The sequence below is a fragment of the Callospermophilus lateralis genome, chromosome 7, assembly GCF_048772815.1.
Source record: "Callospermophilus lateralis isolate mCalLat2 chromosome 7, mCalLat2.hap1, whole genome shotgun sequence".
Taxonomy (NCBI): domain Eukaryota; kingdom Metazoa; phylum Chordata; class Mammalia; order Rodentia; family Sciuridae; genus Callospermophilus; species Callospermophilus lateralis.
In genome coordinates, this window is record NC_135311.1 from 70,934,836 (window position 1) to 70,992,030 (window position 57,195).

General features: G+C 35.1%; 1 protein-coding gene across 2 annotated transcripts; it reads left to right on the top strand.

Annotated features, from left to right (window-relative positions):
- The first annotated feature begins 8,920 nt into the window (after positions 1-8,920).
- On the top strand, positions 8,921-39,413 carry Gtf2b (general transcription factor IIB). 2 transcript variants are annotated; one of them, XM_076862202.1, is made up of 7 exons: positions 8,921-9,132; positions 14,085-14,191; positions 31,531-31,664; positions 34,996-35,142; positions 35,275-35,404; positions 36,571-36,852; positions 39,048-39,413. In XM_076862202.1, the coding sequence occupies exons 1-7, from the start codon at positions 9,116-9,118 to the stop codon at positions 39,179-39,181; spliced, it is 951 nt and encodes a 316-aa protein (XP_076718317.1). In that variant the 5' UTR covers positions 8,921-9,115; the 3' UTR covers positions 39,182-39,413. The 2 variants fall into 2 exon arrangements, with proteins under 2 accessions (XP_076718317.1, XP_076718318.1); XM_076862203.1 differs by having other exon boundaries at positions 9,101-9,136.
- The last annotated feature ends 17,782 nt before the right edge of the window (positions 39,414-57,195 follow it).

Genomic DNA, 57,195 nt, shown 5'->3' on the forward strand with positions numbered 1-57,195 from the left:
CTGGTTCGATCCTCAGCACCACATAAAAATAAATAAATAAAATAAAGCATTACAATTCATATTACACATATTGTATCCATCTACAACTAAAAAAATTTTTTTAATAAGAAATTCATAGACATGTTTAGAGTGAGCTTTTCATGAAAATGCCTCAAAATTAACTTGCATGGTGAAAATACTGAGAACAGATTAATGCAAAAATTGACATGGACTTTTATGCAATTTTATATCACATAAATGCAAATGATGTAGAATAGTAATTTAAATTGGTGAAAGATGGCTAACTCATTGCATGTATTGGGGTTTTAACCCAAAAGTGATATTGAAGTTAACTTTGGTTTTTATAACCTTAAAAACTCAACCCACTAGAAGTCTCCCAAGTAACTGACAGTGAACCAAATACCATCTCTATGAAGCTAAAATTAGGAATTGCTTATTTTATTGTCATGCAAAATACTCAATAAGGGATTTGGCATAGTAGCAAGTACATTATTAATTTTTTTCTTTTCTTTCTTTTTCTTTTCTTTCTTTTCTTTTTTTTTAATACTGGTGATTGAACCGAGTAGTGCTCTACCATTGCACTACACCCTCAATCTTTTTTTTTTTTTTTATCTTTTGTTTTGAGATTGGGTTCCTCACTAAGTTGCCTAGGCTGGTCTTGAACTGTGGATCCTTCTGCCTCATCCTCCCGAGTAGCTGGGATTGCAGGTGTGTGCCACACATCAAGCAATAGTAGTGAATATATCATTAATGCTAAGATAATAATAAGGCTAGTCATGAGAGTGTGGGTGTGATGTCTGAATACAAGACACTGCACAGAGACTACCTGTTTTAGCTAAGATCAGTGGAAAGACAGTGGGTGGCAAATGCTCTTTCAAGAAAGTGTGGGGCAGGATCCTTTCATCTTGTTAATATGAACAAACAAAATCCTAGGCAGAAAAGGTCAGAATGTAATGAGAATGAGCAGATATAATAGAAAGCACCAAGGGAAAAAAATAAAAAGAGGCAAAGCTAGTTACAATGGGGAAAACTTGGTTAAAACCTCATTCATTTAGCTTAATTATTGTGAAGAATAGTCCAAATAATAATGATATAAAAATACATTTTTTATTACATAAACATAGAAATCACAGAAACCTATATTTGTTGGGTGTTTACTGTGTGTGAAAGCATTAGTCACAAAGATACAAAGAAAAAATTAGGATGCTACTGCCTTCAGTGACCTCACTGTAGTTTGCTCTCAAGCATCTGAAGTAACAGAATCAGCCTTGATAAAGCATTGCTTAGAAAAGGATCTTAAAACATGGATAGGTCTTAACAACTAAATTATACCAAAATGTCAGAGCCCTTTGTATTATTATTCCCCTACTTTAAACATAAAGTTTGCTTTCCATTTCAGAATATGACAAAATGTTTCAAGCCTACTATTTTTAGTATTTATCTTGCTTCCAGTTTTATATTATTATAAATAATGTTGCAACGGATATCTTCATGAACATAATATCCCATATTTCAGTTTATTTCCTTATTCTAATTCTCAGAAGTGAGATAACTGGCTTGGAAGTCTTTAACGGATAAACCATTTTTGGAGTATCACTAGATTGCTTCCCAAAGAGGCAATTAATAATACTGTGAGTGATGCATGACTGTGATGACAGAAGTAGTTTTATATTCTTATCCCATGGTCATACTTTATAACTAATATTTTCAGAGTTTTATTTTAAGATTAAAAATGAGATTATTTGAAACTAGATGTTCATTTACATAATATGGCAATTAATATGTGATTTTCATAGAAATAATAAAAAGCTAATGTGAAAATTCAGTCTTCAAAGAAGTAGCAAGTAACAGGTCACATGAATAAGAACATGTTCTACCACCTCATTTTCCTTTAATTTTTCCTCAAAGAACTTGATCAAGGACCACAAATTTTATCTAGACTAAAATCAATGTACTTGAGAATCATTCGAATTCCATGATTTTATTAAAAAATAAAAAGGTTACTTAGGGGAAAATATTGACTTCAAGATATATAATAAAAACACTAAATAGTGTAGCAAAACTTTTTAAAAATCTTTGTCTATTTTTTTATTATTTTCTTTTTTTATATTTAACAACAGAAAGAGGAAGAGACCACCAAGAGACTGACTCATACAATTGCAGAAGGGGATTTATTGAGGATCCAATCCAACGTGCTGGGGCTCTGTGCTCACTCAAGAAGGGAGAGTAGCCCAGAGCCCCGGGCAGGGCTTGAGCAGTGTTTAAGTACACTTTTTGGGGAGGGCGGGGATTTTACATACATCACAGTCTCCTTTAACAAATCACCATACACCACGGGAAAATCAAACAACAATTCCTGAACATGATTAGTACATTCATTGTCGGGAACAGGCTGGGCGGGGGTGATAGGTCAATCCTAAGAAGGGGGGTACATTCAAACTGATTGGTTTGGGCTCTGGGGTGCCTACATGCGAACTACACTGGGTCCCGGTTGTTAAATAACTAAATGGTCAGTACCGGGCATTGTCTTAACTGCCTCAGGAATTTCAGGTTTTGGGGGTAGCAGAGGAACTTAACAATACCTGATCCTTTACTTTTTAACTCAGGCCTTGCAGCTTAGAAACTTTACAATGCCCGGTCTTTTACACTTTAACTTCAATTTCTTTTACCCTTACAATATTACACATATAGAGCATAAGTTTTCATATCTCTGGTTGTATACAAAGTATACAGTGTAACAAAACTTTCTTTAATCTTTTTTTTTTTTAGTTGTTGATGAACCTTTATTTATTTATTTGTTTATATGTAATACTGAGAATTGAACCCAGTGCCTCACACATGCTAGGCAAGTACTCCACCAGTGAGCCACAACCCCAGCCCACATAGAAAAACTTTGGAAGTCATAAATTTAATGCTAAGTGATATTTTTTAGAAAAAATACTAATATAAAAAGTCACAAATTGTTAATGTGAACCTTTCAAGGTTGTTTATTTTGTGATGTTTCCATCAACATAAATTTAAAATTCAAGAGAAAACACTGCTCAATGAATATTGAAGTAAATCTTCCTCCTTGATTTTGTAAGGACACAAGTGACAATATTTTCTATTTATAGATGATTAATGTTTTAAGCCTATATGTGACTTCTTCGTACTTGGGGAAGTTGCCAGATTTTCTCAATAAAATGATTGGGATTTATTCTCTGATGAAGGACCTGCTACAAATAAAATCAAAGTTTTTAATAAATCAGTAACAAATAAGTGGAACAGTTAAATTCAAGATCATACGTGCAGGTACATTTAGAAATGGGATATAAGCCAGGCACATTTCAGCTTAGGTAGCACATGGTCTGACAGACTCAAGTGTTCTTGTGTGGGACAACTGTCAAGAATATTTTAGATTACAGCTGCCCCATTAAATCAAGCCCTCATGATTGCTGTAGGTCCACTGCTTCCATGAGCCACAAATTCATTCCCTGATCTTAGATACTCTTAAGTCTAAATTCTTGTACATGGAGTTGCTATTAGGAGGTATCTGCAAGGATTCTGGAGCCAATTTACTAGGGTCCTAATCCTAGCTCTGCCATACTAGCTATGGTGACTTCAGGCTAGCTATTTAACCATTTTATACCTCAATTTCTCTCTTAAAAAAGACAGTAATAGTACCCAACTTATATATTTGTTGGAAAGATTAAATGAGGTAATATAGACAAAACCTTAAAATAGTTCCTGGAACATAATAAGCATTATATGAATGATGGCTACTATTATTAAAACCATTTTTTTTGGTACCAGGGATTGAACCCAAAAGCACTTAACCACTAAGCCACATCCCTAGCTCTTTTTTATATTTTATTTTGAGACAGGGTCTCGCTAAGTTGCTTAGGGCATCACTAAATTACTGTCTTTGAACTTACAATCCTTCTGCCTCAGACTCCCAAGCTGCTGGGATTACAGGCATGCACTATCATGCCTGGCCCATTATTATTTTTTGTTTCTACTTCTAATTGAATTGAAATAAAGCTCTATTACCTTTATTAAGGGATAAAAAAATCAACATAAATTTAAAATTCAAAAGAAAACACTAAAAGTGTTTTTGGACTAAAAGTTCAAAAGTGAACACTTCTACAGTATACTGTATTTCCCAGGGCACAGTGATTTGGGCCTAGGAAGAAGGTCTTACAGTAGGTTACATGGTACGCATTCACAGAAGTGGGGCATTTTTTAGTCAGTCATCTCTGGCTTTGAATTCTACCTGCAACACTGACTTACTGTGTGACTCTGGGAAATTTACCTATTCAACCTCTCTAACCATTTAGAAGGAAAATAATAATACTTTCCTGACAAGATAATCAAGAAGTAGATAAGGTAATGAACATGAGATACCTGTTAAAGCACCTGATGCATAGAGACCTCAGGCCTACTTCAAAGAATTCAACTAAATCTTGCAGGTCTTCCAGGGAAGGAATCTGCTCTTCACATGCTCTGGTTCCATGTCACCAACCTTCCAATACACTGTTAGGAGTGCAAGGAGTATGTTATTATTAACACACTCTCCTATTTTATTCCATGTTTTTTATTGGCACATTATAATTATACATAATAATGGAATTTGTTGTTACATATTTGTATGTGCACATGATATAATAATATAATTTGATCAATATTGTTTCCCACTATTTCCCCTTTCCCTCCTTTGCTCCTTCCCCTGGTCCCTTTATTCTGCTCTACTGATCTCCTTTTGATTTTCATGAGACACAACCTCCTTTTCTTTTCCTTTTTCTTTTCTCTTTTCCACATATGAGAGAAAAGATACAATTCTTGGCTTTCTGAATTTGGCTTATTATATACTTTGCATAATGGTCTCAAGTTCTATCCATTCCATCCATTTTCCTGCAAATGACATAATTTCATTCTTTTTCACTTTTTAAAAAATATTTTTGTAGTTGTTGACACAATACCTTAATTTTATTTGTTTTTTATTTGTTGATGGACACAATACCGTTATTTTATTTGTTTATTTTTATGTGGTACCGGGGATCAAACCCAGTGCCTCACGCATGCTAGGCAAACACTCCACCACTAAGCCACAGTCCTAACCCAATTTCATTCTTCTTTATGACAAAATAAAACTCCATTTTTTTTTTTTGTGTGTGTGTGTGTGTGTATTTACAATTTTTTAAATCCATTCATCCATTATCTAGGACATCTAGGTTGGTTCCATAATTTGACTATTATGAACCATACTGCTATAAACATGAGTATGTATGTACCTCTATTGTATAATGACTTTAATTTTTTAGGACAAATATCAAGGAGTATAGCCTCTTGTTTTTAATTAATAATACCCTGGAAACCTGCACTGCAAAACCTATGTACTATAGTTTATTCCACTCAGAAAAAAATAAAAAGAAAAAAATTACATCTAGATATAATAAAGCCAATTTCCAAATTATTAGCAATCTACATTGATCTCCAGTTTCTATGATGCTCTGCTGCCCTCCCAGTCCCTTTGCCTTCCAGGCCCTACAATATAGGACTCAATACCAGAGAGGAGTAAGTAGAGATAAGGGGCATCTCTGCATTGCAAGTGTGAAATGACTTTCTACTCAAGTGTGTACACAGCCTCTATTTTAGCAGAACCTTATTTTTCTGCATAGTGAAACTAAACCATCAAGATGCAAACCCAGGACTATCACTAGTATGAAAATTCATTGTGGTAAGGTATCATTTGTAATTTATCAAGTATAGTGCTATGTAAAAAAAAATTTTTAAAAATCTCTATTTTTTAGAAATTTACATATATATGTGTATATGTATATATATATATATATATATATATATATATATATATATATATCATGACCCATATATATATATGGGTCATGATATATATATATGGGATGTATCTTAAAAACACTACAGCAAAGAGAGAAAAAATAGGATGCATAAGACAAATGCAGTAAAATTTTGCTTTTTAATCAGGATGATAAGTATTAATAGTTATTCATCCTACTATTTTCTTTAATTTTTATGTTTGAGCATTTTCATACATGATAAAAAATTTTGAAAAAAAACTTTCACTTTTCTAGAACAAATATATATGGCCCTGTAACAACCAACCACATGAAGCATATGCAATGTTCTAGGTACCTCATCCCATCTCCAGTAGAGTCCAGTCACATGTCGTCATACATTTCACCGAATCCTGTTCTTCCACATCCAACAGAATATGTTTTAAATTTTCCAAATAAATATTTGTCAAACGTTGCTTAAGTTAGGAAATTGCCATCCTCTTCACCATCACTATCTGGACACTTCTGTAACAGACATTTACATATCATTGTTTCTAAAAGTGAGGCCATGAGGTAAATATAATGAACTTTCAAAATATTATACCAGGTAAAAGAATTCAAACGCAAAAGATGACACATGTTGTGATTCCATTTACACGAAAAGTCCAGAAATAGCAAATCTATAGAGATAGAAAGTAAACTAGTGGTTTCTGGGGCAGGGATTTCAGTAGGCATTTACTATAAACCAGCATGAAGGATCTTACTAGGGTGACAGAAGTGAGCCAAAATTGTGGGGATGGTTGCAGAACTGCATAAAATTACTAAAACTAAAAACCATTTATTCTTAAGCAGAGGAATTGTAAGATATATAACTGTGCCGCAGTCTGACTGGGCACAAATAACCGAGCCGCCACGAGGCACTTATAGGTTCAAACAGGACTGAGCTCTCCCTTCGCCCTCAACCGGGCTCCACGAGAACTCAAGGGGAACTCAAAAGTAGCGGGTGCCTGAGGCAGCAGGAGCCGCCCTATTGCCGGACAGCAAGGGTCCATATACAACTGAATACACAGCCTGTCTCAATCCAGCATCATCCAGTCACAGCAATTATGCACAGCTTAACTATCATCATCTTAATGGCTCGCTGGCTTGCCTCTCAACCACTCCTTCTGGCAATGCCAAGCGCCATCCCGACTGGCGGTGGCTCTCAACATAACTATATTTGAATAAAGTTATTTTTTAAAAGTTAAATCTAGGGCTTGGGATGTGGCTCAAGCGGTAGCCTGCTCGCCTGGCATGTGTGGGGCCCAGGTTCGATCCTCAGCACCACATACAAACAAAGATGTTGTGTCTGCCGAGAACTAAAATAAATAAATATTAAAAAATTCTCTCTCTCTCTTAAAAAAAAAAAAAAAAAAAGTTAAATCTAGTAGACTACAAAAAATTTTAAATCATTTATTAGGCATGTAAAATATCTTATACTTTAGAAGAATTACAATTAGCATATCAAGTTGTGGTTTCACAGAAACAAAATAAATTTTAATTTAAAAAAGATGTGGTCAGTTAAAGAATTAACATAATTAAATTATTTTAATTAATTTACATACTTGATTTAAATAAAATATCATTGATCACAAACTAGGAGTTTTGATAACTGCTATCCTAAATCATGATTTCTAAGTGATAAAACCTCAGTTTTGCATGTGCAAGTGTTTAAATCTCAGGATCAGAAATAAAAATTAAATAGGATAATGATGATGAAAATGCTTTATAGTATGCCAGACTAACAAAAAAAAAATGAAGAAATGGCTTACCTAAGCAGCTATTTTAACATGAAAGAAATCCTTACAAGGTATGACAGATAAAAAATACTCAGGTGGGGCAGGAATAATTTAATCAATCAGTGTGTTAAATTGCTTGGATGATTTCTTCCTTCAACCAATACTGTTGAGTACCTACTGTGAATTCACCAAGTATCCTTATGTTTGGATCCTTATTTTTGATCCTTGAGAGATGCCTAGTTGCCCTTCTCCTCTTTTTCCACTAGCCAAGATACTTTACCATGAAAACTTTCTACTGGATTGAGATGGAGCATCCCCAAGCCCTTTACTGATTACCACTGGCACAGATGAAATGGGTTGACATTATTAAAACTTTTACTAACTATGGGAAAAAAACCACAGTAGTACAGTCAAATTTTCTATTATAGAATTAGGAAACATAAGATTGGAAAAAGAAAGAAAGAAAACATGCTCCCAGTTAGATTTTAGTTTCTAATTCCTGCCTCACACACTCCTTGTTCTTTCTAAGGAAATTAGCTAGTATCTCTTACTTGTGCTAAAGAAAACAATGTGTGCTCAGTGGCATTTAAGTCCCATCCCTAAATGAGGATGAAGAGGTCACTATATCTGAATCCTCATTCCCCTGGGAAACCACAAAGCGCCCTTTCCTCCAATTTCTACATTTTGGGTGGTTCATTTCCAGCAAAGCCTTATTATTACTACCATTTTGACGTTAGTTTGGTCCATAAATCTGGAGATTTTGTGCTGTATTCAGATGTTCCCTCAAGTTTTCTGTACTTAGCTATCAGCTATTTGCAAAGGCCATGGGGGAGGGGGAGCAAACGATCAGAGCAGGGCCCATATCTCTGCTTCACAGCACAGAGTGCAGTTACAAGGTTTTGTTTCATCTCCTGCCAGTTCTAAAAGAGTATGCAAGACACTCTTAACCTTACACCCATGAGCTAAAGGACGTGCCTACGAAGACAGCATGCTTGCCGAAGACACAGCTTGAATTGACATCTGTTCTGGATGACATTAGCTAATTTCTCTTTTTATTCCATATCTCTCAGTAAAAAAGAATCATTCCCAGGGGGCAAGAAAGAAATGTACTCATACGAGAGTAACAGACTCCAGGGTGGAAACGGAATGGTTAGTCCTTAGAGAGGTGGGCTTTGCCCCCCTCCACAAGGCCAGGATTTTCTTTGTGCTTTAAGTCGGTCAGATTAAGAGTAGCTATGATGCAACCTGTTTGCAGAGTTCCCTTGAGACTTCTCCTGGGTAGTTTCGTGACTCGCCCAACAACATAGCGACAACAACATTTCTTGCTGAAACGCAGCATGAAACGCAGCAAGAAAATAAGAAAACGCAAAGCACGTGGCGCACCGGATCTCATTATATTTGGCCCTTCTCCCAACCCGTAGCCGCGCCCTGTTACGACTGCGTGGGTGATTCTCCTATAAAAGCCGGTCTTGGAGCGTCTAGCCGCCACAGTCTCTTCCTGTTTCCAGCGCAGCTGTTGTTGCTGGAACTGTAGTGGCCGCGAAGATGGCGTCTACCAGCCGGTTAGTAAGTCTGGCCGAGCCCGGCTAGCTGAGGGGCGGGCGGTGAGTGCCGGGGATTTCTAGGCCACTTTCGGGGCGGCCGCATCGGCCTCAGCGTCCCGGAGGTATGGGGAGTGGCTGCGGTGCCGGCCGGCCGGCCCGGACAAAGGCACTTCCAGACGGCTGGACTGTCAAGGGTGTCGGCGCGGGGTACCGAGTCCGCCGTGTTACCGCCCCAGGGTCCTGGATTGTCTTCTCACACAGGTTCTGTCTTCTGTTTGTTCCTGTGTCCGCAGCCCCTGGCCTCGCGTCTTTTGCGAATATTTCCGCTTTTTTATCTTGTCCGTGTTTTTATACGTTTGCTTTTCCATCTGTGGCCCATCCAACCCTAGGGTCCTAAATTCCTCCTTTCCGAAGAGCGGGAAGCGGATATTTCCAGGCCCCTATCGGTCTGACAGCTAAGAAAGTTGGGGACGTCAGCATTGGTCAACCAGATAGAAACTGATTACCATCCCAGTGGTCTTCCGAAAGTGGAAGCTAAGGCATTTCCGAAGAATTGATTAGTTTCCTGCTAAAGGATGTTTCTACAAATGTCGCTGTCTGCGTACTCTTGAAAATCTTGCCTACAGAAAATTCTTTACGTATTCAGGGAAAGTAATATATTTTTAAAATGTAATGTACGCGTATCTACAGGAAATACATGCAATGTCCTTCGACACAGGCTTTAACCTTGTGACCTGAAAAATGTTTGCAGACCCTAATTATATTTCTCATTATCACCATGAGCTAGATATTAGTATTTTTGCATATGTGTAAACTGAGTCATGCCAATGTTGATATCCTCCCCAAGTTAGTGATAAATGTAGTGTTTAAAATAACCTGTTTCTATTACACAAAATTGATCTCTATTTAACTCATAATGTACTAAAAGTAGCCAGGGTCTTTAGCTTCTGGAAGGAAGGCTTTGCACAATTTTTTTTTTTTTTTTTTTTTGGTTGGGGAGAGCCTCTTATCTGTAAAATTGATCAGTTTCACCCTTGAAAAGCATTGTTCACAAAATAGTAAGCTGAAAAAATCCTGTCTCTTTCTGTTCATTTCCAAGACTTACTATTTTATGTTTTTTTGTTTGTTTGTTTGTTTTGTTTTTTAAAGGGTAAAGTGGGGAGCAGCTTTAGCTAATGTCCTGTTTGGAAGTAAAGCCAATGACACCCTTGTTTACTGATTCTAATTCTGTGATTGAATGCTGATTCTGTCTGGGTGTGGTTCTTCAGGTAAAGCTTCCTTGTAGATAAATGGGAAACTTTAGCTTCCCTAAATTATCCAAATAGTACTTAAATTCTCTTAGTAGATCTGGTAGGTGAATGTGGTCCTATTTAGGCACAGTTTTTGTATACAATAGAGCGTGAAATTTTATTTGTAAAAATGGTACTGTAAATAGTGCACATGGTAAATTCGTTGATTAGATTCTTTGCCCAAAGAAGGCACTCTTTTGTTTTTATTTTCATTTAAAATAATTTTTGAAATTTTTTTTCTATATGTTCAGCTTTTAAATTTATGTGCCATTGCAGTTACTCATCTCTCAAGTTTTTCTGCTTGAGAAAGTGGAAAGTTGTACCTTTCTACAAAGAAATGTAAATGTTAGATTTCTAACTTTAGCATTTTTTTGTTTCCCTGAGGAAAATATAGAGTTTTTTAGCTATGAAACTGCCTGGCATTTTTACAGAGAACACATTTGAGTTCAAAACTAGTCTCTACCACTTATTCTGTGACTTCAGGCAAATCTTTTCTGACCATAATCTTTAAAATGGAAATAGTGCCTATTTTGCAGGGCTCTTTTGAAAATTGATCATAATAAAATAAATAAATGTATAGCACTAGATACACAGTGAGCACCCAATACATATTAGGCATAAAAAGAGGTTTGGGATTATCTGATACCTTGGTAGTCTAAATTATTTAATGTCATTGGTGGTGTTTTTACCATCCTTCCCTATTGTTTCTCTTTATTCCTCTACTGCCTCATTCTTTTTTTTTTTTTTGAGTGGGAACAGGGATTGAACTCGGGGGCACTCCACCACTGAGCCACATCCCCAGCCCTTTTTTCTATTTTATTTAGAGATGGGGTCTTACTGAGTTGCTTAGTGCCTTGGTTTTTTGCTGAGGCTGGTTTTGAACTCTTGATCCTCCTGCCCCAGCCTCCCCCAACTGCTGGGATTATAGGTGTACCTGACTCTACTGCCTCATTCTTGATTCTCCTTTTACATTTGTGGGTAATTTAATTACAAGTTGACTGCTTTAGGACGATTTAATTTTATTTTGGATAGGTAACCTATGGAAAGCAAAAGTGCAGAAGACTTTATAGTAAAAAGGAGTCTTCCTCCTTCTCTACCTCCCAGCCATTTAATTCTCCCTATAGCAGCCATCATTACCAGTTTCTTGGTGTTTTCCTATTGGTCATATTTTAACAAACATGTTTATAGTTTTAACCTCTCTTCCCCTCATAAAGTGGCCAATGTAAACCCTGTATGCAACCTTGCTTTTTCCTTTTTTTATGAAGTTAGCACTCATATTGTAAGTATAGTTCAGTTATAAAGTGAGCATATACCACCCAGATTAAGAAATCATATACCATTAGCTGTGACATGACTGAAGTCTGTTTTGTGTCCTTAATCATTACTCCTTCCAAAAGAAAACCACATCCCGACTTCTAATACTATAGATCTGTTTGCCTATTTTAAAGCTTAAATACTATATGTATTCTGTCTAGTTTCTTGATCAGTATTTTGAGATTAATCCATTATTGTGTGTAACTAGTTCATACATTTTACTTTTTTTTTTTTAAAGAGAGAGAGAGAGAATTTTTTTTTTAATATTTATTCTTTAGCTTTTGTGGGACACAACATCTTTGTATGTGGTGCTGAGGATCGAACCTGGACTGCACACATGCCAGGCGAGCGCGCTACCGCTTGAGCCACATCCCCAGCCCCGAGAATTTTTTTAATATTTATTTTTTAGTTCTCAGTGGACACAACATCTTTATTTTATTTTTATGTGGTGCTGAGGATGGAACCCAGTGCCCTGCGCATGCCAGGCAAGCGTGCTACTGCTTGAGCCACATCCCCAGCCCACATTTTACTTTCTTATTCCCATTCTTCCTTTTCTCTATCCTTCATCTAATCCAATGAACTTCTATTCTTTGTTGCTTTTAACTAGTTCATACTTTTTCAATTTTGTATAAAATTCCTACCTTATTCTTCACTTAACTTGTCTTGAAGATGCGCACTTTTAGGTTTTCTGTGTATTTTAATAGTGCCAAAGTACTATACCAGTCCCTTGCAGATTCTGTTCCATATAGCTTCCCATTTTATCGTTTGTAATTACTTTTATTCTGGTATCATTTTATTTGTTTTAACAATTTGACATGATTTATACCTACCTACTGTTAACATAGTTTTCTAATAGAAATTTATGGAATAAGTACGAATATAAAGCAATTTCTACCTTATTTTCTCAGAAAATCCAAAATATGTTCTGGCTAGCTTAATTATATAAATGTGAGGTTATGGATGATGATCAGTTTTCCAGTTCACCTTCTACGATGATAGTTAACATTTTGAGTTGTATTTGCTGTCATGAGGAACTTTATCCAACACTACGAATACCTATTTACATACTATAAAAACAGTTGATTTTTGTCTTTTATTTTTATTATTATTTATTTATTTATTTATTTATTTATTTTTATGTGGTGCTGAGGATTGAATCCAGGGCCTTGCAAGGCAAGCGCTTTACCACTGAGCCACAACTCCAACCCATGATTTTTGTCTTTTAGATGTATGATTATGGTAGCCATAACATACCAATTTATTGTATTATTTGAAGTGAATTTATAAAAGGGGCTTCTGTGATAGCAAATATTTGTGATTGTGAGGTTTTACTTCCCAGAAATAATTATTAAATTTATGTTGTCTTTGTTGCTTTTGTTATTTTATTATTTTTAAAATGTATTTGTTCTTTTTAGATATACATGACAGTAGAGTGTATTTGATGTATTATGCATACATGGAGTTAACTTATTTTAACTAGAATCCCATTCTTGTGGTTGTACATGATGTGGAGTTTTACTGGTCATGTATTCATATATGAACATAGGAAAGTTATGTCTGATTCATTTTACTATCTTATTCCCATCCCTCTCTCTTCCCTTCATCTAATCCAATGAACTTCTTTTTTTGTTGCTTTTAAAGCTGATTTGTCAGATAAAATAGGGTTTTCTTCCCAAAATTGCTTTCTTGCTCAAGATAAAATGATTGAGCAAATTATTAGTATCACAAGTCTGTTAGTTAACTTAGCTTTGAAACCATTTCTTGAATGTTAAAAATTCAATTCTGGATTAGATGAAATCATCAAGTCTTAAGTTCAGCAGAACTGTACCTACCATCTTTCATTTATATTCCTATTGGGTTCTGTGTATGCTTCTAAATCTGTTACTAAGGTGACAAACAGAAAAACAGAGGTCTGAAATGTATTTTCTAATTGAAGAAATAAGTGGCAAGGGTAAAAACCAGATGGTTATATATAAACACTGCAGGCTATTAATGGTAGCTAGTTGTTATACTATTGATCAAGATTTTTAAAAATCTTAGTAGCTGGCTCATTAAGAAACACTTGTTTTCAAGCTTTGAAAACCTTCTATGTCTGCAAATCAGGAACTACTATAATAAAGGTAATTCTAATGGAATTTACATGCTAATTACTAGATAAATTTGATCTTTGTATCCTATAATCTAAATCAGATAGTACTATCTTCATTGATTAAAGTAACCTAAATGGAATGTGTACTTTGAATATTTAGCTTAAATGTGCTGAAATTATAGTATTGGAAAAGTGTTCAAAGTCTTTTTTTCTCTCAGAAGACTATTTTGTTACATGTTGCTTGTGAGGATATAAAAATGTAATATTTTTCCATTTAGTTTGGATGCTCTTCCAAGAGTCACATGTCCAAACCATCCAGATGCAATTTTAGTGGAGGACTACAGAGCTGGTGATATGATCTGTCCTGAATGCGGTCTGGTTGTAGGTAAGTAGCTATTATGGTTTTAATAGAAATTACTTAGGATACTTTGCTTTTTTTCCCAAATTTTCTTTTCTTTTTTTAACTTTTCCCTCATAAGTAATTTATATTTTTTGAAAAAAAACTTAAGAGAAATAAGAGTAAAATAATTCAGAAGTATCATATTTTATTGTATAAACCAATGCATTTTTCAATGTGAGTGGGAGGTGATCAAAAAGAAATGAAGTCTTTAATCTTAAATTTTTGGTGGGGGTTAAATGAGGGCATGACATTTAATGCATGTCAAAAACAAATAAATTAATCCAACACTTGTGAGTTTTATATACTTTAGAAAGTAAATAAACATGATTTATTTCAGAGTAATAAGAGTGTATCTGTACTGAGTCTTATTCAGTGTCTTTTAGTTAACAAAAAAGATTTGTTATAACTTTTATTTGGAATCATACTTTAAACTAATATTGTTCAAATATTTCTTAAAATTTTACTTTTATTCCTATTATTTAGCTGATCTAGATATGCTGAAGAAATTTAGAGTAGTTATTTTTATGGTAGCCTTATGATGTAATACTGATCAATTTATTGATTTTGTTTTTTGTGTTATTTGGGATGGAAATCTGGGCCTTACCCATACTGGGCAACTCCTGTACCACTAAGCTACATTTATAGTCCTCAGCAGTTCAGATTACTTGAGAATTAAAATGTTAGTAGGATTCTGAGAAGTATAACAGAAACTTTGGTAGAGATGTACTGTGGAATTGTCTTTAAGAATGTACTATTCATCAAAAAAAGCTACTTGCTTGTAGTGGGAGTTTTAAAACATACAGAGTTGCTAATAGGAATTGGGATCCATATGCAATTGTATTCTCAGTCAACAATATTAATGACTAATATATTGACATTAGACTAGATACTGTTCAAAATTATGTAGGTCTTCGTTCAGTTTTTTTAAAAAATACCAATATCTTCAATTTGTGTGAAGTGAACACCAATATCTTCAATTTACAAATGAGGGAACTGAGGTTTAGGTAGTCTTGCTGTCTGGCTCCATAATGTACATAGGAGCCAGATTTCTGTCCTGCATTAATAAAATTATTTCAATTTCGGAATGGCAAACATGAGTCAGCACCTGTTTTTTATATGGCCTGCATGCTAAAGAATGACTTTACTTTTTTTGTGGTGGGGGGGGGCTGGTTATCAGGGATCAAATTCAGGGGCACTCAATTACTGAGCCATATTCCCAGACCTTTTTCACATTTTATTTAGAGACAGGATCTCACTGGGTTGCTTAGTGCTTTGCTGTTGCTGAGACTGGCTTTAAACATCCATCCTCCTGCCTCAGCCTCTCAAGCTGCTGGGATTACAGGAGTGTGCCCCTGCACACAGCATGACTTTACATTTGTAAATGGTTGAGAAAAAAATAATATTCTTTTGGAACACAAGAAAAATAATATCAAATTCAAATTTCAGTATCCATAAATAAAGATTATTGGAACACAGCTACACTCACTTGCTTTCACATATAATAGCAGTATATTACTTGCAGTAGAAATCATATGTGTTGCTCTCGTTACTTGTTTCAGCTACTCGGCACACAACAAATCACAATGATGCAGTTATAACTCAACAGTGTTTTGAGTGCCATGCATATTGCCATAATGCAACATTTATTTATTTGTATTACATTGCATACCCATCATGTCAAAACAAGAAAAGTGAACTATGAATGTCATGCTTTTAAGTCACAGTGGCATGTGAATTATTTTGTTATTGAGTTAACAATGCTTTGTGTTTATTACACAACGATACTGTGCCTGTGCTAAAAGACTTCAATGAACATAAACATTACCATGTAAAACATTTAATCACAATATTCTTAACTCAGGAAAACAGTAGTCATGAAAAAAATATAAAATAGAATATTTGATTACAGTGGAATTTCTTTACAAAAATAAAAGAATAAAGGTGAGGCTGCAAACTCAAGTAAGTCTTGAAAGGTTTGCTTTACTTGAAAGGCTAAGTAATAAAAACCATTTATTAATGATAAGTTAATTAATTTGTATTCGATTGCAACAGCTGAAGAAATGTGTCCAGAGAAAATAAATTTAAGATTATTAGCTTTGCAGCAAGAACGGTTGCTTAAAGAGTTGAGGACATTGATAAACAACTTTAGTGAAATCCTGTCTCTAAATACAAAAAACTGGGGATGTGATTAGTGCTTAAGGGCCACTGGGTTCAATCCCTGGTATTAGAAATAAATAAATAATAAATAAATAAAGAATTGAGGACATTAAGAGCACCTCCAATAGTTAAAAATCGAGACAAAAAAAAAATCAAGGCAAATTATTTCAAGTATATTTTCTTTGCTCATGGTGACTATACAGGTGTTACTAATACTGTTCAGTAGTTTATTCATGTCAATACTGAGATTGAAGTGATAAGAATTCACTTCCATGAGTTGTCTGCATGGAACAAATATAGGAGAAAATAATTTCAAAGAAGTTGTGAAAATACTAATTCAATACTACCCAAAGGAAGCTCCTAAGGTGTGTTGTATCTGATAGTGGTAAATGTATGTGTGGATCAGAAGACATATTTGGACAAAAATTTTAAAGATTATGAAAATGTAACATGCTTAAGGTCTGTGATTATTAATTATATTATTCATTAGCAGGTACTTTGTAGAAAAGATTTTAATCTGTTTTTTGTTAAACCAGTAGTGTTGACAGTTAACTTCATTCATTCTCATGGACTTAATAATTCTGCATATTTATTTTTTGTTAGAAATAGAATTGTATGTCCTAACTTGCCATACCACATACACAATTTAGTAGCTTAGTAGTGACAAAGTTGCGCTATTTGTTTGAGTTCGCGTCCAAGGTTGAAATCTTTCTGAATCATGCTGCATTCAATTACTCCTATTGAATATTCAGTGACTTTGGAAATTAGCTTTTGCTGTAAACTTACATGCTAATTTATAGATTAATATTATTGAATTCTACTTAGAATTGCAAGGAAAAACTGTGCTTATATATGAAACCTCAATAGCTATCATCATTGGAATCAAAATAATGTCAAATTGCTTTTATATATTTCCAGTGCTGTCAGAAGTTAACACAAGAAGATGCTTCTTACCACACAGATTTGCAGCTGATATATTTTTTGAGCTCAAGCTATATTTTCAGCAATGTTTGTTAGACCTGGATGCAAATATAAAGGAGAGATTTATGTTTCAAAGTACATTTACCTATGTAGTTAAGAAATTTCTCTGACCTTAAATTGAAAAGATAATCACAATGGAGGCTGAAACAGGAGGATCTCAAGTTCCAGACCAACCTGGGCAACTCAGGAGATCTTGTATCAAATTTTAAAAAGGACTAGAGATGGTAGAGCACTCTTAATAATGTGTGAGGGTTTAAGTTCAATTCCTAGTACCACAAAAAAGAAAAGAAAAAGCAATTGATGGACAGTATAACAACATATGAAAAGGAGAATACCAAAAGAATGTAATGAAATCCTATAAATGCCTTCTAAGCAATAAATATGCTCAATTAAAATTATATGCTTGTCATCACTATTGATCAGTGCTTGAGAGGTGAACATTTGTGAGTGACTGATGACAGGAAACACTAACTTTGAACTCCAAGTAAGTAATTGTACCAACAAAAATAATTTTCATTGGAAGATATGTATTAAAATAAATATCACTCAATTATTATATTTTAAATTTCATAAATACTGAATTAGTGATTCTTCTTTTATATAAATGCCTGCATAATATCCTCAATTTTGCCTTTTGACCCACAGAACCATATCTACTGTATGGCCCTTTGTAGAAAATGTTTATTAACCCTTTAGTTAAATTAGTGCATTTTAATTCTTCCAAAGTATTAATATAGAATCATTAATTTGTAAGAGTGAGAAAGAATTGAAATTGAAGATAATTTTGCTTCTTAACTCTCACTTCTGTAACTGTTTAAAAAGAAATAGTGCAAAAATGCTTCATTATAGTTCCAGCCTTTCATCAGCCTCACTTCCACTTCAACCAGCATGATAGTTGGATAAGATTAATCAATTAGAGAAAGAAGATATAATTCATAAGTTTATATGTTTTCTTGTACTCATATTCCTCATTTTTACTTGCATTTTTCTGTTATACCAAGCTAAAGGAAATTATGTTTATTTTAGCTTTGCCTTGAAACTCCAGTACCAGAACTATATTTTATTTCAGCCTAAGCTATTAGGTAAAAATTTTAGGTCAGAAATTTTAAAAATGTAACTATATAAGATATTCTTTTTGTAACTTATAATTCTTATTCTTTGTTGTAATTTATAGCTGTATATCCTCATGATACTGGTTCTTCTGACATAAAATGTAACTGTTAAAATATGCAATAGGCTCTTTGTGATAAAATATGTGAAATGTCTTTCAAGTCAAGAATTTCTTCTGGACTGGGGCTGTGGCTCAGTGGTAGAGCACCTGCCTTGCAGTATGAGGCACTGGATTCGATCCTCAATACCACATAAAAATAAATAAATAAAGATATTTTTAAAAAATAAGAATTTTTTCTATGACCAAACAAGGATAGGTGGAGAAGAGTTTATAAAGTTCTGTTTTACTGAGAATATTATCAAGCAAATTAAGTTGAATACAGTTTAATTGGAAATGACATTCAATGTTATACATACATCTTATTGTAAGTCAATAATAAATTTAAATACTACTATATAAGCAATTGAACTTTTTATCATTTCATAGTTTAAAGGCATATGTTCTTGTTACCAATTCAATTCAGTCTTATACCTGTTATGCTAAGGAAACAGAAAATAAATCAAACTGGGCAAAACTTTTGCAACCTATTAAGGGTATAATATCTGGGCCTTTTTTCATATTTGAGATACTGATAGTCACAGGAATTTCAATCCAGACAACAATCATTTTCTTGTGTTAGTATACATGGTGTGATTGTCTTTGCCACAAAAAGTTTATACTGTCTAAAACTTGTAAGATTATACTATATTTGTTGACTAACTATTTTGAATAGTCTGCAGTTTAATTACCAATTTCAGAAATGGAAACTCAGAATTGTGTTTGGACAACCCTGTACTTCACTCATTTTCTAATTCATGCTTTGTTTATTTGATGTTTTCTCCTAGTATACAGCTGTATAATATTTGATTTTATCTGTAGCTTGTTTCTAATTTTTTAAAAATATTTTCTTAGTTGTGGATGATGCAATCCTTCTATTCATTCACTCATTCATTTATTTATTTTTATGTGGTGCTGAGGATTGACCCCAGTGCCTCAAACATGCGAGGCAAGCATTCTGCTACTGAGCGATGATCTCAGCTCTTGTTTCTGATTTTTTAAAAATATTTATTTTTTAGTTTTAGGTGGATACAATATCTTTATTTAACATTTATGTGGTGCTGAGGATCAAACCCAATGTCTCCTACATGCTAGACGAGCACTCTACCACTGAGCCACAACACCAATCCTTGTTTCTGATTTTTGAAGATTTTTTAAATGCTATTTTCTTCCACTGGATTCTAATAGTAGTATTATGTCACTTTAAAATTTGGAACAGTAGGTGGCAGTATAATCATTAACATCAGATTGTTTATAAATCTGACCTTGTACAGTACTTAAAACATTGAGAATAATCAGCAAAGTATTTAAGTAAAGTTCTGTAGTAGCTGTTAAAATATGAAATTGGGGCTAGGGATATAGTTTAGTGGTAAAATATGTGGCTAGAATGCACAGGACACTGGGTTCAACCCCTAGCACCAGCAGAAGGAAGAAAAATACTTGGTCTTAATGATTTTTATAAATAAAGACTTCAGGAGTTTTGCTTAAAACTAGAGTTGTCTTTTTTAGTTAAAGCCATTTTTTTGAATATCATTAAAATTTAAGTTCTTTTATTGTTCCTAAAAGCAATATAAGGAAAATACTGGAAAATAGTTTTAGTTAGATTTGGAAAAGAGAAATAGTCAATTTTGACCTCTCCTCCCTAAATTTATATATATTGTTTACACAAGTGAATTTGAAACATGAACATGCTTTAAGAGTCAGCTGGGAATATGTTTAATAAGACTCTAGACTTCAATCCCCAAAATTCTAATGCAGATCATACATTGGTGACATATTGAGGAACACAAATCTGTTTTATTAACTTGATAATTTACCACATTCTTTGAGGCCTTCTGTACTACTTGACTTTCATCCCATCTTTATATTTTCTTTGTGACCTACAGAATGTACTCCTCTACAATATGTATCTTGTAATTCTGTCTTCATGAATCCTAATATAACTAGAAGACAACGGCTAAGATTGACTAATAGTTAATAAGCTGTGTAAATACAGTCAAGTCCAACTTTCTTCATCTCTAAAATGTCTCCTTTTCCTCTCCCCAAAAAACAGATACCGCATACCTCAGAATTGTTAGAGTCAAATGAAATATGTATAAAACACGTATGATTTTAGTATGAGATTCCTCTGTATGTATTTTGGGAGTATCAGTGTTCTTGTTTTCATAATCTTATTTTTAAAAAAGTAATTCTGAATTTGAGATGCTTTTCTTTCAGTTATATTCTTGAGCGATTGCTGTGGTCTGGCATATTTAATGCACCAGTTATATTTTAAAGATTATTGGGTTACCATCATTAAATTATCATTAACAGCATTTCCAGGGGCTGGGGATGTGGCTCAAGCAGTAGAGCACGCTCACCTGGCATGCATGCGGCCCGGGTTGGATCCTCAGCACCACATACAAACAAAGATGTTGTGTCCGCCAAAAACTAAAAAATAAATATTAAAAAAAAAAAAAAACAAAAAAACCCAGCATTTCCATAGGGAAAAAATGTAGACTTAGTGTAATATAGCCACGTTACATTTTTAAAAGAAGGCCTATGTGTATTCCCTTTAGTATTCTTGCTTTGGCATCCCTTGTAATTCTTCAGATACAGCTTTCTTGCCTATTTTAGAATTTTTAATTTGGGTATAATTTTCTCTTATGCATCAGGAAATTACTAATTTTACTTGATTAACACATTGCTCTTGGAGATAATTATTCCATTTTACGGAAGGGGGAACTGAGGCTCAGACACATCTAGAACAGAAGAAAATAATTCATATCGCAATAAGTGACAGAGCCACCTTTCAGACTTAAGTATTTAAGTCTGAAAGACTTGAGCCTTTTGTCTTTTCCCTGTTAAGCACTGTGCTGGTCATTGAGAGGGATAGAAATATGAGACTTTATAAGCAAGGCTTTGTGGTAAAATGTGTTTCAGATCTCCCACGTATGGTGAGAATACAAATGAAAGAAGTAGTAGCCAGGCATGGTGGCGTGTAATTCCAGCGGCTCCAGAGGCTGAGGCAGGAGGATCGTGATTTCAAAGCCAGTTTCAGCAGCAGCAAGGCATTTACTTAGCAACTCAGAGAGACCCTGTCTAAATAAAATACAAAACTAGGGCTGGGGATGTGACTAACTGATTGAGTGACCCTGAGTTCAATCCCCATTACTCCTCTGTCCCACCAAAAGTAGTGACTTCCTGAGGAACTTTCTATTGGATTTATAGCGAAGTGCCATGTTTAAGAATGAGTAGCAATTTTATATAGACAAAGTTATTTTCAAATACAGAGAAAAACTGGTGCCATAGAATAGATACCTGAAAAGTATGAGTATGTAATGTAAATGACTAAATTTATTGTGGCTGAGGCTAGGATAGATCTGCAGCTAGACTCTGTTCCTCAACTTGGATGCTGCTGCAGACTGCCTCTATTGGAGGAAAAGTGAGATGTGAAAAAGTAATTTGGAAATATTGCTCTAAGACTTCTACTTCAGAATTCTATAGTGGAGATGGTATTTTGTGTGTGTGTGTAGTGGGGGCAGGTATCGGGGATTGAAGCCAGGAGCATTATAGCAGTGAGCTGTATCCCCGGCCCTATCTATCTATCTATCTATCTATTTATTTATTTATTTTTGAGGTATGACCTTGCTTAGTTGCGGAAGCTAGCCTTGAACTTGCCATCTTCCTGCCTCAGCTTCCCAAATCACTGGGATTACTGGTGTGTACCACTGTGTCTGGCCCAAAATGTTTAAATAAGATTAGTTTCCAAGAAGGTAACAATTGAAACTCTGGACAATTTTCTTCGTATTTCCTTTTTAAAAATTCCTTTATTACCAGAGGCAAGAAGCAATGTTGGCTAGAAAATCAGATCCTCTCTAATTGCTGTTTTTGAGTGTGTTGTAGTTTTTCCCTGCACTACTAATATTGCTACCTTAGCCATTATAGTTTTAATATTATACTACAACATGCTTTAGGTTGGACTTATAGTGTGTAACTTGCATGATAAATACAGCAGTCTGTTTAAGTTTTTTTCATGTATGGTTTTTGTCCACATATAAGGCAGAATTCCTTGATTTTACTTAACATTCTTTTCTCATCTTCCCTCTCCCCTGACCCTGTTATTCTATCTAGAAGAGACTGTTGTGTTTTCCCAAAATACAATCCCCATTCTTTCTTTAGTAATAGAGTCCCTGAGTTTTTATGTGGCTGCCCAGCTATACTATATTCCAGCTTCCTTTTTAGGTGGGTATGATCTCTTGTGATTGTATTTTAGCCAGTGGGTTATATGTAGAAGAGAAGTGTGGGGCTGTAGATCCTGCCCTGTGAAGAGAAGAGTTCTTTTTTTCTGTTTCCCAGTAGCTAAGAGGCAAGCTTGATGGAGGGAGCTACCAACAGCCATCAAATGCTACAAAATCCAAGAAGTGATGATGCTGGTTTGTCAAAAAGGAGGATCCTGGTGACACTAGTTTAGACTATTAAGTGTTTTTCTGTCTCAAGTTACCCTTGTATTTCCTTTGATTATAGTGGTCCTACCTGTAGCACCCCCACCCTTTTTATTTGGTACTGGGAACTGAGCCCAGGAGCATTATATGGAGCCCCAGCCCTTTTTATTTTATTTTGAAATAGCCTCACTAAGAAGGTCTTGAACTTGGCATCTATTTATTTCATCCCCTTGAGTCTCTGGGATTATAAGCATGCACCATATTGTGCCTGGTTTACCTGTAACCTTTCTAATACACTTGTGGAATTATACTGGGAGTTTATCTTGACTGAGAGTACTGGTAGTTGTGGATTGGAAGATTTTATAACATTACACCATTGAACTCCAATTAACAGTTATTTATTACAGGATGCATAAGCATAAAAACCAAGCTGAGGCTTATGGTGATCTCATGAACTTAGCTGAAAATTCTGGCCCTAACATAGTTTAATTACCACAAGAAAGTTTTAGAAAATATTTATTTTAGCAGTGAGCTAGCTAAAACTTCCCTAATGTTTCTATTAAATGTAGTGGTACCTGCCTGTAATTTCAGCTCCTCAGGAGGCAGAGGCAGGTGAACTGCAAGATCGAGGCCAGCTTCAGCAAGTTAGTGAGGTCCTAAGCACCTTGGTGGGAACCTATCTCAAAAAAAGCAGTGATGAGGTAGCGGGGAGGCTGGGAATGTAAGCTCAGTGTAAAGCACCCTGGGTTCAATTCCTAGCATATGCATGCAAAAAAAAAATGTGGTCAGAAAGAAATAAAAACAACACAAGGAGACCAATACATTTAGCAGGTTTATTCTAGAAAATTGAATTAGTAAACCAAAGAAAAAAATAGAGGCACATCCACAGGATAGAAGAAGATAAAATATCCATTATGATCCCTTATCTAAACTGCTTGGGATCAAAAGTGTCTCAGATTTGGGAATTTTTCCGATTTTTGAATATTTGTGTATTTACCAGTAGAGTGTCCCTCATCTGAATATCTTGGAATTTGGAGCATTTTGGATTTGGGGATGAGGGTTTCTTCATTGTACTTGAAGATCCCATTGACTGAGATAAAATACTAAAGATACAATAGATGGAAACTTTATATTGCTAGCAGAAAACATCAGGGTTGCAAGTCAGGAATCCTGAACATTTGTAAAATTTTATTAAGCTGGACACAGTGGCATATACCTGTAATCCCAATTACTTGGCGACTGAGATGAGAGGATTGCAGGTTCAAGGCTAGCCTGGGTAATTTGGGAGACCTTGCCTCAAACAATAAAAAGGGTTGGGGATATAATTCAGTGATAGAGCACCCTGGGATACAGTCCCCGATACTGGGGAAAAAAAATTAAAAAAAAAAACCTAAAATTTTATGAACAAAAATATAACCAACTGCCAGGCACAGTAACTCTAGAAACTCAGGAGGCTGAGGCAGGAGGATCATGAGCTGAAGGCCAACTTCAGCAATTTAGTGAGACTCTACCTAAAAAATACATAAATAATTTTTTTAAAGGGCTAGAGATGTAGCTGAGTGCTAAAGCACCCCTGGGTTTAGTCCCTAATACCACAAACCAGCCAACCACTAAAATGGTTACTTTCAGAGGACTTGAAGTCATATTGACAGATTTTTGTTGTGACAAATGCCCAAATACAGTGACGTTTACTGAAATTTCAGCTTGTCACACTTGGTACAGGAAGGTGGTCTTGGAACATTCTTTTTTCATGAATTTATACACATATCCCTGAAAATTCAGTGCTGAGTTATGCTTGCTAATTGTCATATGGAACAGTATTGATGACTATTCACTGGCATTCTGGGTTCTTTTCCTTTGAGGTATTGTGGTATGATTGTACTTCCCTTTCCCCTTTGAAGTTAAGCATGGCTGCTTGACTAGCTTTGGCCAGTGGAGTGTGAATGGAAATGTTAATGTTACTTTGGGTCAGAAACAAGTCAGTGCAAAATTTGCCTCATTTCCTTCTTCCTACTATGGTGACTGGTGATACCTCAGGTGGTAGAGATTTCAACACCTTGACTAATGATGGCATAGAAAGCCCCCAGCTGTTCATCTGTAGCCACATAGTATGAATAAGAAATCTTCATTCTAAGCTATTAGGCTTTTGTAGTACTTTGTTGTTCAAGTGTAATTTATCCTACACAAAAGTATTACAAGAAGAATAATCTAAAACAACTATGGTCAGCTTATATAATAAGATGGTATCTAGGAAACACTGGTGTGTGTAAGGTAATAGTTTTTCCTAATGTAAGAGAAATAGAGTAGAATGATGGTTTAATAGAAGGACTATTTCAGTTTACTCATGACTTAAATGCATTATGTTGGAATATTTCTGTTAAAAATCAGGAACATAATTTTGAAAGTTCTAACCAACACTTTATAGAATAGATATTGGAAATGGAGGAAGTTGTTTGCTACTGATGGGGTTCTCTATCTAGAATATCCAAATCAAATTTCAAAAATTAATAGTACCTGAATATAATCATAAAATCTAGCAATTACTAGTTAGCAAATGAGTTTTTTCTAACTGCCCCCCCACCCCACCCCCGTGCCAGTACTACAGATCCAACCCAGGGCACTTTAACCACTACTGACTTTACCACTGAGCTATATATATATATCTCTTTTTTTTTATTTTGAGACAGAATCTCGCTAAATTGCTGAGGGTCGTGCTAAGTAGCTGAGGCTGACCTCAAATTTGTGGAACTCTTGTCTCAGTGTCCCAAGTTGCTTGGGTTACAAGCATGAGCCACCACGCCTAGCAACAAATGAGATTTTTAATAAGAAAAAAAATCCAGTTCTAATGTTCTGAGCTACATATATGTATACTTTGAAATCCAAAAGGAGAGTATTCCTTGTCCAAGAATATTAATAAAATTGTGCTGTTGTTTCCAAATATATAGGCATGGTGTACTTTAATTCAAAATCAGGAGTATTTTGGTGGAAGTTAAATTGAGGTGCAATTATATATACTACAAAATGCACAGATCCCAAATACGAAGTTTAATTTTGGCAGTGCATAAATAGTGAAACCAAAACCCTAACTAAAACGTGTAGTCCAATTCCCTCATGTCAGGAGTTCCTTTAAACCTCTTTTCCAATCCACCCCAGTTTGGTCTTCATTTGAATGGAATCAAACAGTATGGAATTTGGGGGCAAAATAATGTTTTGAAATGCATTTGTTATTGCATATTTTTTTGTAGTTGTGTGTGGACACAGTATTTTTTTAAAAATTTTTTATGTGGTGCTGAGGATCAAACCCAGTGCCTCACACATGGTAGGCAAGTGTTCTGCCACTAAGGTACAACCCCAGCCCATTATTGCATATATTAGTTGTTTATAATTTTTAGCAAATGTGTGTAAAGCAGCTATGAACATTCTTACATGAGATTTTTGTAGGTAAATGCTTCAGAATGGAATTGCCAAATCATAAGATAGGTGCCCAAACTGACTGGCTTTAAACTGGTAAGAGTGCTTTTTAATTTTTTTTGAAAGAGGTGGAATTCATATTCTCTTTAATGTGATAGAATGTCTTATTACTACTCTTTAGACACCCTAATATATGGATTGAGTTATACATGGGTGTAATGCATGAATATACATATTGGATATGCTTACTTATTTGGATGGAGGAACTTGATTAAAAGTGTTAGAGATCATACTGTAGGCGGAGGGAAGAGTAACGATTGTTTAATATTTTATATACATATAAGTAATGCTATTACTTTGGCTATTTAAAGTCTTATAGAGACTTTCTATCTGGTGTTGATTATACAAAAATCAGTGTAGTTTAGAAGGGAACTAGAAGTTTTTATAGTTCTGTTTCTAGTACATTTAAGGATATCTGAGGGGTTTTTTGTATGTATATGTATATTTAATGATTGACAGGCTTCTTCCTGTCAAAGCCTGATTATACTGAGGCATTATGGCTGCCTTGTATACTTACCTCTAGAAAAGATTCTATGTTGCAATTTTCTTCCAGGGCAACTTTGTGTGTGTGTGGTGTGGGGTAGTGGTGGGGTGCTGATGTTTGAACCCAGGGCCTTGTGCATGCAAGGCAAGCACTCTACCAACTGAGCTATATCCCCAGCCCTCTTCCAGGGCAACTTTTTAAAATACTATCTCGTTTAGATTTCTTTAAATCAAACTTCTTTTAAGTCTTTATATTTTTTTCTGAATGGTCCTGCCCTATTTCTCATTACTCTTTCATTTAATCTGCTAGGTTAGTTGTAGTTTCTTGGTATGTTATGTAACTTATTTTGAGAATTCCTTACAAATGCTGTTTTGAGCTGTTAAAAAAGGGAATGGGGGCTGGGGTTGTGGCTCAGTGGCAGAGTACTTGCATACTAGCATGTGTGAGGCACTGGGTTCAATTCTCAGCACTGCATATAATAAATAAAGGTCTGTCAACAATTTAATTTTAAAAATAAATAAGTTTAAAAAATTTTAAAAAGGGGGGGAAATGGTTCTTAACAACTTACTGTCTTTTTTTTTAAGAGTTTTTGTTTTTAAGAGAGTGTTGATAATCCCTTCAAAAGGCGGAATTTATTATTTTATATTTTATGTTATAGCCTTGACAGTTTTTATTCCTTGATGTTTACATTTGTCCCATGAAAGAGCAAAGTGGGGTCTTTCTGAAAATTTTGTGAAAGATCCTCACAGGGGCTTAAAAATATCTGAGACACAATCTTTCGATTCCATCAAAGTCACAATAGGAAAATGGAGTAAACTACCTCCTCCCTGCCTCCACCTTAAAGCCCAACACTGGAAACCAGTGGATATTTTGAGTTGTCCTTCCTACAAATAGCGATTCTTTTTTTTTTTTAATATTTATTTATTTTTTTAGTTCTCAGCGGATACAACATCTTTGTTTGTATGTGGTGCTGAGGATCAAACCCGGGCCGCACGCATGCCAGGCGAGCGTGCTATCACTTGAGCCACATCCCCAGCCCAAATAGCGATTCTTGAATGAATCATTTAGATCAGTCCCATGTATATGAAAAAAATTACATTACTGCCCAGTGCTGGGTTTTCTATTTATACTATGAGGCTATTATTATTATTATTTTATATCCATTTTGTCCTTTTTTTGGCGGGGAGGGTACACCAGGGATTGAATTCAGGGGCCTCAACCACTGAGCCATGTCCCCAACTCAAGATCTCACTGAGTTGCTTAGCGCCTCTCTATTGCTGAGGGTGGCTTTGAACTTGCTATCCTCCTGCCTCAGCCTCCCAAGCCACTAGGATTACAGGTGTGCACCACCAGGCTCGGCCATTTTATCTTTTTTTTTTTTTTGGAAGACAGTGTGAAGCAAGCAGAAAAGAAACTCATGATAAAGTACTTTTGGGACCAAAAGGAAAATACTCTGAAGTATCTTGGCTTACTATTGCTTTATCTTTGCATTTGTAGAGAGACTTAAAAGATGTGGGCATACTTACCTGCATTTTCATTTGCCATATTCTCTTAATACATTAAGAACTCAGGGGCACTCAGCCACTGAGCCACATCCCCAGCCCTATTTTTGTATTTTATTTAGAGACAGGTTTTCACTGAGTTGCTTAGCACTTGCTGTTGCTGAGGCTGGCTTTGAACTGATGATCCTCCTGCCTCAGCCTCCCAGTCCGCTGGGATTACTTGAAAGTTGTAAATTGCCAGGCATGGTGGCATGCGCTTTGTAATCCCTGCGATTCAGGAGGCTGATGACAGGATGATTACAAGTTTGAGGACAGCCTGGGCAATTTACTTAGCCAGTCCCTGTCTCAAACAAAATTTAAAAGAGCTGAGAGTATGGCTCAGTGTTAGAGCTCCCCTGAGTTCAATCTCCAATACTGCAAAAATAAATAAATAAATAAATAAATAAATAAATAAATAAAATTGTAAGTTAATGATTTGATTGTCATCATTAATCAAATGATGACATTTGACTTTTCAAAAAACTTTTTAAGTCTAGTAACTAGATTTAAAGGTCACAGTAATTTTTGTCTCATGCATGTTTGTTTTTATTTTGTTAAATGGGAAGTGGGATTCACTTTTAGCCCTTTGAAAATATAAGGGCATGGAAATACCATGGCATCACTTTAATTGGTATATGATATTAATGGAAGAACATTTTGTCTTTAAAATAATGTTCTGGTATATTATATAAAATTTAATGAAAAGAGCTTGTCAAGAAAATTAAATCTCTTTGAGACATGGACTTGTTGGTTAATGTTGTAGTAAGGTTTCAGTGTATGATACATTTATGGTAATTTCAGGTAAGTTTTTTAAATCAGATTTTTATAATCAGAATTCCTTCTAAGTTAGTGATATTTGTTACCATGAGGAGAAAGCAGAAGAAACTGTGACAATTCTATCCATTTAACATTTCCCCTTTTGGGCCACATGCTTGTTCTGATATGCTGAAATTGCTTTTTATTTTCTTTCTTTTTTTTTTTTTTGGTACCAGGGATTGAACTCAGGGGCACTGAGCCACATTCCCAACCCTATTTTTGTATTTTATTTAGAGACAGGGTCTCACTGAGTTGCTTAGTGCCTCCTTGTTATTGCTGAGGCTGGCTTTGAACTCATGATCCCCTTGCCTCAGCCTCCCGATCCGCTGGGATTACAGGCATGCCCCGTTGCACCTTGCTGGCTCTGAGATTGCTTTATAACTGATGTCCCTGTGTCTGCCATCCCTGATGGTTCTCATTGCATATGAGAATGGCAGACAAGCACCCTGCCTAAACTAACTCTTGTGACATGGACACATATTAGTCCAGGTGATAATCTACTTATAGATGATTTGGCAGTTCAAAGAAAATTGAACCTGTCCAAAGCCTTCAGGAATAATCATTCTGTTGTGTGATTACCTATTCTTTTAAATATCACTAAGATTAGATTATATCACTGTACTGTTTTGTGGCATTTAAATTAATGTGTTATTTTAAATAATTTAATCTTTATTTATTTATTTATTTATTTTTAATGTTGAACCCAGGGCCTCACCAGTGCTAGGCAAGCACACTACCATTGAGCCACAAGCCCAGCCCCTTAATGTGTTTTTTAACAGACTTAGAATGATATATAGTTGAGTTTCTCCTGTTCATTTTATTCTCCTTCACTGTCCTACTCATAAATTTCTGCAGCAAAGCACTTGGATACTTTTAAAGTGTAATATGCAGATTAAAGTTTTAAAACTGAAGCTTCTATCATCATCCACACCAAAAAGGGAGAATGTCTCACAGCTATTTATTTTCTTAACTATAAATAGCTAATATTGAATACTTAAATTAGAATTACTTTTTAAGCTCCTTATGTGGACTATACATGAGTATTAGCTTATTTTATCTTTAGTCTTCAAAATATAACCTTATTGGAGAAGTTTAAAGCTGAAGAAATAAAGACATAGAAATGAAGTTGTCCATGGCTAAGCAACAAATGGCAGAGACCATACTCTAATTATTACATTAACTGTCAGTACCATAACTTCTTTTAATTGCTACAGAAGATGATTTCTGCCATTCCATTCTCCTTTCTGCATGTTATATATACACAAAGATGAAAATGGTGTGGTTCATCCTTTCATCTTTTTCACAATTCATTGAAAGAGTTCATCTTTTACAAATGCACTACAGAACAAATTCTGGAATCTGATATACATTGCAGTTCAAGCTGTGTGATCTTAGGCCAATTAATCTCCTTTTAAAAGTGGCAATGAAAGTAGTGCCTACTTTTTAAGGCCATGAAGATTAAATGAGAACATTTAGAAAAGATGCATGTGTACGTGTTACCTCTTTTTACTCTGAAGATATTACCAACCATTAAGCTTTTTACCCTAAAGCAGTAATCAGATTTACTCATATCTGGTGTTTTGATATGACATACTTTGCTGCTGCTTCTTTGCTCAAAAAGAAGTTTGCTTATGTGGCTTTCTTACTGCTTGTAGGCTTAATGTTTATTCTGTATAGATTATTTGGTCAGAAATATTTTTCATCAATTAGCTACTTACAAGCTTAGGCTTATTTTCTGCAAAGCATTCCCCAGGAAAACTTGGCTATGTTCCCATCTCTTTTTAATTTGAGACAGGGTCTCACTAAGTTGCCCAGGCTGGCTTTGAACTTGAACTTCTTTTGCCTCAGCCTCCCAAGTAGTCCATTCTGAATAGTTTGTACTGTTATTTTTCCATGTCACAATTTTGTACAAAATTTAATTTTGTTTTAAATTATTATTATAGTGTTTTATCTTTACATCACACATGAATGACTTTATTTTATTATTTTGACTAATTCTTTTTCTTCTAAGAGTTATAATATGAATAATTATAGCGTAATGTTTAAAGAGGACTGTTACTGAAAAGACATCATAGTAGTCAGAGTGCTTCAGGACTGAAGTTTGAGACATGACCTTTAAGCCAGTACCTAGATGTCCATGTTGAAATTTCCTGGGAATAAAAAGCATTGGTATAACATTAGACAGTGTTGGTAAGTAAATCCTACCTTGACAGAATAATTTAGATATGTGCTTTTATTCTTAGGTGACCGGGTTATTGATGTGGGATCCGAGTGGAGAACTTTCAGTAATGACAAAGCAACAAAAGATCCATCTCGAGTTGGAGATTCTCAGAATCCTCTTTTGAGTGATGGAGATTTGTCTACCATGATTGGCAAGGTAATACTCGCAGTCAGCAGGAAATACCTAGTGCAGAGTGACCGAAGACCCGGGAGTTTGGGATCTTTGCAAAAATATCAGACACTGGTCTCATTGGGGAATATTGGCCTGGTAATAAAATTTGCCAGTAATACCACTGTGGATGATGGCTGATTAGTGTGTTCTTTCCATCTTGGAGGGGAGAACATCAAATCAAAATTACAATATGTATGTATGTATTTATTTATTTTGTACTGAGGATTGAACCCAGGGACACTTTACCACCAAGCCACATCCCCAGTCCTTTTTATCTGATTTTTTAAAATTTGAGACAGAGTCTTTCTAAGTCACTTAGGGTCTTGCTAAGTTGCTGAGGCTGGTCTTGAATAGGCGATCCTGCTCTCAGCCTCCTGAGTTGCTGAGATTTTCAAAGGACTAGGGATCACTTAGCTCAGTAGTAGAGCACCATAAAGTTCCATCCCCAGTACCATACTTGCACCCCGCCCCCTCAAGAAAAATTGTCTTCTCCCTGTACACTAAATACTTTGTAGTTAAAGGTTTCATGGAAATGTAGTATATAGAATGTGTTCAGTAAATGGTGGTGGTGATTATTATATAAGGCAATAGCATAACTTCCCTGATAGCCTGATTCTCTTTACTCTGTAATCTGAATTGGAAATAGTGGTGAAATATTTTGCAAGATTAATCAAGGGGGTGTTTATATTTTAAGATATTACTGTTGTGTACTGTTTTTTATTTTCTTTTGTGCAGTCCTTAGGGTTGAATTTGCTAGAACTGTACACTGAGCTACATCCCTATCTCTTTCTATTTATATTGAGACAGGGTCTTACTAAGTTGCCTGGGCTAACCTCCAACTTGGCTTATTGCTTCAGCCTCCCAAGAATACATATTCTGTATTTAAGAAAGTATCATGAAAAAAAACTCAGATTATTAGGTATTTTTTGCATGCTGTAATTGATAAAATTGTATATCAAATTTGGACAACATGGTATATAAAAGGTTAAAAGTTTAAAGTATTAAATCCAGAAATATTTTTAAGTAGATTATGTCTGCATTTGCTTTAAGCCTTATGGGCTTGGAAAAAAAGCATACTTATAGGTATTTTAAAATGTAAGATTGTAACTAACTGACACTGTAACTTTTTGTTATTTAATTTTTTCAATAGGAAATACATGATTAAAAATGTATGAAAGGAGCATATAGTAAATTTTTCTCACCCTTGACCCCTAAATTCTTGAGTTCCCACTGCAATACCTCTTTTCTGCCAGAAGTAGCCACTATTATTAGTTTCTTCTATATTCTTTGAAAGTTTTATTCTTATTTTAATATTTTTTTTTATTTTTAGGTGGCCACAACATTTTATTTTTATGTGGTGCTGAGAATGAAACCCACTGCCACATGCATGCTAGGCAAGCACTCTGCCACTGAGCCACAACCCTAGCCCTGAACGTTTTATTCTTACATGGCAAAAAAGAAAAATTTTAAGATGCTACATTTATTGTAAACTAAATTTTTATATGTATTTGGGAATATTTCTGGACTTTATCTGTTCCTGGTTTGGTCTAGTTAATCAAATGCCGTACCATACTTTTATATCCGGTGGCACTAATCCTCATTGCTTTTCTTTTTCAGTGTTTTCTTCACTAATCTTTTCTATTTAAAGGTTAGGATCACTTTGTTCTGTTTTTCAAAAACAAAGCAAAACAAAATCTTGATTATTTTTACTGGGATTTTGGTTATATTTATTTACAAAATGATACAGGGAAAATTGACTTATTGATACATCTTTCTGTCCAAAAATATGGTATGGCTTTCATTTTCCTTAATTCTTATGTGTCCATTAGGGATGTTTTAATATTTTCTTCATGAACATCTTACATATAAGTGAATTTCCAGAATTTATTTTTTACATTACCATTGTAATTGGAATATTTTCCTTCATTGTCTTCTAACTGGTTAAATGTGTGTTGGAAGGTGTTGATTTCTGACCTGTGACTTTAATGAATTATTTTTTTATATATTTATTTTTTAGTTATAGATGGACAATACCTTTGTTTCATTTATTTTATTTTTATGTGGTGCTGAGGATCAAATCCAGTGCCGTTTGCGTGCCAGGCAAGCGCTCTACCTCTGAGCCCCAGCCCTGATGAATTCTTTTATTACCAATAACAATAGCAGTTTTTTAGTGATTTTCTTGAGTATTCTAGGTATACAAAGATATTACTTGCAAATAGTTTAATCATTTCTCTTTTTTTAGAGAGAGAGAGAGAGAGAGAGAGAATTTTTAAATATTTATTTATTTTAGTTCTCGGCGGACACAACATCTTTGTTTGTATGTGGTGCTGAGGATCGAACCCGGGCCGCACGCATGCCAGGCGAGCGCGCTACCGCTTGAGCCACATCCCCAGCCCCTAGTTTAATCATTTCCATTCCAAATTTGTATTACTGTTTTTCTCTTACTTAACAATATTGGCTATTTTTTCTAGTATAGTGTTACAAAGTGGTTGTTGAAGGAGGCACCTTTGTCTTGCATCTGCTTTATTGGTAATCCTACTAATGTTTTTTCATTATTCATACTGCTGGCTTTGGCCCTTGGAGAGATTTTTCTATTGTGAAGAAATATCCATGTGTAGTATTCTATGAGGGTATCAAAAATGAATTCTGGCTGGGTGTGGTGGCACATGCCTGTAATCCCAGCAGCTTGGGAGGCTAAGACAGGAGGATATAAGTTCAAAGTCAGATTCAGCAATGGCTAGCTATTAAGCAACTCAGTGAGACCCTGTCTCTAAATAAAGTACAGAATAGGTCTGGGGATGTGGCTCAGTGGTTGAGTGCCCCTGAGTTCAATCCCTGGTATCCCCCCACCCCCCAAAAAAATGAATTGTGACTTTTTTTCATCTTTTTTTTGGTACCTTTGGAGATCATATGAGTTTTCTTCTTAGATCTAATATTATCATGTTTTATTTTTTATTAGATTCTCCAATAATATATATTTTGCATTTGTGAAAGTCTCCACTTGGTCATGATATATTAAAAATGTATTCTGTTTTCTAATATTTGCTATTTTATCATATTTATAAATGAAATTGGACTGCTTTGTTTTCTATTTTCTGTGGCCTCAAATAATTGTTCAGAATTATATATTCCTTAAGTGATAAAACACCTCTTTAAAACATCTTAACCTGGTACTTTTTCTATTCGAGGGAAAGGTAGGATGCACAGTGCAAATTTCTTGGGCTTTTGGAGTCAGATTGTAAAACTTGTATTTTCATAGAAATTGTTCATTCAAGTTTTCTGAAAGTTTCTTGCAAGTTATAAAAATGTTTTATAGGGTACAGGAGCAGCAAGTTTTGATGAGTTTGGCAATTCTAAGTACCAGAATCGGAGAACAATGAGTAGTTCGGATCGGGCAATGATGAATGCATTCAAGGAAATTACTACCATGGCAGACAGAATCAACCTCCCTCGAAATATAGTTGTAAGTATTTGTCTACCTCCTTTAAGCCATTCTGGCATTGATTTTGCATAATTTAGTGAACATATGCAATTTTGGTATTGTAACTAGTTAAATGGCCTAGAGTTAATTAAACTTAGTTTCTCTGTTTTGAAGGATCGAACAAATAATTTATTCAAGCAAGTGTATGAACAGAAGAGCCTTAAGGGAAGAGCTAACGATGCTATAGCTTCTGCTTGTCTCTATATTGCCTGTAGACAAGAAGGGGTTCCTAGGACATTTAAAGGTGAGTTTTTAGTTGCATAAAGTAACAGACCAAAGTCAAGCTGCTTTGATACTTAGAAGCCAAGTCCTGTCTTCATCATTAGGTATAGTAATCCACCTGAACATTATTTGCCAGCGCCACTTTATTTTGTTCCTTGACAACAAAAACAGAGAGAGATCTTACTGACCATGTTCTTTTCAAACTGTTTTCCCATGTAGATTTGTTTTAAGTCTATGTTAGGCCACTGTTTTCTTTGCTAGTAAGATATTTTGATGGACTATATTTTATGGGTTTATGGCCTGGCATCAAAGCTATAGTAGGCTGTTTGTAGGAAGTCAGTACACTTGATGCATAAAAACAGCTATCGTTTCTACAATAGATCTTTCTCTATAGGTGTAGGAGTCAAGCCTTGGAAAGCATCAGTGAATTTTTTTCTTTTGAGGTATATAGTATTTGCAGTTTAACACTTAATTTAGAGGCTTTGAGATAATTGGTATTTTTCATACAGTTTGCAGTTACCCATAAATATATGACAACCTCTTCATAGTGTTGTCATGATGCATACACTGACAAAAATTTTGTAGCTGAAGGCTGAACTTACTCTTCATTCATCCAATTAATATTTATTAACATGTTTTAGGTCAAAGAAAAGAAGTGATGGCCTTTATCACCATCTTTTGTGTTGTTACTGCAACTAAAAAAAAAGAAGTTTTAAGTTTATTCTGAAAGTGCTTGGTGGATGAATATTTAGGATAAAGGTTTTGAATATTTATCTCATTTAATTATAGCTTGTAATCGCAGGAATTACTTGCATACATGACTTTGTGTAGCTTGAGAAACATTCTTTAGCTAGAGTATTTTCTTTCATCTCCTTGGTACCCTCCCTATAACAGATTAACATATAAATACCCAAGAAATTTTTGATTAAAGAAGTCTATTTGCATAAATTGAAACTGTCGAGAAATTAATATTTTCAAAGATTAAGACCTAAATTTAAAGTGTGGTGAACATTTACATTAACCAAGAAATTTTAAATTGGCTCAATGCGAAATATCACTGAAAGGATTAGGGTTTCATCTTTAGGCATGGTTAAGTTTTTTTTTTTTGCAACTGCAATGTGTTATTTAATCAGAAATGATAGGTTTTTAAATGAACTATATGGCTTATGGATTTTTTTTTTCTTTTAGAAATATGTGCTGTATCACGAATTTCTAAGAAAGAAATTGGCCGATGTTTTAAACTTATTTTGAAAGCTTTAGAAACAAGTGTGGATTTGATTACAACTGGGGACTTCATGTCCAGGTTCTGTTCCAACCTTTGTCTTCCTAAGCAAGTTCAAATGGCAGCTACACATATAGCCCGTAAGGCTGTGGAATTGGACTTGGTTCCTGGGAGGAGCCCGATCTCTGTGGCTGCAGCAGCTATTTACATGGCTTCACAGGCATCAGCTGAGAAGAGGACCCAAAAAGGTAGGGGTTTTCATGAGGAATGTTGATAATGAATTATGAAGGCTAAAGTATGTCTTTTTCCATTTTATGTGTGAAGCATTTAAGTATTCAGAACCCACACTTCAGAGGTAGTTCTTCAGCAACAAAACATAAAAATATCTAGTATTTTGCTCCTAAGTGACTCATAAATAAAAATGTTTGGAGGCACAGCTATGTGCAAACCTTTTTTTTCCATTTAAATTATATAATTTTAATTTGTACATTGTTCATTCTTTTTTTAAATTTATTTAATTTTTTTTACATTGTTCACTTTTATGTGAGTTCTCTGTAATTTTTTTCCTTAAATATTCCTGATCATTTTGAGTCATTTTTCCCTCCATAAACTTAACCTTTTTAAATCTTGGGAGGGGCAGTGGGAAATGCTTTATTTCTAATAGGCTGGGACATGACCCTGCTGATTAACACACTATCAATATTATTGACCATCAACCATTAATGTTCTGTGAAGCCTGTTTTTTTCTCCTTTTGAACCATATTCATAATTTCTTTTTTTTTTTAAAGAGAGAGAGTTTTTTAAAAAATATTTGTTTTTTAGTTTTCGACCGACACAACATCTTTATTTTATTTTTATGTGGTACTAAGGATCGAACCCAATGCCCCGAGCATGCCACGCAAGCGCGCTACCGCTTGAGCCACATCCCCAGCCACTATTCATAGTTTCTTAATGAAATTTCTGAAATACATAGACATAAGTAGTTCAACCTTCTATAAAGTCATTTTTAAATTTAGTGTGTGGATTTTTTTTTTAAGGCACAGTCTGATTTTTTTTAGTTGTAGATGGACACAATACCTTTATTTTATGTATTTATTTTTTATGTGGTGCTGAGGATCAAACCCAGTACCCATCATGTGTGCTAGGCAAGCACTGAGCTACAACCCCAGCCCTCTAGGGAAACTTTCAACCAGAAGTATTAATCATTTTTGCAAGTATATATATTCATGGATTACTTCTATGATCCTCAAAAAATTTTATGAAGAAAAAGGAGAGTCAATTCTAAATTTTAAAGTGGGTTCATGAATTACTGGTTCAAGTAACTTTGTAGTACTTGATTCAGAACAGCCTTTCACCTCAGCTTAGGCTATACTTTGATGTAAGTAACAGATGGTAACAGAAGAGTGATAAGAGGGGGAAAGCCAGCATTAATTACTCAGGTATGCCATTATCCATTCCCTTTGTCCTCTACTCATTTTTTGAAGGCTAGTTTAGATCCATTTTTTACCTTTTATATTTATTAAGAAAGATTTAATCTACTTCTTTGGATTCTTAACAGACTAGAAATTCTCAAGTGACTTGAGTACAATATATACTTCTAATAGTAAAAAAAATCTGTATATGCTGTTATAGATGCTTGGTCTTTAGGAAAAAAGAGGTTGTAGAAAAATATTTATTATTTCATTTTGGTTTTAGATGTTACAGATAAACTTTCAAATGTAGAAAGAGACGATGAATTTCTTTTTTTCTTTTTGCAGTACTGGGGATTGAACCCAGGGGTGCTGTATCACTGTGCTGCATCCCAAGCCCTTTATTTAAATTTTGAAAAATTTTGAGACAGGGTCTCATTAAGTTGCCCAGGCTGAGCTCAAACTTTTGATCCTCCTGCCTCAGTTTCTCAAGTAGGTGGGATTATTGATGTGTGCCACCAGACCTGAGTAGTGAATTTCTTTATAAGAACATATTTCAAAGTATATAGATGAAGACACGAATTGGTATGAATATACTTTGTATACAACCAGAGATACGAAAAATTGTTCTCTATATGTGTAATAAGAACTGTAATGCATTCCACTGTCATATAAATAAAAATTAATTTAAAAAGAACATATTCATGGATTACTCTGTGATCCTCAAGAAGATTTATAAAGAAAAAGAGTAGTCATTTTAAAATATGGTCAATATAATGTTTATCACTCATAGTACTATGCCCTGAGTTGTTTTACATATATTAAATATTATAATACTATAGAGAAATTTTAAGGTAATAGATGCTACTGCCATTATTGTTATTACTGTCTTTAACTCCTGTTTCTTGTCTTTCAGTTTGGATTCCCATTATCATTTTTTAAAAATCAGTATTTTTTAATTTTGTTTTTCACTTTGGTAGTAGAAAGGAGGTGGGAGGAAAGATATACTTAATGTTCTGATTTTTGTCTTTTAGAGATTGGAGATATTGCTGGTGTAGCTGATGTTACAATCAGACAGTCCTACAGGCTGATCTACCCTCGGGCCCCAGATCTGTTTCCTCCAGATTTCAAATTTGACACCCCAGTGGACAAACTACCACAGCTATAAATTGAGGCAGCTAATATCAAACTTTTATGTACACAGAACTTTGCCTATTGTACATAGCCTATACATCGTGCTGGGTTGAGCCTTTAATGAGGAAAACACATGGTACGCATTCCAGGGCTAAATATTATTGCTTGGCATTCTGTATGTATATACTAGTGCAACATATTTAATGATTTGAATTTCTTACTGAATTTGCTTTCTTTTGTAGTGATCTAGGAAACTGTATTTTGGAAGATACTGAAATTATGTAATTCTTGAATAAAACATTTTTCAAAACTAAATTTTTTGTTACATTTACATGTTGTATGTAATTTATAATATATAATTTTAAATAATGCGTATCACTGCAATTGATAGAGGTCATTATTTTTCATTATTTTTCTCATATATTTAGGGTTTTAATTTTAATAGTCATGGAAATAAAAAAAACTTTCAAGAATGATTGTTAACATTTATATCATATTTAGTTTGTAGTGTGAGAGATTTATTAATATATGTTAAAAAACAAGAAAGAAGAGCTGGACCCTGAAAGGCACCAGTGAAAAAGATGTAAACTCTTTCTTAATGAATTTATCAAGCAGAAGGATGATGCTATTAAGAATAGCAACAGCAGATCAAACAGATTTTATTTTGGGATATGACTATTTCATTTTGTAAAATCTGCATATCTACAATTCTTTTTTATTCTTAGTTATGCTTATTGGGACACCTATGAAGTAATAGGTCTTTAAAAATGAAGATCACTAGTCCCTGGGAGTGTGGGAGTGTTCAGGAATTTTTAAATGAGCACTGTTATGTGATTTTTTTGATGTGGTGGGTATTTTGCTTATTTTCTTTAGAACACATTGATTTAGGGTCTCTCAATTTCCAGGCACTGTAAAGGAAGGCCAAGATAGTGTTGCTGTTTACCCACTAGGATAGTTTATACAGGGAACTTGTGTCTATGATAGGCATCACCTATGTAAATTATTGCTCTAACAGTGCTGTGATTCTCACATATCTGAATGGACATTAACACTAGATGTGGCCTAGTGGTTGGGTTCAGACCCTAGTCTGTAAAGGGACTTTTTCCTTTTGAAGATCATACTTTTCACTGCCATCCTCGTGACCATAGGAAGAAGATGGTTATTGGGATCATGAAGACAAATGATATTTCTCTCTCGGACAAAATGCAGGATCCTCACACAGTACTGCTTAAAAGCAGTGGAGAACCCTAGGGAAATAAATACCAGGAGTACTATAATCTATATACAGGATTAGAGGTTTAGTGAGGAAATGCACACTCCAGGCCAATAGAACCCATCCCACCCAAAGTGAGACCTAAGAAGAAGGAATCTGAACCATGTTTCCCTTTTCAATATATTGATCCCCAGCACCTCTCATCCCCATATGCCTTTAGCATTTCCCTCGGGAGCCATAGGCTCTAGTGACAAACCACAAAACTCCCAGTTCAGTGAAGGCTGCAAGCTGCAACCCAGCTAGATCTCAAGACAGTTATTTTTGCAATTATAAAAGGTTAGTACATACACATGATAGAAGATTTGGAAAGTAAAATATGCATAAGTTACCCAGAAATAACTATTTTTTTTCCTTTTCAGCTGTTTTGCTGTGTTATTTTTTTAAACAGTTGATTCAGGTGTGGTAATATGACCTTTTAGTATTTTTTTTTCCTGGTTAAAAATGTATTAGATGATTAGAAAAATGCAGATAAATAAAGGAAAATAAAAAGCTAACCCTGCCATTTAAATTATGTCAGCATCTTGGTCTGTTCCCCCCCCACACACACACACACATTTTTTATTGGTGCATTATAGTTAGTTGTACATAATGGTGGGATTTGTTGTTATATATTAGTACATGCACAAAATATAACAATATAATTTTAGCTCCCCAGCACTTCCCCCTTCCTCCCCATTGTCCCTTTCCTCCACTGATCTCCCTTTGATTTTCATGAGATTCTCACCTTTTTCTTTTTCTTTAGCTTCTTTGTAAGAGAAAAATGTATGAGCCTTGTTGGTCTGTCTTGTTTTCTGTACATTTATAAAATTAGGATCAAGAGAACTGATTTTTAAGATTAATTGGGATACAGAATGTTTTTGTTTTGTTTTTTAGAATAAACGTAAGTTATTCTTATAGGTGGTTCTTGAAAGAAAAAGAATTAAAATGCTATTTTTTCTAAATTCTCCTATACTGTGCCTGTGGCTGAATCAGCTTAATTTCAGGTATTGAAATAAGGAAATATTATGTTAGGGATGTCTTTCAGTGGTACAGTGCTTGCCAAGCCTGGGCAAGTTCCTGGGTAAAGGCAACGTGGACCTGTTCTCTGCGTGGTAGCACTTTAAATAATGGAAGTTTTTATTAATATGATCCCGTCTCTTCCGACTAAAACAAAGAGTCTGAAAGCTACTTTATTGACAGTCTCTGCTGTTACTCTGAATTTAAGAATTTGATGATAAGTTTCATGGAATCTAAGTTTCAACACTCTAGCAGTCTCCCCATTTTTTTTACATCAGAGAAGCCAAGAGAAACCAAAAGATTTGCCCAAGTTCACTTGGCAGCAGAGATGGGACTAATTGAGGTCTCTTGATCATTCAGTGCTCTCCACTAACCCATACTGTTAAGGCTTATTTCATAGGAAGTTGCCTCAGTATTGACTTCAGTTGTACCTTTCAAGTAGAGTTCAATTATTAGGGAATAATTGAAGGAGCTAGGCGTGGTGGCGCAGACCTGTAATCCCAGTGACTGTAATCCCAGAGAGGCTGTTGCAAGAGGATTGTGAGTTCAAATCCAGCCTCAGCAACTCAGCAAGACCATATATATATAAAGGCTGGGGATGTGACTCAGTGGTTAAGCACTCCTGGGTTCAGTTCCTGGTACCAAAAAATGAAAATTAAACGCAAAAGATTTTTTTTTTTTTTGGCACAGAAGACTGAACACAGGGGCACTTAACAACTGAGCCGCATCCCCAGCCCCTTTTTATATTTTATTTTGAGAGAGGGTCTCACTGCTTAGGGTTGGCTTTCAACTTGGGATCCTCCTGGCTTGGCCTCTGGAGCTGCTGGGATTATAGGTGTGTTCCACTGCACCTGGCTTTAAGGGAAAAAATTTGAGTTTTTGGCCTGGGGGGTTGTTTTTGTTATGCAGTATTGGGGGTTGAACATGGCCTCATGCGTGCTAGGCAACTGCTGTTATCACTAAGCTCCATTCCCAGCCTGAGTGACTTTTTAATTATTTTTTAAACCATCCTGGTGACAAGGAGTTAATGGCTAGAAATTGTTCTTGAGCCCTTCCTCTAAACAAAATACTTCGTAAACTTGATGCCTCTTGATAGTAAGCTTTTGTGTTCAAAGCAGCAAATGTACTTTACCCAGGGTTGTCTTTGGTTCCTGAGCTAATTTTGTATCACAGGTGCAAGATTTATTTTAATTATCAAGATGAACAGCTGAGGGGGTCAGCCTATTACCCATCTGGTCCTAATCCAGCCAAGAGGCCTCTGTGCCCCATGCCAATATTTCCAATTGTCAGTGGCCCTGACTTTTTCTGCTGCTGAATTTTTAATCTCATCTGCCAGTTGAGCTACTAAAAGATTCCCTGACCCCCTAAACACCTCCTCATTCTCCCCCTCCTAGATATTTACATGCATACTCCCTTCCTCAGGATCCCAAGACTGCAAGTCATCACAGTAAGAAGATTTGTTCTAGGCCCTGGCATCTTTCATAAACTTCCACTCATAACCCTCACTGATATTTCTGTGGTCCAGCAGCTAGTGGACCAGGGAGCTGAGTTTTAAGCTGCCATTTCAGGAGGCTGTTGGTGAAGGAGGAGGGAAAGAATGACTAAGAGAGGAAAAACTCTTTTCTTTTTGTACTAGGGATTGAACCCAGGGTGGGTGCTTTACTACTGAACTGCGTCCGGAGCCCTTTTTGTTTCACTTTTTAAAATTTTGAGACAGGGTCTCATTCGTTATTTAAAGCCCTCACTAAGTTGCTGAGGCTGGCCTCATACTTGGGATCCTCCTGCCTCAGCCTCCCCAAGTCACTGGAAATGTAGGTGTGTCACTGCACCTGACTGGGGAAAAAAAAAATTCTTTCCCTATTTACACATCATTCAACCCTTCTGACAATTTATGCATAGGAGTGTTTCCCCATAATACCACGCAGTTCACCAGTACACACCACCTCAGTTCTAATACTACCTGGAGATAGCATTAAATCTCATGTTAAAGGCTCAGTACAACTTCTGCCCACCAGCCATCAGCTATAAATTGTCATTATACAAAATACATGTATGAAGATGTGAATTTGGTGTCAACATACCTTATATACAATCAGAGATATGATAAATTGTGATATAAAGGTGTATTAAGAATTGTAATGCAAAAAAATAAGAGAGCTCATATATAATGGCAAAAAATAAATAAATATTAAAAAAATTGTCCTGCCCCACTACTGTCCTTGGGTTTTATTAATAGTTGCTAAGAGCAGCTCACAGGTCCCAGGGAAACACATTTACCAATTTATTATAAAGGGCAGTATGCAGTACAGATGAACAGCTAGATGTGAGATATATATAGGGTGAGGCATATGGAGACAGCACAGATTCCATTCGTTCCTTGGGTGCTCTGCCCTCCAAGAACCTTTATGTGTTTTGGCTACCTAGAAGGCCTGTGTGCCTTTTTGGGTTTTTATGGTAGCTTCCTCAAGTAGGCATGATTGATGACATAATTGGTCATTAGTATCCACTCAATCCCTAGCACCTCCTGGAGTGTGTGTGGGGGAGTGGGATCCTGAAAGTTCCAACCCTTTTATCACCTGGTTGGTTCCCCTAGCAACCAGCCTCCATTTTGAGGCCATCCAGGCACCTGCCAAGAATGACCTTGTTAAAATAGATGATTCCATCAGGAAATTACCAAGTTCTTACTGGAAAATCCATTATTGGATATGATATTTTATTTTTTAAGATGTTTGAGAAAGGAGGATGATTGCTCGTGTGCAAAACACTCAAGAAAAGCTGGGCACAGTTCTTACCATGTTGCCCAGGCTGGCATCAAATTTGTGATCCTCTGAATAGCTAGGGAGACCCTATCTCAAAAAAAGGGCCAGGGATGTAGCTCAGTGGTAAAACACTCCTGGATTCAAACCCCAGTACAGGGGGGAAAAAAAAGATACAGAAGATGAATAAGACTTGCCCTTGGCCTGCAGTGATGCAATGACACAAGTGTAAGATCCAGGTATATACAGGGCCATGGAGGAGGAAACACTAGTCTGCTTGTATGGAAAGAGCAGGGCAGAAGTGAAAAAAAGAGACTTACAGGAAGAAATAGAACAGGCCTTTGAAAGATAAGTGGAATCACATTGTGGGCAGATGTTCTTGCAGCATGGTCAGATTATGGCCCCTCCTGGTCCACACATAGTAGTCCCAATTTTCGGTTTCTGCCACATAAAGAATTCTTATTAATCTCTTTCCGGTTGGTCTCTTAACTGCCATACCCTAGCTTAGGCCTCTATCACCTATTGCTAAGGCAGCTCCCAGTGGGTGCTTCTGTTTTTGGCATTGCACCCCCACACCCATCCATTTTCCACAAGGCAGAGTGATCTCACCTCCCAACTCAAGATGCTTGAGTGGTTATGAGAAGGAAGTTATGGCTTAGGAATGTGTTGAAACAGTGCACTTGCACAGGTCCTTTTCAAGGCTCTGAATTTTTGTAGCCATCAATGCAAAATCATGGAATTTTAAGAGAGGGCCCGTAAAATTCTGTATACCTTGGGCTCCACAAAACCTAGAACTGTTTCTATGATTCATAACCTTACTAAGCAGTGTTTATGGGCCTGGGCCAACATCCCTTTCTTTCCTAAGTCAACCCCAATACTCCACTGATTGTAGTTTATATATTTATCTAGCTACAGTAAAGCTTCATTTCCCCAAAATTGCCATTTTCTGTCATCTGTGGACAAACCCAAATATTTCTCATTCTCTTAGGACCTCCCTGGCCTCCTCTTTACCTGGCTAACTCTTAACCTAAGTGATAATATTAATATCTATAATCTCCAGGAAGTCTTCATTGACTCCCAGCCAAGGTATAAGTACTTCATGACATTGGAATGCCATTGTCAAGGGGCTGCCATGTACCTCTGGTGGATTGCAGAATCCATGGGGGCGGTGATTTGACTTTCCTGGCTTATTTGCACTCAGCATAATGCCTAGTGACCAATAACTAAAAATCAGTAAGTATTTGTTGAATGAAAATCAATCTTTCTACTATTCTCTGTGTGTGTATGTGTGTATGTGTGTGTGTGTGTGTTTGTGTTACTGGAGATTGAACATGGGGTGCTCTACCACTGAACTAAATCTACACACATACACACACACACACCCTTGTTGAATTTTAATATTTTGAAACAGGGTCTTGCTAATTTGTGGAGGCTAGCCTTGACCTTGTGATCCTCTTGAATTCATTTTCTGAGTGGCTGGAATTAACAAGTGTGCTCCACATCCTTCTACTTTTGATATAAAATTTAAGTGTACATAAAGTTCTTTAAAGTTCAGAATTCTGGAAAAAACAAACAACAACAACAACAAAAACCAGGCAGAAGAAGAAGGAATAAAGGCAACTTTCAGAATGATTTACAGATTCTGAGTCAATCTACAGAATATAGTGTAATTATTACAACTTGTAAATATATGTTAAAACATTGAGAAAATATTGCAGATAACATTCCAAAGAGAAACAGAATGAAAAACTTACAGCCCCCAAAAGGGTTTATAGGAAAATGGAGAACTAGCATGTAATGTGCCTCCAAAAAGTCACTAAATCTTGATCATAATTCTACATGCATGAGATGAAGGAGATGAACTAGATCATAAACATCAGGAACACTTAGTGGCAAATAGTTTGGATGAACTCGTTCAAATTCTAGTCCAACCTCCATCTAGAATTCTTTCCTGAACAGTAAAGGCTGGAAAGAAAAAAATCTTAAGACTCTTGCAGCTATTTTTTGAATGTAATTTAAGTACTTACCAATCAGATGCACTCATAGGACACTAGAATTAAAATGGGAGTTAAGTGCAATCAGATGCACTCATAGGACACTAGAATTAAAATGGGAGTTAAGGCCACACAGCAGCCTCTGGATTTTCCAGGCAACTGTCACATTGTGTGGTTTGAGCAGCTTCTTCTCTACCCAGTCCTGCAATGGGCTTTGGTGTCAGTCTGAGAAATTCCATCTGCAGCCTGTTTCTTCAAGTCTCCCATGATTATGCTAGTTAATAAATACCCAGAACTAAGTTCTTTTGAGAGAAAATTCTGTCTTCTGCAACTCTTAAGGGGGATAAGGCAGGTCATGAGTGTTACAGAGATTGAAGTTCCAGAGAAGCCTATTATGCAGAAACCATCATTATTTCCATTTTACAGATGAGACACCCTGAGGTGCAGGGAATAACCTGTACAGGACATATAATTTGACCCATTATCCTATACTGCTGCCAATTAGACAACCTGAAAAAGTGATTACATATCTAAAGTTCTGACCTGAGCCCTAGGGTTTATATGGTCATATAAAAATATGCATCAATGCCTGGAAGAAATTTGAGGTCTTAATATTCCCAGAGTCAGCTTCAGGTTATTTCAGACATAGGATATTACCATTTAGTAATATTCCATATTATTGTTCATTTTGTTTTTGTTTGAGACTCCAAAGTCAGGAAAAATCTTGATGTGTTTACAGGATAGTGAGATCATGCCTGAAGGACCAGTGCGCCTAGACTAGTGGTCTTGGAACCATCACATACTACAAGTTTGCACACTCTTTGGTAGTTATTTAATAAAGCTGTAATGATATTATGCCTTGAGCAGGAGGGAACAAATGGGTTTGTGTGGTCACTGCAGGTACATAGTTTTGAAAATAAAAAAACTAATTTCGTTTTCCATGAGGAGTCAATTTTTTTTAATCATGAAGCTCTTAGAACAAGGAATATACCAATAAACAAAGAGATGATGGACAGTGATCCTTTTAGCATTTTCTAAAAGGGTAAAATAGAAAGGGGCTCTAGTAGTGTGCAGTCTGGAAGTTTGTACCCAAGTTTCAGTTTTGTTAGGGTTCCATTTGTTTTCAAACTGTTTATGGAGTATGGACTCTGTGTTGTGGTTAACAAAGGACATAGTAATGCAGTTATACTTTTCCTTTTGAAATTATGGATGACCATCTAATCTTTCATTGAACACAATAATATTAATAGTGTGATGATTATAAACTTAGGTAGAGTCATGGCTTTCCCACAAAGTTGACTTTGTATAAATTATGTCTTTTAGTTTTTTTTTAATTGAGTGAGAATATTCAGAGTATTTTATTTGGGTGACTGTTAAGATCCAATAAGACAATGCAGAATACCAGGTTTAAAACTAAATGATTGCTATTACCTGATGAAAGCTACTGCTATTTATTGAATACTTATGTGTCAAAGTGCTGTGCACTGGACATCTGAGATGAATAAAAGCGGAGAACAAAGAAAAAAAACTTAACACAATATAATAAAAGGAGTCTGATATAGGTTATGGTGGGGTACAAATGAGTACTTGGTTAACTCTATGTTGGAGGAGACCAAGTCAGATTTTTACTGGTTAGAATTTGGACAGATGATTAGCAGTGAAGACCATCAGGCTTACCCTATTTCTGAGAGAAGGGAAAATGAGCATCATGAACCAAACCTGAAGGCCCCATACTGCATGGATTGTGTGGAACTGCAAGTAGGCCTATAGCCCTCTTCACTGGCTCCTTCCCATGCAAGTGCAAACACACTAAACTCCCCAAACCCTGGCACTTTCTTACTTTTCTAGAAAGATTCCCTCTTTCCCACCATAAAATGTCACAGGTTCATTTTAACTCTCAGCACACCAGTAGAACTGCTCTCACTATCATTTCATGGCAGCCAGTTGCCTAAACCATGTAGAAATGTCTGAGACTTCTTAACCATTTAGTAATATTCCATATTATTGTCCATTTTGTTTTTGTTTGAGACTCCAAAGTCAGGAAAAATCTTGATGTGTTTACAGGATAGTGAGATCATTTTGGCAGGATGACAGTGGGAGGGACAGCACTGAAAGATGAGACTGAGAAGTAGGCTGGACTACATCGTGCTTCATGAGCCGAGACAAAAAGTTGATATTTTACAGTGAAAGAGGTGAGAAATCAATGAAGGGTTCATATGTTTTAAAGATTGCTCTAAGTGTTGAATGGCAAATAGACTATGGATGGAGAGTGAAAGCTGGAAGAGCAGAGAGGAGGATTTTAAGCAGAGGTAAGCGATGGTGACCACTTCCACTACAGTGGTAATGGGAAGGGCAGCGAGAAGAGGGAGTTAACACTGCAGGGACCACGTTACATTCACCTGTCGCTGGGCCATCCATGTGCACACGTGGAAATATCAATTTAATAGGTAGTTAAATACATGTGCCTCAATTTCCTGGAAGGCTTGCGACTGTAGGAAAAACAGTGACACAAGAACGGTGTTTTGAGTCTGCAGGCTACAGCAAGGATGTTGATAGCAAAAGGATTGGAAAAGAGCCCTGGGGCAAACCATCTAGAAACCAACAGAATGTGCCATGTGGCAGGATGCACAGATGTCACACATCTGTCCTCCCTACCTTTGATACTAATAAAACTCACACATACATATGCACCAAAGATTCTGTGTCCTTATTCTTGCAGCTAATTTTAGGCTAGTAGGATAAGGGTGCAAGGGAGCAACTTTTGAATCATTCCAGTGTGGGAAAAGGTATGTCCTGTGTTTCCTTGTTTCTCTTGACTGTAATGAGAATGCACAATCTTGAACAATCTGGGACTATGCAGATCAGGGAATACAGGAATGGCAAAGCAGCAAGCTAAAAGGAGTCTGGTTCCCAAATAATCTGTGGTAAGAGCAGCCACATCCATCTCTCCTTTATTCAAACTGTTATATATTCGATCTCTGTTACACATAGCAGAACTTATATTCAAATTCAGTGTAATCATTCAATGAGCTGATAAAGATATATGAACCTGCAAAGCTGAGGACCAAACTTAATCTCTGGGAAACTCACAACATGCCCGTGTCCACAGTACTAAATGACCTTATATTTGATCCATCCTAATTAGACACAAGTAACTCAAGGGAGTGGTCAGGCAGGAGAATCTCTGTGAAAAGGATGAACAGCTGCCAAGGAGGCATCAGGGTTCCTTAGAGTTGTGGTGCCATTTATTTTCTCCGGTGTAGCAGAGAAAGCAAGGGGCAAGGTGTCCAGGTTTGGCTTTGCCACTTAGCAGCTGTGTGAGCAGGGCTACTTTCACTCTACCAACTTCACATGAGTACTCAAGAGGGATGAAAGAGGTGATGTGAGACAATTCATATCACAAAATATTACTACTGTACTTCTAAAATGGGGAACTTTGGAAATACTGTCATAAGTGGGTTCAGAGAAATTAATACAGAATGAGAGGCAAGTGAGCAAATATACATAAGAGTACAAAGGGGAAAACCAGAAAGGTCTAAGAAGTCAGGAAAAGTAGGAAGACTTGAACTAAAAAGCCTGAAGATAAGGGAGAGATCGTGATGTCCTGGACGTATGGTTCTTTGCTTATGGTTCATGTCTGGGGGAGTCAGTGTTGATATCTGAAGGGAAGAGGGGTATTTTACAGACTACATCACATAATTATATTACTTTAACAATACTTAGCAGCCACCCAATTTACACAAATGGTTGCCATGCAGATGCACAGGAGAAATAATTTAATGGTATAACCAATCTCACCTCTTATTGTGCTCTCCTCTCTTTTATAAAGAGCACAAGAAAGCTGTGTCTATTCTCCCTTGGTTGATCTTGATTTTTGCATTGTTTTTTGATGTGCATGTCACTGTACTGAGTCTAGTACTTAACATTATCATTGGTAACACATTGTAAGAAAAGGAGCTTTTCAAATTTTAAATTTCCTGACAAGAAAATCAAGTCAACTGTATTTTTATAGGAGAGAATTAAGGTATTTTCAAGAAAATTATATGTAATTTTTGTTACTTAATTTTAAATGTTTTATTGTATAAGATTAAACTGAACTTTAGTTTATATGCAAATTCACACATGGTGAACTACTCCAAATGATGCTGAATTAAGGAAGTGTTACTTTATATTTTTTTCCTGGTCTCTTGATACTGATTGCCTCAAAAATGAAAAGTGTTTATAGTTTACATAGAAACATTAGTACATTAATTTGATTATTATTTTTATGATTTTTAGCTCTCATGCTGACTTCAGCAAGAATAAATGAGACTATTTATATCTATATCATAGTTTAGATAGCTAATAAGGACAGTCTTGTCTATTTCCTGGAAAGAAAATGGACTTACCATTCAGTGAGTAGCTTTCCTTCTTTCAGTAACTATTTTCCCCAGTACTAAGGGTCTTGCACATGCTAGGTAAGTGTACTACAACCGAGCTATACCCCCAGTCCTTTTTATATTATTCTGAGACAAGATCTCACCAAGTTGTTCAAGCTGGCCTGTTCTTAGGATCCCTACTCCCTATTTCAGCCCCTTGAGTAGCTGGTATTACAAGCACACCAGCACACCCAGCTTTATAGTCCCTTGAAATAAATAAAAAGTATGCTGAAATCCAAATTATCATTTTTGCAACAAAGTCATCTACGTATACAATTTCCATATAAGCATATTACAAATGTGAAACTTTGAATTTTAGATATATCAAAATGATTTTTAAAACTTTAATTCTATTAATTTATTGAGACTGTTTTCTAGACAGATCAGGAGCATCAGTATCCCCTGGAAACTTATCACAAATTCTTTGGCCCCATCTACTAACTCAGAACCTGGAGTGAAGTCCATGTGTTTTAACAAGTTCTGTAAGTGATTCTCATACATGAAGTTTGAGAACCGCTAGAGAAATTAAGAACTTACCTCACTGCAGTGAAATCAATTAGCGTGGTTATTTGAATGGAGAGATGAATTTAGCAGAGGTTGAGGTTTTAAGGGGGTTGTACAATGAAATACAAGGAGCAGAGAGCTGAGGATATATGATTAAAATAATGAGTACGGGAATTTAAGCTGGAAAAAGAGAAGATTCGAGGTTTGGGAGAATATTATTTGTTATTAATAATATTGAAGACTAGTGAAATTGGCAAACGAAAGCTTAAAATACTAGCAATGTCTTCATATAATTTTCTGCCTTCCCAGCAAATAGACACTGTCTTGATTTTTAATATTCCCTTGCTTGCCAAAGTGGTAGGGAACATTGTTTTAGGCTTAGTTTTAAACTTTTTAAAAATATCATGCTGTATTGTAATTTTATTTAGGTTCTTTTACAATTTTGTTCCTCTGTGTTGTTTCCTATAGCTGCAGCTATTTTTTATTGCTCATTAATACTTTTTGGTGTAAATATGCCTTATTTTATTGAACGATTCTCTTCCATTGATTAGAGTTTGGGTTTTTCTGAATTCTTGCTATTACAAACAGTACTATGAACATCTTGGTTCATGATGCTTTGGGGACATTATAACAGCTTCTTGGGGATACAATACCTAAGCGGAATTACCAGGTACTGAAATATGTATAAGGTCAAGGTTAACAAAATGATACCTAGTGCTTTTCCATGCTGGTTATTTTTTTATACTCCTCATAGCAATTTTAAGGAAATCTACCGTTCTGTTCCATCTCTACCACTTGATATGCCTAGAATTTTAAATGATTTTTTGCCAATTCAATGGGTGCAAAATTGCTTCTCCATGTGGTCTTGACTCAAATTTTCTGACTACTGTAGTTTTGGGCATGTTTACTCTTCAAGTGGCACATCTGTGTCTGTGACCTTTTCTATTTTTCTTTTCCTCATTTTAAAAAAATATATGTTAGGCATTTTTTCTATACACATAATGGGAATTCTTTTCTTCCAGTATGTGACTTTTAACTTTATGGTTAAAAAGTCATTTGATAAACAGACTTAGTTTATCTTATTAATCTTCCCTGAATTTTAATACTTTCTTCTACGTATGAATACTCAATGCTTTTAAGTTTTGCTTTGGACACTTAATCAGTTTTCATGTATGGTGTAACAAATTCAATTTAATTTTCCAATTCCATATTGATAAAACAATCTTCTCCCTTATTAAAAGCTAGGTATGCACACTTTCTTCTCTACTGTCACTTTTTATACATATGAATGTACCAGATAAATATGGGTCTGTTCCTTGATTCTCTACTGTCCAACACGTAATGGGCACCAGTAATAGTAATTACTACACATTTATAAGTCTTGGTATCAGGCAGGTAAAATGCCCTCCTCTCTTTCCTTCTTGAGAAATTTCCTATTATTCATTGACAAGTCTCAATTCTTTGCTCTTCTTTCAATCTTAAGATGATTTGTAAAGTTCCACAAAAATTTATTGGGATTCTGATTGGAGCTGCATAGAATCCAATTGGCAATTTGAGGAAAACTGACATCATATTATAAAATGGGTTATTTCTACACTTTCTTTAATGACTCCTAGTAAAGATTTTTTTCTTACAGGTCTTGAATATCTTTTGTTAGATTTATCTATAGGTAAGTTAGTTTTGTTGCTATTATAAAAGTTGTGTTTAAAAAAATGTTTATGGGTGATGATGGTATACGAACAAATACAAACTATTGTATGTTCATATGTAACAGTGAATCTCACTTTATGTATATCTACACAGCACTAGTTAAAATAAACTATAAATAAATAAAAGACGACCAGTAAAGGGAAAAAGGGAGGGAAGTGGGAGGTAAAGGACAAGTACTGGGGACTATATTAGAACAAATTATATTCTATATTTACATGATTATGTCAAAAAGTTGTTTTTATAGTACTTTGTATTCTAGTTGTTTGATGATGATACCACAGACACGCACCAATTTTGATGTCACCAATTTAGCAGCATTTTGGATAAATTATTAGAGCCATTTGCTTTCCTCTTTTGAATCCTATGCCATTTAGGATAGCATAATACAATACTGAAAACAAACAGGAATGAGTGGGGTGCAGTGATGCATGTCTATAATCACACTGGCTCAGGAGACTGAGGCAGGAAGATTGCAAGTTCAAAGCCAGCCTCAGCAACTGAGTCTCTAAATAAAATACAAAAAAAAAAAAAAAAGTACAGGCATCTTAGTCCTATTCCCAGTTTCAAAGGGAAGGCTTTCAATGTTTTCTCTTACAGGATGTTGGTTTTATTGTTTGTGCTTTGTTTTTGTTTTAATATGGACACAACTTATCAGGTTAAGAAAACTTGTTTTTAAAAAATCAGGAATGAGATCAGTTTTATCTTAATCTATTACTTTTTTTCCAACTTATTAACATGTTGAATTACATGAGAGCTCCTAATACGAAGCCAATCTTGCATTCCTGGAATAAACCCACTTTGCTAGTCAAAAAGTATCTTTTTCATAATGAATCTGATCTGGTAGTATTTTATCTAGTATATTTACATGTAATGTACTGTCCTTATTTATTTTATGTCTAGATTATGCTGATTTCCCAGTACAAGTTGAGAAATATTTTTGCCTATTATTTCAGAAACTTGCTATGAGGTTAAACTCTTCCTTAAAAATTTGGAAGAATTTACTTGTATAACATTATGACCCAGTGTTTCCTTTAAAGAACATTAAACTTCTTTTGGGGTTGGGGGCGTGCTGGTAATCAAAACTAGGACTTTGTATATGTTAGACAAGTGTTCTACCTCCAGTCCTAAACTTCATTCATTTAGAAATTACGAGCTTACTTAGTCTTAAAATTTCTTCTGGATTAGTATTCTATGTTATATTCCCTCAAGGAATATCTCCACTGTTTTTTCAAATTTATTTACATGATAGTTGTTTTTACTTTAAAAAATTTTTGTTGTATCTGTATTTTCAACAGTGTTTATGCCTTTTCTCATTGTTGTTTTTTTTCTTTTCAGTTATACATGATAGGAGAATCCATTTTGATATAATTATACAAGCATGGAATACATCTCATTGTTCTTTGTTTGCATTCTTAAAAAGCTTATCTTTTTCATTATTTTTATTTGGGGCATTGAGTTTTTTTATGTTGTTCTAATTTTAGCTGAACAATTTGATAAGAATTTTAACCTTCCTTTGTCTAAAAAGCATTTTGGTTTACAAAGTTTCCTGGAAATACTATTTTGGTTGCATCCCTGAAGTTCTGGAATGTAGTGTTTTCAGTTATTCAGTTCTTAATATTTAATTGCTACTATGATTTCTTCCTTTGATTCATCACTATTTAAAAAAATTTTTTTAAGTTGTCAATGGACTTTATTATCTTTAAGCATTACTTAGAATTGAACCCAGTGCCTCACATATGCCAGGCAAGTGCTCTACCATTGAGCTTCCACCCAGCTCCCCATTTTTTCAAACATTTCAAATATAAAAACTATACATATATATGTATTTATACATATATACACATACGCGCGTGCGCGCACACACACACAATCTTTTTTTCTAACCACTTAGACAATGTAATTTAATTATATTTTGTAATTTGTCTTATGGCTTAATTTTTATAAGTGTTCTATGTGTGCTTGTAAAAAAATGTGGAATTCTTTTAATTACTGGATATAGAATTCATATATATCTACTGGATCAAGCTTAGTGTTTTGTTCAAATATTCTATATATTTATTGATTTCAAAAGGGCTAATGAAGGGCTGGGCATGTAGTTCAGTGGACAAGTAAGTACTTGCCTAATATGTGCGAGGCCCTGGGTTCAACCTCTAGCACTGTAAAAACAAACTAAAAAATTTAAACCTATCAAAAATGAAACTGAATTGAAATCTTCTACTATGGTAAATATTTGTTAATTTCTTCAATATCTCCAAAAATCCTTGCTTCATATATTTAGAGACTTATTTAATTAGGTACCCACACACTTAGAATTACATTTTTGGTGAATCTAATATTTATTCACTATGTAGAAATCCACCACTCCTGGTGATATTTATTTTCTTGTGGTGGGTCTAAAACCTATTTTGCTTGATGTTAGGTGGTGTTACTATATATAGCTTTAGCTCAAGTGTTTTTTGTATCAATTTCTAAAATCTAATCTGATAAATGCTGCTTTTAAACTAATGAGTTTGCTCTATTTACATTTATTGTGATTTATTTGAAATTATTTGTTTTTAGTTTACAATTAATATGCGTAAATAAGCCTAATATTGTCACCTTGACATACCAACAATAAAATCTACAGACTGCTTTAGATCTAATCCTATTTTTTTTAACTGCTGTCTAGAACATGTAGACTTTAAACAAAACTCAACAATCCCTTTATTTACTTATATTTTCTTAGGTATTTATCATTTTATATTTATAAACTTTTAAAAAAATCTATTGTCCTTCTGGGATTATTTATTTACCTTCTTCCTGAAGCACATTCTTTATAAATTCACTACAGTAACATTCACAACAGTAGATCCTCCTTAATAAATATTATCTGCTCTCATTCTTAAGGAGCAATCTTAATTTCTACATAATTCTAGATTGATATTTACCTTCTAATATGTTTAAGATAATCTTCTGTTGCTTGCATTGTCACTGTTGAGAAGTTAGCTATTAATTTTCCCTTTATAAACAATTAGCTTTTTTTTCTCTGAGTAATTTCAAAATGTTGTCTTTGGGAGTCTAATTTCACTACAATGATTCTATGCATAAATTTGTAATTATTCTGTTTGGAAAATACCGTATTTGGACATTTTTCATAATTTTGGAGAACTTTGCCAACATATTGTCTAAACATTCTTTTCTCCTGGATATCTATTCCACCTTTCAGATTTCTTAATCTCCATTTTATATTCCCATCTTTTTGAGATTGAGTTTTTAGATATATCTTCCAATTCTCTAGTTATCTCTTCAGCTCTCTTAACTACTGTTTAACTTGGGTTTAAATTGAACAGTAACATTTTCCAGTTTTGGATTTCACACATTTCTAAATTTCTTTCTACATGTTGATACTGATAATAATTTTAAGTATACAAACATTTTATTATCATATTTCATTTCAGTACAGAATAGAAGTTCTGTTGCTACTGCAAGATTTGTTGCTATAGAAATCCATCCTTGGTAATCCTACTTCTTCCAAGTGCCTACATTTCTAAAACTAGCTCCATGCCATTCTGACTACAGTCGTCTCCAATTTCCTGCTGCTTTGGTCTCCTGTTTTGACTTGAGCAGCTCCTAGCCCCAACCTCTCAGTGTTCGTAAATTGTTTGCTTGGGCACTCTCACCCTAAATTTTGGGTGCTGAGCTCTAGTGTGTCCAGACCCTGCTTAAGGATGTTTGCTTGTTATGCGGCAAAGGGTTGACAGAGACCATGCTTACCTTCAATGAGACCTGTAATGCCTCAAATTATAAATCTTATTAAAGTAGAAGTATTGGAGAAGGACTAAGTAGAAATTCTACTTAGTTATGATACTAGAAATATAAAATTAAGCAAGAATTTTAACAGGTTTAGAAATTATCTAAATACCTCTAATTTTATATTAGTCTATATAGTATTTACATATTTCTCACAATGATTTTAAAGTCTCTATCCATCATACTAATATATAAAGCTAGTATCTTCAAGAAATACTATATGTATAAAGATGACTGGAAGAGAAGTATGAATTCTAAAATTAATATTATAATCCATGGATTGGCATTTGCTCCTTTAGGATTCTCTTAATCCATCCTTTCATTGCTCTGGAAAGATGAACAGTACCTGCAAAAATTGTTACATTTTAATTTATAAGGCTACTTTTACCAACTTAACATACAATAGCAACTTCCCAATTATGTCCTCACTTTTTATTACAGGAAGAACATGGATCCTTTAATATTTCTAAAGTATTCCATTTGTAAATTTTTAATAAGGTGACCTTAAAAAGGCTAGTATTCTGTTTTACTCAGATTAGTATTCTGTTTATTCATATGCCTATCTTCTGAAAAGTCAGGTCCCAAATTAAATTAAACCCAAACAAGAG

Coding starts and splice junctions, on each gene's coding strand:
- Gtf2b (XM_076862202.1), top strand. Junction 14,192..31,530: donor TGAATGCGGTCTGGTTGTAG/GTAAGTAGCTAT, acceptor TTTTATTCTTAG/GTGACCGGGTTATTGATGTG. Junction 36,853..39,047: donor TGAGAAGAGGACCCAAAAAG/GTAGGGGTTTTC, acceptor TTTGTCTTTTAG/AGATTGGAGATATTGCTGGT.